The 70,099-nt window shown below is 51.3% G+C and overlaps 3 protein-coding genes across 5 annotated transcripts in view; 1 reads left to right on the forward strand and 2 right to left on the reverse strand.

The window, feature by feature from the left end:
• The first annotated feature begins 1,081 nt into the window (after positions 1-1,081).
• On the forward strand, positions 1,082-40,047 carry ACAN (aggrecan). The gene is given in 21 exon segments (XM_068991220.1): positions 1,082-1,151; positions 3,633-4,016; positions 5,333-5,507; positions 6,806-6,933; positions 7,214-7,507; positions 8,758-9,162; positions 11,403-11,577; positions 12,378-12,505; positions 13,578-13,871; positions 16,557-16,772; positions 19,351-19,599; positions 19,834-22,040; positions 22,092-23,655; positions 24,468-24,551; positions 24,554-24,580; positions 33,324-33,437; positions 36,589-36,747; positions 37,156-37,238; positions 38,326-38,470; positions 39,282-39,464; positions 39,971-40,047. Coding segments are annotated over 21 exon segments (7,161 nt in total).
• A 1,972-nt stretch (positions 40,048-42,019) lies between these two features.
• Positions 42,020-60,369, reverse strand: HAPLN3 (hyaluronan and proteoglycan link protein 3). The gene is made up of 5 exons (XM_068991103.1): positions 60,242-60,369; positions 51,824-52,004; positions 47,866-48,234; positions 44,400-44,702; positions 42,020-43,747 (listed from the first exon to the last, which is right to left on the reverse strand). Exons 2-5 carry the CDS (start codon positions 51,945-51,947, stop codon positions 43,461-43,463), a joined length of 1,083 nt encoding a protein of 360 aa, XP_068847204.1. The 5' UTR covers positions 51,948-52,004; positions 60,242-60,369; the 3' UTR covers positions 42,020-43,460.
• A 3,716-nt stretch (positions 60,370-64,085) lies between these two features.
• MFGE8 (milk fat globule EGF and factor V/VIII domain containing) overlaps positions 64,086-70,099 on the reverse strand; it is a 15,096-nt gene continuing 9,082 nt past the window's right edge. For all 3 annotated transcript variants that reach the window (XM_068991116.1, XM_068991115.1, XM_068991114.1), the window contains 3 exons: positions 66,119-66,303; positions 64,967-65,122; positions 64,086-64,844 (listed from right to left, as the gene is read on the reverse strand). In XM_068991116.1, coding sequence (XP_068847217.1) covers positions 64,707-64,844; positions 64,967-65,122; positions 66,119-66,303 — 479 coding nt within the window. In that variant the 3' untranslated portion in view covers positions 64,086-64,706. The remainder of the gene's footprint in view (positions 64,845-64,966; positions 65,123-66,118; positions 66,304-70,099) is intronic.

Here is a 70,099-nt window from a genome sequence, read left to right on the forward strand (position 1 = left end):
TGAGAGTTGGACTGTGAAGAAGGCTGAGCACCGAAGAATTGATGCTTTTGAAGTGTGGTGTTGGAGAAGACTCTTGAGAGTCCCTTGGACTACAAGGAGGTCCAACCAGTCCATTCTGAAAGAGATCAACCCTGGGATTTCTTTGGAAGGAGTGATGCTAAAGCTGAAACTCCAGTACTTTGGGCACCTCATGCGAAGAGTTGACTCATTGGAAAAGACTCTGATGCTGGGAGGGATTGGGGGCAGGAGGAGAAGGGGACGACAGAGGATGAGATGGCTGGATGGCATCATGGACTCGATGGACATGAGTCTGAGTGAACTCCGGGAGATGGTGATGGACAGGGAGGCCTGGCGTGCTGCGATTCATGGGGTTGCAAAGAGTCAGACACAACTGAGCGACTGAACTGAACTGAACTGAAACATTTGAGCACCTCGTGGACCAGTCAAATTGACACATAAAATCAACCATCACAGGGATCCTTTAGGATGAGACTTTACTGGTTAGAAGATGAGAGGTTCCCTAGAAAAACCAAAAGGAGATTATTTTAATTATAGCCTCACACTGGTAATTAAGGAATCCATGAAGGTTTTGTGAGGACAGAATTCTTGGAGAAGATATCTCTCAGATCACAATGCAGCCTCCTTATAGGTTTTTTTTTTTTTCAATAAAGCCTCTTTATTTTTCTTTGCAGTCACATAGGTGAGATAAACAGTAGATCAGCTGAGGATATTTTATAATATTTAATGTGTGTGTGTATACACTAAGTCGCTCATTCATGTCCAACTCTTTATAGCCTTTTAGATAAATATCTGTTGTTTCATTTAATCACAAAAGCTATACATGCTTATCATAGACACTTCATAAAACATGAAAAAAATCCAAAGTGCAAAATAAAATTATCCATAAAGCCATTGTTCGAGTATAATTATTATCACTTTTTTTAAATTAGCCTTCTCTTGATGTGATTTCAGATCCATGGATGAGGAGTTTATCACACTTGTCATGTGACACGTGACCCTCAACCTCACCGTATCTGAACCTCTGAATAACATCTCTGTTCCCCTCTCTTCCAGGTGAACTATGACCACTTTACTCTTGGTGTTTGTGACTCTGAGGGTCATCACAGCAGCCATCTCAGTAGAAGTTTCAGGTGAGGACATCCCCACGCATGTCTCATTTACCCAGCAGGCACTGAGGACTGGACTCGGGGGTCGGAGTTGACCAAGCCTGGCACTGATAGTGCTTGATCTGGGCCATCACTTTAGAGTCCCCCCCTCTCTGACTCTCCTACAGCCCCAACATTCTCTAAAAATGAGGAATTGTAGGGCCAGCGATATGTGTCCACCCTGCTCTATTCTCCCTCTGGGTACCCAGGATGCCCAGAATTCCCTGTCCAGCTGGACCCAAATCATCCCCAGGGCAGCATGGTTTGCTCCTCTGGGTCCACCCTTCCATGAAAAGACCACCCACCACCGCCAGTCTGAGCCACCAGAAGGCCAGTGGGAGAGGTGAAGGGGTGACTGTTTGGGTGTGGACACAGCTGGGTTGTGAGAGCCTGGATAAATACAGATCCTTCACAGTGCAGAGCCGTGGAGGGAAGAAAAGGGGTCCTGATTCCCTCTCCTCCAGCGTGGCCACCACATCCCAATGCAAAACTCTGAGGGATCCAAGAATTCTAAATTTGAATCTGGTTTTTCATTTTGAAAGGTATCATTGTCAAATAAGAAGATGGAACATTTTTTAAAAACAAGTTATGGGTCTATTGGCTTGATTTATAGTTTTAAATATTTAGGCATATGATCCATGAGTCTCCACTTGTACTCTTTCCCTGAGACACTTGAATAGCCAGCTGGCTATACCCTGGGGTGATTTGCCCACACAGGCCAACCATTGCATGAGGGTTGGTTGAGAGCTTTAAAAACTGCAGGGCTGGGTGCTGCTGTCACTTCCAGTTGTCCCTGGAGAACCGTGTGTGTGTGATCAGTCAGTGCAGTATTGTCTGATTCTTTGTGACCCCATGGACTGTAGCCCTCCAGGTTCCTCTGTCCATAGGATTCTCTAGGCAAGAATACTGGAGTGGATTGCCACACCTGCCTTCAGAGGATCTTCATGACCCAGGGATTGAACCTGAGTCTCTTATGTCTCCTGCATCGGCAGGTGGGTTCTTTACCACGAGTGCCACCTGGGAAGAACCTGCCCTGGAGAGCTGCCACCACAGAAACCATGCTGTGTTCTGTGCTAGGGCAGAGCCTCAGAGCGATATTTCTGTGAAGGGCCTGCTAGTGATCACCCAGGATATCAAAAGGTTAGGGCTGGACCCCAAACATTCCTGGCTCCCTCTTTCTTGCCTTGCTGTGTATCTGCCACCCACAAATATCTGAAACATTTTTATGGTCAACCTGCAGGCTCTCCTGGAAAAAAAAAGTTCAATAAGTATATGACTGTTCATAAAAGTGCTGTTTTTTCAAAGGCTCTTTCTTTCCAATACCAGAAGATTTTTTACCTCTAACAGAATTTACAAACTCTCTGCATCTTCCCTATCAATACCATCTAGGTTTGTTGTTGGTTTTTTTAATGGAATCTAATCATATCCCAGGAGAAGGCAATGGCACTCCACTCCAGTACTCTTGCCTGGCAAATCCCATGGACAGAGGAGCCTGGTAGGCTGCCGTCCATGGAATCACGAAGAGTTGGACATGACTGAGCAACTTCACTTTCACATTTCACTTTCATGCATTGGAGAAGGAAATGGCAACCCACTCCAGATCCCAACCTCACCCCAGGCTGACTCTTTGCAGACTTAAACGTCTGATCTTCTCTGATGCCTCTCCAACTAGGCCCCTGATCCCCCAACAACAGAAGAGAATGACTAGTCCTTCTGCAAGGTCAGGATGGAGCCCAAAGCAGACCTCCTTAAGTGTTTGATATTTTTATATCTTAGCTTTACAAGTTGTATAAATTTTTTCTTCCCCATAGTAATTTTTTCTTGATGTTGTTCAGTCACTAAGTCATGTCTGACTCTTTGCTACTCCATGGACTGCAGCATGCCAGGCTTCTCTGTTCTTCACTATCTCCCGGAGTTTGCTCAGACTCATGTCCATTGAGTTGGTGATGCCATCCAACCATCTCAACCTCTGTTATCCCCTTCTCCTCCTGCCTTCAGTCTTTCCCAGCATCAGGGTCTTTTCCAGTGAGTCAGCTCTTCACATCAGGTGGCCAAAGTATTGGAGCTTCTCCCCCAAAGTAACTTACCAATTTTTGAGTCAAGCTGTCACTCCAGAAAGACGGTTTCTGCTTATCCCATGGCTTGTCACTCCAGAAAGATGGGTTCTGTTTATCCCATGGCATGGCATCACCTAGGGTACCCCAGTTTGAGAAACAAAGAGGTACACCTCTGAGTTTCCCAATGGCCCCCTCTGCAATCCTTTCTGGCTCCATAGTTCCCATCTTGAGACACAGAGACCAGGGGGTCTTGAGAAAGCTGTTCTGGAAAGGGAATTCCATATGACACAGGAGCCTTCCCCAGCACCAGCATAGACATTGTCATTTCCAGAAGGACTGACAGAGAGGCTGGGTGGTCCTCTCTGGGCACTAATGGGTCTGTCTCCCACCCCCATGTCTCCCTGCACAGAACCTGACAACTCGCTGAGTGTCAGCATCCCTGAACCGTCCCCGCTGCGGGTCCTCCTGGGGAGCTCCCTCACCATCCCCTGCTACTTCATCGACCCCATGCACCCCGTGACCACCGCCCCCTCCACCGCCCCCCTCGCCCCGAGAATCAAGTGGAGCCGCATATCCAAGGAGAAGGAGGTGGTGCTGCTGGTGGCCACGGAAGGGCGGGTGCGGGTCAACAGCGCCTACCAAGACAAGGTCACGCTGCCCAACTACCCCGCCATCCCCAGCGACGCCACCCTGGAAATCCAGAACCTGCGCTCCAATGACTCCGGGATCTATCGCTGTGAGGTGATGCACGGCATCGAGGACAGCCAGGCCACCCTGGAGGTCGTGGTGAAAGGTGAGAGCCTGCCCGGGGGGACCCTGCTTCACCTACAGAAAGAACCAGAATGGCATCCTCACTGGTGGGCACCCAGGCAGGCTGGCTTGCAAACCCCGGCTCCTCCTCCTGCCAGTTCGCACCTCGGTTGAGTTACTTAATTTCAGTTGCTTCCTCTGTAACGTGAAGCTAGTAATATCACTCTCGCTGGACTTTGAGTGAATTAAACACTCTGTGGCCACAGTCACGTGTAATGAATGACAATCTGTGCTTCCCAACAATCCTGTGATTCGATTGCTTTGTGACCATCCCCATTTTACAGACAAGCAAACTGAGGTTAAGTGACTTGCTTGAAGTTTCCCAGGAAGGGAGCCAGAGCATCTCCTGACTCTCCACCCACATGTCTTTTCCTTCCTCCACCTCCAGTTCCAGAAGCCAAAGAGGGATGAGGACTTTCTGGTCCCCTACCCTCGATGGACTAAGGAATATGGCTGTGTTCTTCGTAGGCTTCAGGACTTCAGTCAGCACCAAGTTTTTCCTGTTGGGTTGTTGTTGTTCATTTGCTCAGTTCTGTCCAGCTCTTCCCAACCCCATGGACTGCATCATGCCGGGCTTCCTTGTCCTTCACTATTTCCTGGAGTTTGCTCAAACTCATGTCCATTGAGTTGATGATGCCATCCAGCCATCTAATCCTCTGTTTCACCCTTCTCCTCCTGTCTTCAGTCTTTCCCAGCATCATTGTCTTTTCCAATGAGTTGACTTTTCACATCAGGTGGCCAGAGTATTGGAGCTTCAGCTCCAGCATCAGTCACTCCAATGAATATTCAGGGTTGATTTCCTTTAGGATTGTCTGGTTTAATCTCCTTTCTGTCCAAGGGATTCTCAAGAGTCTTCTCCAGCACCACAATTCAAAAGCATCAATTCTTTGGTGCTCAGCACTCTCTGAAAGGCAGTCTGCTCCTACCTGTGCCTTAAACAAGACTCTCACTGGGATGGCCCTAGGCTGAGGGGGCATCTTTCTGCAAAGCAAATATGGGGTCCTGGAATGACATGAACAATTATGAGGAAAGCAGATTTTGATCCAAGTCAAATAACCTGATTATCAGAATTATCACAGGTTTCCAAAAAGATGCCTTGTAAGGTAATGAGCTCCCTGTTAATAGAAATGTTTTAGCAAAGGCAGAAGGACCCCACACAGATATGGAGCTGGGATCCACCCATCAGCGGGAGGCCCAGCCCAGATGTCTCTATGCCCCCTTGGCTCTCCCTGATTCTATGAAGGCCTGGATGAGGGGAGGCTGTGCTGACCTGCCATCTCGCTCTCCTGTGTCTTGCAGGCATCGTGTTCCATTACAGAGCCATCTCCACGCGCTACACCCTGGACTTTGACAGGGCACAGCGGGCCTGCCTGCAGAACAGCGCCATCATCGCCACCCCCGAGCAGCTGCAGGCCGCCTATGAGGACGGCTTCCACCAGTGCGACGCCGGCTGGCTGGCCGATCAGACTGTGAGGTGAGCCCCGGGGCCACCATCGGAGCGGAGTGGGAGATGGACTGGAACACTGACCCGCACTGAGCTGGTGCCAGCCTGACACCAAGGCCAACCTGGGCTGGGGCTAGACAGGTGCCCTGGCCAGTCTGAGGTCAGGTCCCAAATCCTTGGTCCTCTGTCCTGTGGTGGATGAGTGATCACTAGCAGCATAGCTCTACATGAGCATTTTCTCCATGCAAATTATACATCATTATTCTTCCTACTCATTTTTCCCTTTACATCTTTTTAAAATTTTGGTGTTTATGTATTTCTGTGACCCACTTTCTATTCTGTTTTTAATAGAGCAAGACACATGTAAATTAAGCTTTTTGGCTCATTTCCCCTGAGCACAGCTGCTAAGGGGTGGGTTCCCCGGCAAGACAGACAGAGCCTTAGCTTCAAGGGAGGGCAATCATGTAAGCAAGCCTGTAAAAGCAAGATGAGGCAATTCATTTGAGGTGGATCAAAGCTCCAAATGCAAAAGCCAGAACCACAAAGCCACAAGAAGAAAACAAAAGGAAATAACTCTGTAATCTTGGGATAGGCAAAAGATCTCAGGATAAAAAAAGCCATTAACCATTAAAAAAGGCAAAGTGATTCAACAGCCTAGCATAGTGCAAAAGACCACACCTCAGATAAAAGAGGTACTTATATACTTCAAACCCTAGTTTTGATGCTTAGAGGCTGTGTGACCTTGAACAAGTTGCTTAACATCTCTGGGCCCCACTTTCTTATAGTTTAGAGAGGTTATAGCACCTTCCTTCTTAGGTTGATGTGAGACTCCAATGATACAGAGCAGGGTTCAGCAAACTATAGCTCATGGGTCAAGTCCAACCCACTCCTTGATTCTGTAAACAAAGTTTTATCGGAACACAGCCATGCTTGTTATTTTGTCTGTGGTTGCTTCGTTTGCACTAGGATGGCAAGGTTGAGTGGCTGGTCACATGGAGACCCTCTGGCCTGCAAGACCTGAAATATTTACTATCCATCCTTTTACAGAAAAGGTTTGCAAGCCCCTGATAGAACGTTTGGTACCAATAAATATTTAGTAAAAGGCGCCGCTTTCTGTCACCAATAGTTATGAAAACATTCATCTCAATAAAGCTGGGAAAAAACTGTAGAAAACAAGTAGCCCAGAGATCTCAGCAGATCCCAGCAGATCCCGACAAACACATCAGTAAGTCACTGCTTCCTCCCACAAGGGAGGAAGGTACAAGGGCACAGGTCGCCGGCCCCCTCCGTCCCCCGAGTGTCACATCCCTGCTTTGGGTTCCCGGCAGGTACCCCATCCACACGCCGAGGGAAGGTTGCTATGGAGACAAGGACGAGTTTCCGGGCGTGAGAACCTACGGCATCCGGGACACCAACGAAACCTATGACGTGTACTGCTTCGCGGAGGAGATGGAAGGTGAGGCCGCCCCGCCCTCCCATGAGCCCCAGCCCAGCCCCTTCTTCCTGCGGACTCTCAGGGTCACGCGGGCCTCCTCCTGGGCAGGGTGATAATCCAGGATACCATACCCTACCTCGACGTCCCTCCCAACCCCCCATCCTACCCCTGAAATACAGATACGTGGGACCAGGGCTTTCCCCAGTTAAAGACCAAACTCAGAGGAACCTGGGGATCTCCCTGAGGACTCAGGGCAGACGTAGGAAGAAGCTCCTTACCCTCCTGGCTGTGCCTTTGGCAGGCGAGGTCTTCTATGCAACATCCCCGGAGAAGTTCACCTTCCAGGAGGCAGCCAACGAGTGCCGGCGGCTGGGCGCCAGGCTGGCCACCACGGGCCAACTCTACCTGGCCTGGCAGGGTGGCATGGACATGTGCAGCGCCGGCTGGCTGGCTGACCGCAGCGTGCGATACCCCATCTCCAAGGCCCGACCGAACTGCGGGGGCAACCTCCTGGGAGTGAGGACTGTCTACCTGCATGCCAACCAGACGGGCTACCCTGACCCTTCATCCCGCTATGACGCCATCTGCTACACAGGTGGGTTTGGGCTGGAGGCATTTCAGTGGGGGAGCATGCCACCGAAATGGGGACCCAGAGGATGAAATCTTAGAATGGGGAGTTGGGTTTTACCTCCTTCAAGGGTCCACTGGGTACCTGAACCTCATGTCTTAGCACCCCCTATTCACATGGGTTCCTTGGGAAGCTAGAATCACTGCAGCCTGCAGTGTACCCAGTACTATCTCATCAGCCCAGAACTGGGGAAAAACGTGAGATTCAGAGGCTGTTTTCTCAAGTTTGAATCACGTCTCTGCCACTCACTCCTGGGCAGCTGTGATAAAGTCAGGGCCCTGAGCCTCACTTCCCTTATCTGTCTAATGGGAAGATGTGGGGCCTGACTTGAGACCACGTGCCACAGGAGGGCGCTGTGATCTGCCCTTTTTAAAATTTTAAATATATTTATTTCTTACTTGAAGGATAATTGCTCTACAGAATTGAGTTGCTTTCTGTCAAACAGTCAGCCATACGTATACATATGTCCCCTCCCTCTTGAGCCTTCCTCTCCGCAGTTACCCTTTTTAATTGAATTCACTTCAAAATGAGGGCCATAGTGTTACTTAAGAGTGGGAAAAAGTTTTTGACAAGGGCTTTATTGTGAACATTTAGACTAAAACTTTTAAAAATGTTTTTATCCTGTATTTTACACTGTCTAGGGTTATTTGTGCAAACATAATTAGAATTACCCCCAAAAGCTTCTCTTCACTTTTCAATATTCCCACCACCCTGTTTGCAGTTGTAGCATCCTCATGAATGCTCTCTTTATTCATTACTAAGTGGCTCATTTGTTCATGACTGAGGCAGGCAGTTCTCTCATGGCACTTTCATCAATTTCATGAGCTCCTGCATCTTTGGGAAGATTTTTTCATTTCTCTTTCTAATTGATTTACATTTTCCCATTGGCTAGTTTTAACATCAGAGGTTCAGCAGGTGCTCACAAGATAGGTAAGGAAGCAACTGGCTGGCAAGGGATGTTGGAACAAGATGGGTTTAATAAGCAATGAGCTGATTGGTCAGGGTCTTGTGCTATGGTGACTGCATATTCTTGCAATCTAGGGCACCCCTATAATAAATACTCAAGACATTGAGGTCTCCAACAATGGCCCTGGCCAGGTGCCTGGCACACAGTAGGTGCTTTCTTTTCTTAGCAGAGAAGGGGAGCATCTGATATTCATCTCCATCAAGCCAGCCCCAGGCCAAGCACTAATGCCTGTCTCTGCCCCCTGCCCCAGGTGAAGACTTTGTGGACATCCCAGAAAACTTTTTCGGGGTAGGCGGCGAGGAGGATATCACCATCCAGACGGTGACCTGGCCTGATGTGGAGCTGCCCCTGCCCCGAAATATCACCGAGGGTGAAGCCCGAGGCAACGTGATCCTCACGGCAAAGCCCGACTTTGAAGTCTCCCCAACCGCCCCAGAACCTGAGGAGCCTTTCACGTTTACCCCCGAAGTAAGGGCCACTGCATTCCCCGCAGTGGAGAACAGGACTGGAGAGGCCACCTGGCCCTGGACCTTTCCCAGAGAGTCCACGCCCGGCGTGGGAGCCCCCACGGCCTTCACCAGTGAGGACCTCGTCGTGCAGGTGACCTTAGCCCCAGGTGCAACCGAGGTCCCTGGGCAGCCACGACTGCCAGGGGGTAAGTGTCTGCCACTCAAGGGGCTGCATCCAGGGCTGGGGGAAAGGGCTTGGTCTGGGGTCTTCTGTGTGCAGTGCAGGAAGTGCTCACTCAGTCGTGTCCGACTCTGCGACCCCACGGACTGTGCCCTCCAGGCTCCTCTGTCCGTGGAATTCTTCTGGCAAGGATCCTGGATTGTCCTGGGTTGCCATTTCCCTTCTCCGGGGGATCTTCCCAACCCAGGGAATCGAACCTGCTTCTCCGGCGCTGGCAGGCAGATTCTTTACCACTGAAGCCACTTGGGTGGAGGTTCTTCTGTACTTTCAACTTCACCTGGGATGTGAGAGAAGCCTCCCTCCTCTCAGACTCAGCTCTCCTCACTTGTGAAACAAAGAACAAGGGGGATGGTCCAGACCAGTGGTGCTCACACTCTTTTATGTGTGTGTGGCTCTCTGTCACAAAGCATTTCCTTCAAATGAAGTCAGAGGTAAAAACCAGCAAATGTATCCACAGGTAGAGGTGAAGGGCAAAGAGAAACCCGGGGCCCTTCTGTCCACAGGCCCTCCTCGCCCCAACAGACATTTCCGCAGAATAGAGCCGCTGAACTTGGCTGCACTGGGTACCCTCAGGGCTTCTCACAGCACTGGCCTTCCAGAACAGGGGTCTGCAAACTGTGGTCCATGGACCAAACCTAGCCCTAGGCCATATCCAGTTCTTCTGTGGCCCGTGAACTGAGAATTAAGAAGCTTTTTAAGTAGTTGAGGGGGAAAGTCTAAAGAAAATAACATTTTGTGACATATTGTGAAAATTATATAAAATTCAAATTTTAACGTCCACAAATAAAGTTTGACTGGAACAAAGTCACACCGATTCGGTAACATGTTGTCTGTGGCCATTTAGGGCCATTTAGGGCCATTTAGGGCTATCAGGATAGGATCAAGTAGATGTACAAAACCCATTTAGCCCACAAAGTCTGAAATGTGTTCTATCAGGCTTTTTCCAGAAAACGTTTGCCACCTCGGCTCTGGGATGGTGTTGTTTCAGATGCTTAATAAACATCTGGATGGGGACTTCCCTGGCAGTCCAGTGGTTAAGATGGCACACTTCCAGTGCATGAAGCATGGCTTCAGTCCCTGGTCAGGAAACTAAGATCCCACATGCCAGGAGACCAAAAAAATAAATAAATATTTGAATAACTGGGATGTCACATCACGTGGAACTTGGCTGGTTCCAAAACTCAAGTCCATGAATAGGAAAGACATACTGGGGTGACCTCCTTCAAGACCCTTGGTAGTATCTCCACCTGGGGGTGGGGCAGATGGCCACCGCCATCCACCTTCACTCCCATGATGCCACCGAGTGAGATGTCAGCCTGAATCACGCAGATAAATACAGTATGTTGAGAAGGAAGAATTGCTTAGACGTTTGGGGGTAAGGCCAACAATAATGATATCCCAAAGTTGGCTCAGGGCTGAAGAGACACCCTCACTCCCTCCACGTGGCCGCCTCCCATAAAGGTGCCAGTGGATAGGTGAGCATCTAACACAGGACAGGACAAGAACGTGGGGGAGACTCAGATAAGGGATCCATCCGCAACTGGATGTAAACTGGCCAGTCACCCAGGGAAATGTCAAAAACCAATGTGTGTCCAGTTAAATGCAATGGGGGAGGCGGAGTGAGTGGGAGTTCATGGACAGGCTGTGTCCTGTGCTCATCCCCCAACATATGCCCAGTGCACTGGCACAAACTCTTCCAGCTGTTTTCAGGAGGACCACCTACCCCCTGAACCCGGGACTTTGGGCCAAGTGGAAGAAAGGCAGTGGTTTGATAGATTTGTTTGATTTTTTTCTTTGTCCTTCTCTGTATTTTCCGAATGCTCTGCAATGATCACCTATTCTTTTCATACTAAGAGCAAGTGCCTTTGTTTTCAAGAGTCCGGGGGCAAATGAGCAGCCTTGGAGTGAGGAAGCCAGAATGAAGGGTTGGGGACACCCATGGCAGAAGGTTCCTAGAAGGCTTTCTCAGGAAGGTGAATTTCAGGAGCAGTGTGAACAAGCAGAGATTACCAGCTTGACAAGGAATCAGATGGGGAGTAGGAAAGGAAGGAGGGGATGAAAAGAGCTCATTCCTCAAGGAGCCAGGGCTCCTTCCACACCTGCAAAGCCTTAAGAACCAGGTACCACGGATATTGGCATTGTGGCCCTTGGTCCATGCCCTGATCCTGACCTGTCTCACCTTCTCTCCCTCTCCTCCCCACCCAGGAGTCGTGTTCCACTACCGCCCGGGCTCCTCCCGCTACTCACTGACCTTTGAGGAGGCCAAGGAGGCCTGCCTGCGCACTGGGGCCGTCATCGCCTCACCTGAGCAGCTCCAGGCCGCCTATGAAGCAGGCTACGAGCAGTGTGACGCCGGCTGGCTGCAGGACCAGACAGTCAGGTGACAGACGAGCTGGGCTCCCCTGCCAGTCCAAACCCAAACATGTGAGGTCAGGCTTGGGGAGCCTGAGCCTGTGGCACCCACCACCAAGCAGGCACCCATCTCACTGTGTGCTCCGTTAATTAGTGGCTCCTGGCTGACCCCTTAATTTCTCCCCCAGAACCAAAACATATTCCGAGAGGGTGGGAATGGGTTCCAGGAGACATTAACTCCTTGGTCATCTCTCCTCAAAAAACACACTGAGAGCTCCTTGTCAAGCCCCCCAGTCCTCCCCAGCCTGACCCTTCCATGCTGTGGGCTTTCTTCTGAAGCCGGGAATCCCTCGATGGCCCCCAGGCGGCCGCATCCCCAGCTGCACAGGGAACGTGTTGCATGAGAGGTTCCTTCCTGTTTTGTTTTTTTTTTTGGCTGCACTGGGTCCCCACTGCTGCTTGTGGCTTCCTCTAGCTGTGGCGAGTGGGGGCTACTCTCTCGTTAGTGTGTGCAGTCTTCTCGTTGTGGTGGCTTCTCTCATTGCGTAGCATGGGCTTTAGGGTGTGTGGCTTCAGTGGTTGCAGTGCAAGGGCTCAGTAGTTGTGGTACACGGGCTTAGTTGCCCCACAGCGTGTGGGATCTTCCCAGACCACGGACAGAACCCATGTCCCCTGCACTGGCAGGCAGATTCTTAAGCACTGGTGCACCAGGGAAGTCCTCCTTCCTGGTTTGAATCCTTCAGGAGACCTCCCGGCCTCACCCTGGGGCCCCGCATCTCCAGTTTTCCAGAATAAGCTCTCATCTGCCCCTCCCAACCTCCCTTGCAGATACCCCATTGTGAGCCCGCGGACCCCCTGTGTGGGTGACAAGGACAGGAGCCCAGGGGTCCGGACCTACGGCCTGCGGCCATCATCAGAAACCTACGATGTCTACTGCTACGTGGACAGACTCGAGGGTACAGGCCCTGTTCTCACATTCGGGCTGTGGAAGGGTGAGGGGACTGATGCGGAGATGCAGAGGAGGGGGAATCATCATCCACCTAGTCCTGTCTTCACCTGAACAGGCAGCCAGGAAAGGATCCTATTTAAGAAAGAAGGCCTTCCCAGTCCCTCTCTCAGGCCAGGCCCCTTGTCTTCCTCCCAGATGGTTCATGTGGATTCCCCAGCATTGCAGGGAAGCACTGGTTTCTTGAAAAACCAATAAGTTCTATGGATAAATGAATTAATTTACTTATACCAGAAAATGTTATATGCACCTTCTGCCTCATTGAGAATCTCAATGCCCATGAACAAATCAAAGACTATGAGAAGTCCTGCATTAAAAAAAAAAAAAAAACACTTCAACTCTGCTTAACCAAGCATCACCCAAGCTTAATGAAACACAGAACCTTTCTCTGGTCTTATTTCTTATCATTTCAATTAAAATCACCAAATTACTGTCCCACTGAACGCAGTCTTGGAAATGCTGACATTCTGGAGAGATTTCAACACTGCCACTCACTTGTTTGGGGACCTGGGCAAGTTACTTAACCTCTCTAGGCCTCAGTTTCCTCATCTATAAAGTGGAGCTGATTTATGCCTATATCAGAAACTTCACTGAATATTAAATGAGATGTGCGTGAAAAGTGCCTGGTATAAGCAGATGTTCAATACATGTGAACTTCCTCCCCCCAGATCAGAAACAGACTCCAGTGTTGTTCTGGGTGTTGGGACTCCAACCCCTGAGAGTGGCCACAGGCCCCGCTCCCTGAGTTCACAGGATGCAGGTGGGGCCACAGGTCCATAGCATTCAGGGCTCCATGATTAAGTGCTGAGGTTTAAGGGAGCACAGGGTGCCCAGGAGTGCCTCTCTTAGACAGAAGAGGGGGTGCCTACATGTGACTGGAGAATCCAGAGAGAAGGAGGGGAGGTTGTTCACATGGAGAGTGACTAACTCATCTTAGTGCAGCTGCCCTGCCCCTGGGTGAGCAGCGGCTGCTCTGGCCATGGGCACGGAGACTCACATCTGCCACCTGCCTCTGCCCCCAGGGGAGGTGTTCTTTGCCACACGCCTGGAGCAGTTCACCTTCCAGGAAGCCCAGGAGTTCTGTGAATCCCAAAACGCCACGCTGGCCACCACGGGCCAGCTCTACGCTGCCTGGAGCCGCGGTCTGGACAAGTGCTATGCTGGCTGGCTGTCCGACGGCAGCCTCCGCTACCCCATCGTCACCCCAAGGCCCGCCTGTGGTGGGGACAAACCAGGCGTGAGAACCGTCTACCTCTACCCCAACCAGACAGGCCTCCTGGATCCGCTGTCCCGGCACCACGCCTTCTGCTTCCGAGGTTTGTGTCCCCATCTCCCCTCCAGGCCCCCTCTGTCTTGGGGTTGACCCCTCCAGGCTCATCCCTCCTGATCTCTGCCCATCCATCACAGCAAAGAGGAAAAAGTCAATCCCTCTGGACGGGATGACCTTAGGCTTTGACTCTGGGAAGTACATCCTTCTCATGTGCACCCAGAGACACATAAAGAGAAACAAGTAAGACCTTGGGTTCTAAAATCAGGCAGATCTGAATTTTAATTATGACTCTGCTGCTTTGTGGCTGTGTGACCTTGGGTGAGTCACTTAGTCTCTCTGCTTCTCTGCTTTCTCTATAAAATAATGATATAATATTTCCTACCTTGAATTGTTGCTGGAAGGATTAACTGGGATAGTGCATACAGAACACTTAGCATAGTACCTGGGAAATAGCAAATGTTCAATAAATATTAGCTTTGCAAATAAATAACACACATATATGTTGTGTGTATGAGTGTATATAAGTATACATACAGTTTTTATTTGTACAGCCTGGTCAAACTTTCATCTGCTTCTAAATATTTCTGTGGTGAGTTTAATCAAATTATTATTCACTAAGCACCAAAAATTCACATTTCTAACTGACCCATGCTGAGGACTCTATACCATGTTATCAGAGTTCTGAGAGGGATGTCATCAACTCAGTGGGCATGGCCAGGGCATGGCCAAGGACTGGCTAGGCTCTGATTGGATGAGTTCTTACAAGGTCCATGGGTCCAGATACACTGCCCAGAATGTAGATTATAGTACTGGCTTGTTCCATATTTCACATATCATACATCAAAACTCAGTATATTTATAACTTCCTGTGAATATGTAATTATTTCAAAATAAAGTTAATTTTTTAGAAAAATCCCTGAGGGACTTCCTTGGCAGTCCAGTAGATAAGACTTAGCCTTCCAATGCAAGGAGCGTGGGCTCAATCCCTGGTCAGGGAGCTAGGATCCCACATGCCTTGTGGCCAAAAAAACAAAACATAGAACAGAAACAATATTGTAATAAATTCAATAGAGACTTGTTAAATGGTCTAAATCAAAAAAAAGGGGGGGAATCTTTAAAAAAACAAACCTTGAATATCCCAAAGTTTCCAAGACTTTCAGTGCTAAGTCACTTCAGTTGTGTCCATCTCTTTGGGACCCTATGGACCATAGCCCACCAAGATCCTGTCTGTGGGATCCTCCAGGCAAGAATAATGGAGTGGGTTGCCATGCCCTCCTCCAGGGGATCTTCCTGACCCAGGAATCGAACCCATATCTCTTACGTCTCCTGCATTAGCAGACGGGGTTCTTTACCATTAGCCCCACCTGGGAAGCCCCAAGGTCACCTTTTAAAACCTAATTCAAAGAAAGTTCAGTCTCACTCTGTCAGTCAAGAAAGCCAATCCCTTCCCAGAGGATTTGATGAGGCCCTCGCCCCAGCACCCCTCTCCTTGCTCTGGACATCAGAAGCCAAGCCAATTAGCCCCCCAGTAAATTCTCAGCCAAGCATCTCTACCATCCATCCCTGACCCTTTGTAGACTCAGCCTTTTATACATCTGCTGAGAAACCTGGCTTCCTTCCCGATCAAGTGCACAAAACCAGCACAGTTACTCCCAATCAATGAATCCTGCCTTCACCATCCAGTGCTAGGATGGCTCCATGCATGTTAAATAGCACTCTTCTGATTTTGATCCAGACACACTTGGAACATAATTTCTGTCCCCAAGAAAGGCAGCATCATTGCAGTACTTAGGAGCAGAGTCTGACATCAGATCGTGCTGTGTGCTCAGTCACTCAGTCATGTCTGACTCTTTCGCGACCCCATGGACTGTAACCTGTCAAGCTCCTCTGTCTATGGAATTCTGCAGGCAAGATTACTGGAGCAGGTTGCCATTTCCTCCTCCAGGGGATCTTCCTGACCCAGGGATCAAGCCCACATCTCTTGCATCTCCTGCATTCGCAGGTGGATTCTTTACCACTACACCACCTGGGAAGCCCCCAGCACCAGATACTTGGGCCCATGGACTAGATCTGTCACTTAGAAGCCACTGACACTGGAAAAGTCACTTAACCTTAGTTTCCCTGTCTGTAAGTGAGATAATGTATCTCTCTCACATGGCTGTTGTGGGATAAAATGATTTTATCTTATTTTAAAATATTTATTTATTTGGCTGTGCTGGGTCTTAGTTACAGCACGCAGGATCTTTAGTTGTGACAGGAGGGATCTTTAGTTGCTCCACACAAACTCTTAGTTGCCGTGTATGGGATCTGATTGATCTGGTTTCCTGACCTGGAATTGAACCCAGGCTCTTGCATTGGAAGCACTGAGTCTCAGCCACTGGATCACCAGGGAAGTCCCCTAAGATGATTTTATGTATTGATGCATCATGACACCTTTAAACAATGCCTGGCATGTATAATAGATTCTGCAAAAGAGGTGCCCCAGACCACCCTGAAATAAAGTGCTAATGGTGTGTGCATATTGATACAGTTGAAGCAAACAGCTCTTATTGATTAATGACAAACGTCATCTCACTGGACTGGGTCGGGATTGGAAGGCCAAGGACCAGCAAAATTTGTACACAAGCCTGGCCCACCTCATGGTCCCCTGGGTCCCCTGAAGAAGGGTCAGCCTGGGGTGGGTCACTGGTAAGGAGGAGCCCCCAGCCCTCACCACCCATATCCCCTTTAGGTGTTTCAGTGGTGCCCTCTCCAGGAGAAGAGGAGGGTAGCACACCCACAGCGGGCCCTGACGTGGAGGACTGGATCGTGACCGAAGTGGGGCCTGGCGTGGCTGCTGTCCCTGTCGGGGAGGAGACGACTGCAATCCCAGGCTTCACCGTTGAGCCAGAAAACAAGACGGAATGGGAACTTGCCTACACCCCAGCGGGCACCTTCCCACTACCAGGTCTGTCCGGGCTCTCCTGCACTTCCTGCTGCCTCCCTGGGCCAGGGTGTGGCCTGGATGGGGCAGGAGAGGATGTTCTCTCCCTGGGACCTGTGCCCTGACCCCCAGCCCTGATGTTATCTAAGTGTGCTGCCATGGGCAACTTCAGCCACCTCAGCAGGCATCTAGGACCAACTCCTAAGGGAGAAAAAGGGCAGCTTTGTTCATAAAGCACACCTCTTCTCTCTCTCTTTCACTCTCTCTGCACTCAATTATCTTCCAGCTACATGCTGCAAATGCCCAGCACTGAATCAGCTGGAGGACTCTCACCGACTCTGTGCTCCTGCATTCACACCTCTACTCCCTCACCTCTTAAAACTCTTGTGGGAGGAACTCCAACAGAGGGGAGAGGACCTGGGAGGGGGTGGCTGTTGGCAGTCCCACTGTGACCTGTCTTCTCTTGTTTCTCCTTCTGGGTCCTTTTTTTGGGCCAGGTGTCCCTGGTCAGAACTTCCTGAGCAACAGCTGTCATGATTAAATCACATGGGACTTGCTGGGATGAAATCCACAGACTCCAAACCCTATTGGAAAAAGCATTTACTAGGCATCAGGTTTAGGAAATCCTGACTTACAGAAACATTAATAGCACCCACCCCACAACCCCCGCCATTGCAGACCTCAGAGCCTTGGATGTGCTAATATGCTCTGTAAAGCAGAGAGGGCAGTGTATTCAATGGGTCCCAAATGAATGTGACCACAGGGTCTTTTTTTTTTTTTTTTCATGGGACATTTTTAACATGGCCCACTTTGGGTAAGGCTGATTTATGGTGATGCACAGTAGTCTGTGTGTACCTGCCAGAGTCAGTGTGCCCAGGGTCACATGCATTTGAAGACAGGAATATATCAAAACTTCCCACTAATTCATCCGGTCACTCAGTCAGTGCACAGTTCCCAAGCAATCTGGCCACACCAAGTGCTCCTCTGGGTGCTGGAAATGCAAACCCAGAAGGTAAAGTTGCATCAGTGGAGTAAGTAGAATTTTCACTCAGAGACCTCACCCAGTATTCACACCTGCTCCAGGCCCTTTCCTCACCCTTCACCAGGACAGGAAGAACTGAGTCCTCTTGGGCATGAGTGTATGGCTTGGCACAGGACTCGGGCAGCCAGTAACAGAAGTTATTCATGGGAGGGGACTCCAGTGGCCCCACAGAAATATTTCCCAATATTTCGTCAGTTCCCTACCACCTCACTGATTTGAGCCATATGGGGAACCATCTCTACTGCTGTTAACTCTGGACCTTTTTTCTTTAAATTGACTTGCTTTTGACAAGAAACCAAAAATGTAATATCTGTAAGTGGCTATTTTCTGATTTGTGGTGTGTGTATATATTTATGTGTATGAGTATGGGGAAATTCCCCGGTGGCTCAGTGGTAAAGAAACTGCCTGCAATGTGGGAGTCTTGGGTTTGAGTCCTGGGTTGAGAAGATCCCCTGGAGGAGGGCATGGCAACCCACCCCAGTATCCATGCCTGAAGAATCCCATGGATGGGGGAGTCTGGCAGGCTACAGTCTATGGGGTCACAAAGAGTCAGACACAACTGAAGTGAAAGAGCGTGCATGCACGCATGTGTATGTGTGTTTAAATGCATAGATAAATATCCACCTAAAATCCTCTTGTATGCATGCCACCACAGTTCCTGAGCTCCCCACCCTTATCCAGGATTCTCCTTTAAGTGAGAGTAGGCTGTGAGCCTGACCACTGGGACCCAGCACCCTCTGTGCTCAGGTTCTCTGCCTGGGAAATTAGCCCAAAAATACATGCAAGGTACAATCCCAGCTAGTTATTTTTCAATGCCAAAGGAAACAGGACAGAAAGGAAATAATGTAACCATAATTACTTAGAGTTATGGGGTTTCTGCCTTTTCTCTCTCTCTCTTGTCCAAATCCTCTCTATTAGCCCTATTAGGGGTCTCAGAATGGAAAAAGTTGATGTATTTTTGCAAACATCCCTCTTGTCCTCAGAAGGATGAGTTCTGGTGCACAATTCTCACTTACAAAGATTATCAGTGTGGTCAGAATATTAAAATCATTATGCCATGTCCTGCCCCAAACATGGGGGTATAAATGTTAAAACACATTGTGCCATGTCCTTCCCCAGAATTCCTAATTCAGTGGAGCTGGAGAGGGACCTGAGAATCTGCTTTTCTGTCCATCTCCGAGCTGATGCAGTGCTGATGGTCCAAAGACCACACTTTAAAAATCATAGTTCTAGATAAATGAGGTGATAATGTAGAAACACTTGAAAGAACGTGACCTTGATTGCCTTCAGCGGCAGCCAGGCTCTCACATACTGTGACTTGTATGGGTGGTGGCCCCTAGAGTCTCACAAAGCAGAGCCTGAGGGTGGTAGAGAGTTTCCTGGTCCCCATTCTCCCAAGTGTTTGTGCGAGGGTCCATTACAAAATGTCTAGACAGATCTCTGAGCTCTTGATGAAAAAGTTCTACTGTGGAAGAGATGGAGTTCAGCTTCTCTGCATGAGCTTAAAATGGGGCAGAGTTACTAAATTCATACCTCATCTTTCTTCTTCCTTTCCTCCAGGGATCCCTCCTACATGGCCTCCCACTGGAGAAGCAACAGAGGAGCACACAGAAGGCCCTTCTGCAACGGAAGTGCCCTCAGCCTCAGAGAAGCCGTTCCCCTCAGAGGAACCATTCCTCCCAGAGGAACCATTCCCCTCAGAGAAACCATTCCCCCCAGAGGAACTGTTCCCCTCAGAGAAGCCGTTCCCCTCAGAAAAGCCATTCCCCTCAGAAAAGCCATTCCCCTCAGAGGAACCGTTCCCCTCAGAAAAACCATTTCCCCCAGAGGAACTGTTCCCCTCAGAGAAGCCAATCCCCTCAGAGGAGCCATTCCCCTCAGAGAAGCCATTCCCCCCAGAGGAACCATTCCCCTCAGAGAAACCAATCCCCTCAGAGGAGCCTTTCCCCTCAGAGAAGCCATTCCGCCCAGAGGAACCATTCCCCTCAGAGAAACCAATCCCCTCAGAGGAGCCTTTCCCCTCAGAGAAGCCATTCGCCCCACAGGAACCATTCCCCTCAGAGAAACCAATCCCCTCAGAGGAGCCTTTCCCCTCAGAGGAGCCATCCACACTTTCAGCCCCAGTGCCCAGCAGGACTGAGCTACCAACCTCTGGGGAGGCATCTGGGGTGCCCGAAGTCAGTGGTGACTTCACAGGCAGTGGAGAAATTTCAGGACACCTAGACTTCAGTGGGCAGCCCTCAGGGGAAAGTGCAAGTGGACTGCCCTCTGAAGACCTTGACTCCAGTGGGCTCACCCCTACAGTGGGCTCAGGCCTGCCTGTGGAAAGTGGACTGCCTTCAGGGGAAGAAGAGAGAATTACATGGACCAGTGCTCCCAAAGTTGACAGGTTGCCCTCTGGGAGTGAGGGTCCAGAAGTTTCTGCTTCTGGAGTAGAGGACATCAGTGGACTTCCTTCTGGAGGTGAGGTTCATCTAGAGATCTCTGCCTCTGGAGTAGAGGACATCAGTGGACTTCCTTCTGGAGGAGAGGTTCATTTAGAGATCTCTGCCTCTGGAGTAGAGGACCTAAGTAGACTTCCTTCTGGAGAAGGTCCAGAAGTCTCTGCCTCTGGAGTAGAGGACCTCAGTGGACTTCCTTCTGGAGAAGAAGGTCATCTAGAGATCTCTGCCTCTGGAGTAGAAGACCTGAGTGGAATTCCTTCTGGAGAAGGTCCAGAAGTCTCTGCCTCTGGAGTACAGGATCTCAGCAGACTTCCTTCTGGAGAGGGTCCAGAAGTCTCTGCCTCTGGAGTAGAGGACCTCAGCAGACTTCCTTCTGGAGAAGGTCCAGAAGTCTCTGCCTCTGGAGTAGAGGACCTCGGTGTTCTTCCTTCTGGAGAAGGTCATCTAGAGATCTCTGCCTCTGGAGTAGAGGACCTCAGTAGACTTCCTTCTGGAGAAGGTCCAGAAGTCTCTGCCTCCGGAGTAGAGGACCTCAGTGTTCTTCCTTCTGGAGAAGGTCATCTAGAGATCTCTGCCTCTGGAGTAGAGGACCTCAGTAGACTTCCTTCTGGAGAAGGTCCAGAAGTCTCTGCCTCTGGAGTAGAGGACCTCAGTGTTCTTCCTTCTGGAGAAGGTCATCTAGAGATCTCCGCCTCTGGAGTAGAGGACCTCAGTAGACTTCCTTCTGGAGAAGGTCCAGAAGTCTCTGCCTCTGGAGTAGAGGACCTCAGTGTTCTTCCTTCTGGAGAAGGTCATCTAGAGATCTCCGTCTCTGGAGTAGAGGACCTCAGTAGACTTCCTTCTGGAGAAGGTCCAGAAGTCTCTGCCTCTGGAGTAGAGGACCTCAGTGTTCTTCCTTCTGGAGAAGGTCATCTAGAGATCTCCGCCTCTGGAGTAGAGGACCTCAGTAGACTTCCTTCTGGAGAAGGTCCAGAAGTCTCTGCCTCTGGAGTAGAGGACCTCAGTGTTCTTCCTTCTGGAGAAGGTCATCTAGAGATCTCCGCCTCTGGAGTAGAGGACCTCAGTAGACTTCCTTCTGGAGAAGGTCCAGAAGTCTCTGCCTCTAGAGTAGAGGACCTCAGTGTTCTTCCTTCTGGAGAAGGTCATCTAGAGATCTCCGCCTCTGGAGTAGAGGACCTCAGTAGACTTCCTTCTGGAGGAGAGGATCATCTAGAGACTTCTGCTTCTGGAGTAGGGGACCTTAGTGGACTTCCTTCTGGAAGGGAAGGTCTGGAGATCTCTGCTTCTGGAGCTGGGGATCTTAGTGGGTTGACTTCTGGAAAAGAAGACTTGACTGGGTCAGCTTCTGGAGCCTTGGACCTTGGCAGAATACCTTCTGTAACTTTAGGAAGTGGGCAAGCTCCAGAAGCAAGTGGTCTTCCTTCTGGATTTAGTGGTGAGTATTCTGGGGTGGACCTTGGAAGTGGCCCATCCTCTGGCCTTCCTGATTTCAGTGGACTTCCATCTGGGTTCCCAACTGTCTCTCTGGTGGATACCACGTTGGTGGAAGTCGTCACAGCCACCACAGCAGGTGAACTAGAAGGAAGGGGAACCATTGACATCAGCGGTGCTGGAGAAACATCTGGGCTGCCCTTCAGTGAGTTGGACATTAGTGGAGGAGCAAGCGGACTCTCTTCAGGAGCTGAACTCAGTGGCCAAGCATCTGGGTCTCCTGAGATCAGTGGGGAAACCTCTGGACTCTTTGGTGTCAGTGGACAGCCCTCAGGGTTTCCTGACATTAGTGGGGAAACTTCTGGGCTTTTTGAGGTCAGTGGGCAGCCATCAGGGTTTTCTGGAGAAATATCTGGCGTGACTGAGCTTAGCGGACTGCCCTCTGGACAACCAGAAATCAGTGGAGAAGCTTCTGGAATTCTTTCTGGCCTTGGTCCACCATTCGGCATAACCGACCTGAGTGGAGAAGCACCCGGGATCCCTGATCTCAGTGGGCAACCATCGGGTTTGCCAGAGTTCAGTGGAACAACATCCGGGATCCCTGACCTGGTTTCCAGTGCTGTGAGTGGCAGTGGTGAATCTTCTGGCATTATGTTCGTGGACACCAGTTTGGTTGAAGTGACCCCAATGACATTTAAAGAAGAAGAAGGCTTAGGATCTGTGGAACTCAGTGGCCTCCCTTCAGGAGAGGCGGGTCTCTCAGGCACATCTGGGCTAGTGGATGTCAGTGGACTGTCTTCTGGAGCAATTGACTCCAGTGGGTTTACGCCCCAACCTCCAGAATTCAGTGGCCTGCCAAGCGGAGTAGCTGAGGTCAGTGGAGAAGCCTCCGGAGCTGCGAGTGGAAGCAGCCTGCCCTCCGGAGCATATGACAGCAGTGGACTTCCGTCTGGTTTCCCCACTGTCTCTTTTGTAGACAGGACTTTGGTGGAATCTGTAACCCAGGCTCCAACTGCCCAAGAAGCAGGAGAAGGGCCTTCAGGCATTCTGGAACTTAGCGGTACCCCTTCTGGAGCACCAGACATGTCTGGAGACCATTTGGGATCTTTGGACCAAAGTGGGCTTCAGTCTGGACTAGTGGAGCCCCGTGGGGAGCCCACAAGTACTCCATATTTTAGTGGGGACTTTTCTGGCGCCACTGATGTAAGTGGGGAATCCTCTGCAGCAACGAGCACCAGTGGGGAGGCCTCCGGACTTCCAGAAGTTACGTTAATCACGTCTGAGTTGGTGGAGGGTGTTACTGAACCAACCGTTTCCCAGGAACTGGGCCAGAGACCCCCTGTAACATACACCCCCCAACTTTTTGAATCCAGTGGTGAAGCCTCTGTGTCTGGGGATGTGCCAAGGTTCCCTGGATCTGGGGTAGAAGCGTCACCAGTCCCAGAATCCAGCGTTGAGACATCAGCCTATCCCGAGGCTGAGGTGGGAGCGTCTGCTGCCCCCGAGGCAAGTGGAGGATCTTCCGGGTCCCCTAACCTGAGTGAAACCACCTCCACCTTCCATGAAGCTGATCTGGAGGGAACCTCAGGCCTGGGAGCAAGTGGCAGCCCCTCAGCCTTTCCAGAAGGCCCCACAGAGGGCTTGGCCACCCCAGAAGTGAGTGGAGAGTCAACCACCGCCTTTGACGTGAGTGTAGAGGCATCAGGCTCACCTTCCGCCACTCCCCTGGCTTCTGGAGACAGGACTGACACCAGCGGAGACCTGTCCGGCCACACCTCAGGGCTGGATATTGTCATCAGCACCACCATCCCAGAATCCGAGTGGACTCAGCAGACCCAGCGCCCTGCAGAGGCGCATCTAGAAATCGAATCCTCAAGCCCTGTGCACTCAGGAGAAGAGAGTCAAACAGCCGACACAGCCACCTCCCCAACTGATGCTTCTATCCCAACCTCCACAGGAGGGACAGATGATTCAGAGGCAACCACAACAGGTACAGGTGGAATTATTTTCCCCTAAGTGGGTCGGAGTGATTCAGACTGTAGCATGGTAGGAAGCAGTGTAGACTCAAGGTTCTGAGCTGTGCAGGCTTAGGCGAGTTTCTTAACCTCTCTGAGCCTTATCTGTAAAACAGCAATAGTACCAGGGGAGAGTAAATGAGATATAAATATGTCGAGAACAAGGCTATATCTTTTGCACACAGTACACACTTGTAGGTTCACAATTGTTACGGTCACAGTAGAGTTACATCACACAAACATTTATATATGAACTCAACTATCTGGACTCGGCACGAGAAGTACTGTTTAGATAGTGCTGGAAATTATTCTCCTGCCGCTGGCCCATGGAGTGAGTGTGAGAAGAGAGAATTAATCTGCTGATGACATTTATGTGCCAATATTTGCTTTGTGCAGGGTTAAAACCTGCACAGTTCAAGTTAATATGATGCATCAGTTCAGCTGTGTCCTGCCTTTGGACCCTGGGTCCTCGCCCCGACCGTGTGCAAGTAAACCCTCCTCTGTACTGTGGTGATGGTCTCGCCTTGACACAAACCCGGCGGCTGCTGGTTTTCCTTTATTTTCTGGGACCCCTTGCATCCCTCTGTGTACTGAGAGTCCAGTCAGAGAATTCAGCCCTGCCAGAAGCAGGGGCTCAGGAGGGAGAGAGTCCCCAGAAATCATGTTGATCCAAAACCAGCCTTGTGGGTTTCTGTGGCCTGGGGCCCCACCCTGGAGGTCTTGGAGGCTGCACTGTACCCCCAGGCAGCTACATTCTTGATGCCCAGCCTCTCCCTGGGGGTTGCAGCCTCTACCAGTTGCTGTGCTGAGAAGCCCTGTAGCGCTGGGACCTGCCAGGAGACGGAGGGACAAGTCATATGCTTGTGCCCCCCAGCCACACTGGCAAGCACTGCAACGTAGGTAAGACCCTCGGCGGCCATGGGGGTGCAGACAGAAGGGTCGGGAGGAGGTGTCCGAGGTCACCTGAGGTGCAGGCTTCTTGTCACACTGGCATAGGAGAGTACATAGTGATATGTTGGGGTAGCAGCCACAGGATAAACATGGCATGTCTTTCTAGAGGGTCTGTTCTGCATGATAGTTTAGGAGAAAAAAGTCATTAAATTGAGAAGTAGTTCTTTTTTTTTTTTTGTCAAGCCAGTGATTGTTTCATGAGCAAAATCCAAAAGGTGCTTGAATTTTGAAGATAAAGCTGGAGACTTAAAAAAAATGTTGAGCTAGGCAGTGTATTGAAGAGAGCCAGTCATGCCCTGAAGTCCCTGGGAGGGAAAGTCTGAGGGTAGGCTGTCTTGCATCATGCAGAGTGGACCCCTCTGGGAAAGCCCCTCTATGCTTAGGCCTGGGTGGGGTTTGAGTACCTTTCTTGCCTTAAATGAAATGACACAGATAGAACTCATCACTCCCAGCTCCAGGATTCATGGCTGCAGGTCAGCTATGACCCAGCAGAGCTCCACCCTTGAGCACTCACCATGCTGGGGCCTCTGTTTGTCCAAGCAGCTTGTGAGATAAGTGAGGAGCCTGGGGGATCCTCTGACTGGAGGTGGCTCCCAAAATGAGATGATAGAATCTATGTGTCGCTCCCTGAGCACCTAGAGGCCTGTGGCCGTGAGGACATTTCAGCTCACCAACATCACCACCCTTGAGGGAAGAAATACCCAGTTCCCTCCAAGCTCAGATTCTTGGATTAGCTCTCTGCACTGCCTCCACATCCTTACCCCTACTTGTGTCTGGAGTCAGAAATCCGAGACCCAAGGCCTTCCATTAAAGGGCTTCATTCCTAAGACACATGCAAAATGCCTTTATATCCTACACAGAGGTACATTAATATAGACACCAATATATATGCACAATAATACAGCAAGTCCCCTCCAGGTAAATGAGTTCTGTACAAAGACCACATTCATAAGTCCAGTTTGTTCTAAGTCCAAGAAAATTAGCCTAGGTACCCAACTAATACAGTTGGCTATAGAGTACTGTACTATAATAGGTTTAGAGTACTTTTCACACAAATAATACATACAAAACAAACACAAAAACAAAGAAAACATTTTTAATCATACAGGACAGTACCTTGAGAAGTATAACACTGGCATACAGGCGCTGGCATTGAGTGAACAGGCAGGAAGAGTTACTGACGAGGAGGGAGAGGAGGTGGGAGATGGTAGAGCTGAAGGGTCGTCAGCAACAGGAGATGGAGGGCAAGCTGCCATGTCACTCATGCCTGATGCTGATGGCACGGGTTCCATTTCCTTGCTGGAACCACATGCACGTTCGCATCTTTGAAAGTTTGCAACTTGAAGGCTCACATGTAGGGAAATTACTGTGAATGAGTTATATACTCGTAATATATATACACTCTTAATAGAAACCTGCTATATACTTGGCACTTACACAGGAAATGTAGATAGATAGATAGATAGATAGATAGATATAGATATATACAAACAGGCTCTAGGGTATATACTGTTCACTGTCTTCCCCTTTGGGATCAGCCTCTGCCCACATGTGGGGGCCGTGACTGAGAACACTCTAGGCCTCTGTGGCCAGAGAAGGTTGGTTCTCCTAGGAAGGTCCTGGCCTTTCTACCAAGGGGACAGTGCTTCCACTGAGCCATAGTGACCCCAGGGCTGTAGACACACCCCTCTGTCTCCCACCCCCACGGGGAAGGCAGAGCACTACCTCTGTCCTGGGAGAGACCACCGCTGCTGAAAACTTGGAAAGACCTGGTGTGCTTTGCAGCACACAGAGTCCTCAGTCGGCAGTAGAAGTGACTGGTAGACGTCTTGCCAGGTGTGCAGACACGTCCCCACTCCCAGGTCTGGGTGTGCAGGTGGAGAGCAGCAGGGTGCCCGTCTTGGGTGAAGTGCTATGGAGCTCAGCTCTGTCAGCCAGCCCAGCCTGGGTCAGTGAGGAGCAGACTCAGGGCCCAGCAGGGCTTCTGGGATGGGGGCAGCCACCAGGATCAGAGCCCCCTTGCCCTCTTTTAGTATCTTCTGACACCTCTCTCCATTCTTAGCAACTCCTTCTCCAACCTGATACTTGAAACAAAAATGGAACACTGGTATCAGAAGTCACGCAGCAAGGCTTACATCCTGGCACCTCTGAAATTAGAAGTAGGTGACAATGGGCCTTAGCTAATCTGCTCTAAAGACACCTTTTCTTTAATCATGTATATTTCCAATGGGCGTTCCTTCCTACAGTTTCTTCCCAGGCAGCTCTGAGAGCCTGGTAATCATGTCCATTTGAAAGTGCAGCCCCTAGAGGTTAAGCAGTTTGCCTAACTCCACTGAGTGAGTCCAGTCAAGAACTGAGGTCTTCAAAACTATTCTGTTATGTGCATGTGGTGAGGGTGGCAGATAAAAGTGCGAAACACTCTGTAATTAACGCATATCCCAACCAATTGGCTCAGACGGTAAAGAATCTGCCTGCAGTACGGGAGACCTGGATTCGATCCCTGGGTCAGGAGATCCCCTGGAGAAGGAAATGGCAACCCACTCCAGTATCCTTGCCTGGAAATTTCCATGGACTGAGAAGCCTGGCAGGCTACATATGGGATTGCAAAGAGTCAGACACACTGAGCGACTTAACTAACCAACTGGGTTAAAAGATGATTACAGTGACCAGTTGAGGAAACACTTATTATTTCAATTAACGATTAAATTAGATCTATTCAGTAATTACCTAATCAATTGGCCATTTAGTTTGAGTTATATTGATAGGCATTATTTTAATAGCATATTACTAGTTCTTTTTCTGGGATATAATTTCCTGGTGGCAAAGAAGGTACAGAATATGCCTGCAATGTAGGAGACCCAGGTTCATCCCTGAGTCAAGAAAATCCCCTAGAGAAGAAAATTACTACCTACTCCAGTATTCTTGCTTGGAGAATTTTTTGGACAGAGGAGCCTGGTGAGCTAGAGTCCATAGGGTCACAAAGAGTTGGACACGACTGAGCGACTAACAATTTCTAACACTTTTTGTATCGAAAACATTTGTGTGCTAATATCCAAGAAATGAATTTGTGATTAAAAAAAAAAAATTGAAGTCTTCACTGCTTAACACATCCGGCTGAATAAGAAACCTTCTCTTGAACGTAACAACCAGTTGTTAGTCTTAAAAAGCTAGAAGCTAGATTTCAGGGGAACCAGAATGAAGAGTGGCTGTAGTATTGCATTGGTTCAACTAGACACAGACGAGCCCTCGCTACCTCAGTTGTAAACAGGGTCAAAGATGGTGGTTCTCTGCTTTAAGACCTGGTGCCTCGGTCCCACTCCTACAGACTCTGATTAGAATAGTCCTGTGGCCTTGGCACTGGGGTTTTTTAAACTCCCAGGTGACTCCAGTGGAGGCAGAGCGGAGAAACACTGCTGTGAGGATTAAGATCATCCATGTACATCTCACAGGTTCCCTTTTCTGTCTCTCATGCCACTGATTACGAAAAGCTTTGTCATCTCTAAAGAGCAAGTAGTAAGAATCATCCACATGCAAAATCTGGCATCTCAATGCCCACCACAATACCCCTGGGGTCCCAAGTCACTCCTGTTCAATTTAACTCAAGACTTGGTGCTTCCAAAAGGACTGCAGATGGTGTCCAGCATCCATCTGTCATGTGGCTCTAGAACCAGGAACTACAGGTTGTTAGAAGGCCTTATAGATCTGTGTCATCTTGTTTAGTCAGCGTTCTGTAAACAAGTTCTTGATAAATTATTAATCTGTACTCTTTACAGCAAAATAAATGCTTAATGAATACTCAGATTCTTTAGTAAGGCTTCCCAGGTGGCACAATGATCAAAAAAATCTGCCTGCTAACACAGGAGATGAAGGTTCAGTCCTTGGGTTGGGAAGATCCCCTGGAGTAGGAGCTGGCAACCGGTATTGCCATACTGGAGATGGCACCCGCTCCAGTATTCTTATCTGGTAAATCCCATGGACAGTGGAGCCGGGAGGGCTACAGTCCATGAGATCGCAGTCAGACACGACTAGCGGCTGAGCACTACTACTACTACAGATTATTTGGCAGTAAGCACTGAACTGGAGAGTTCCCTGGCAGTCCAGTGGATAAGACTCTTCACTTCCATGGCAGGAGGTGCAGGTTTGATACTTGGTGGGGAAACTAAGGTCCCACAGGCCACAAGATGTGGCAAAAAATAAACCCAAGACTATCCTATTCCTATCAACTTAAAAAGCAGAAGCACTCTCCTCACTTCCATTGTTAACACAGTATTTCCTGTAGGAATTAGATTTCTGATCCTGAGGTTTCAATCCTCGCAGCTCCTTAGAATCACCTGGGATACTTTATTATTTTTATTTATTTATTTATTTTTGGTTACCCTGAGTCTTTTGTTGCTGTACATGGACTTTCTCAAGTTGTGGCAAGTGGGGGCTACTCTCGAGTGCTTGGGCTTCTCATTGCAGTGGCTTCTCTTGTAGAGGATGGGCTTTAGGCACACAGGCCTCAGTAGTCATGGGTTTAGTAACTGTGGCACACCAGCTTAGTTGCCCTGTGGCAAGTGGCATCTTCCCAGACCAGGGATCAAACCCACATCCCCTGTGCTGGCAGCTGGATTCTTATCTACTGTACCACCAGGGAAATGCTGGAATGCTTTTTAAAAGTGCCATACCTGGGCCTCACCATGAGCAATTCTGATTCACTTAGTCTGGAGAGGGACTCTGATGGTGTTGGTAATTTTTTTTTAATCTAAAAATTAACTATCACAATGATTCTAATGGGCAGCTAAGTTTAAGAAATCAGATCTCACATTCAATTTCCTAGCAATCACTGGCATTGCCTGGATTTCTCTAAACTCCATGGTTAGAAGGGCATGAACTTAAATTTTAATCAGACTCTTTTCTGTTTTATTGACATTTTTCACTTTGTGGATTTGAAATTCTGATCTATAATCTGACACTGTCTCTTCCCCCAGTGGGGTGATGTTTGAATTCCAGTGAAACCTTATCCCTGGGGATTGGGGGAAATGCTTTCAAAGCAAGTAAAAATACAGGGTTACAAGTGAAGATACAAATTACATCTTGACTTGACATAACCAAGAAGTCCACAGGCAGATTTTAACAGGCAACTAATTGAATTTAAGAAGTAGGATATTAAAGTTGCATCCAAGATCAACCTTTAAAATATAAAAGACTTGGCCGTATAAATAACTATACTTTAATCATGTTTATTTTTAAAGCTAATTGGAACTGATAAATATGCTGTTATAGTCCTTCTCCTGGAGTAGGAAATGGCAACCTGCTCCAGTATTCTTTCCTAGAGCATTCCCTGGACAGAGGAGCCTAGCAGACTACAATCCATGGGATGGCAAAGAGTCAGACACAACTGAGCACACACACATAGTCCTACTATCAATTGTGATATACCAGAAAGCAAGTATATATGTTCAGTTCTGTTCATCCTGATAGATCCTAGGTCTTTGCAGGGTGTGGAGCATCTGTCGAGCTAAGAAATTGCCTCTATGCTTCTTGAGGGGATTTCTCCCCCCACATCCTTGTTCAGTAAAGTCATGTCCAGGGTCATCATATAGAGCCACACAGGTTGTGCACTGAACAACTTGAAGGGTAGCACTTATACCATGGTATTTATGAGTGGCAGCCCCTTTGGTTGGATATCACTTGAGTAAAAGCACCTGTCACAACTTTTTCTGTAAACAAAAGAAACTCTAAGTTGGATGTCTTGAGTTCTGACCCAGGCAACAGCTGGACAAGATATATTCAGGGTAGAGGCCTGAGTTCTCCAATTCAGAGGCCAGGGTGATTATTTGCAAGTATCTTTATTCCCATCACCTTTACCAGGGGTTCTTAGCTAGCGACATCACTAGAAAGCCTTGTTCAGGAACAAAAAATCCCTTTTGGTTAGAATAGTGAAAAGCCGACCCAGAGTCCCTACTCAGTGATGACCTATGAGCCCTTGGCTGGGGAGGTACAAATGGTAATGAGATGGTGAGATCCAGGACTCCAGTGTCTCTCTCTCCACATATAACAGAGGCCTGGCTTTCATCCTCATGGTCTAATTCTCTCCTCCATCTCCTCCAGTCTGTCTCCCCTTCTTACCAGCATGGGCAGGTCACTTCATTTGTTTTCTTATCTATAATATGACACAATGATATCCATGCTATAGGGACACTTGGAGGATAAGTGGTTATGAGATATGGTGTCTGGCTCAGAGAAGATTCTTGGAAGATAATGGCTCACTCTCTTTCCTCTCTTCCTTCAAATAGTCTGCCCAAAGCCCTTCCCATTCTCCATTTGCTGTCACCTTGTCTGGGGTCCCCAAAGTACAGCAGGGCCCAGCCCAACTGTTCTCATGGTTTCAGAAGATAAGCAATGTTCTAACTGCCTTCACCGAAAGAGGTGGGGCGAATTAGGGCCAGAATGGCTCTTCTAGTCAGAGGAAGAGAAGAGGCACCACAGGCTTGAGTGACTAAAGAGAAGGCCCCACTCAGGCTGTCCCGCCCTCTCCATACTGCCGACGGCCTAAGTTGCCCCAGTGCTGCTCACAAGCTCTCAGGTCTTCAGGATTATGGCCCTTCCTTTCCTCCTCATCTGTGAATCTTGGGCACTGTATGAAACAGCTTCTGAGCCCAGGAAACTAGTTCCTTGAGTTTCAGTCCCTGCAGCCTTCTCAGATTCTGCACCTTGGCCAAACACAACAAAAGAAAATGCACTGTCCCAGGGCGCAGGCCACCTGGGGAGGGCACGTGATGTAAAATAAGCCTCTGGGACCACTGGAGGCCACTGGGCCTGACCTCCCCTGGGCCTCTGCCCTCCCACCCTCTCCCCCATGGTTGGCCAGAGGCCCCAGGGTTGATGTCTAGCTCTTCTTCCCAAGGGCCATTCCCATCCCTGCTCTGTACAACTGCTTTAGCGCCTACATTTGCTTAATACCCCCTTGCCCAGTGCTTCCCGTCTCCCATAATGACGCTAATGGACCAAAAGACAACAGTAGAAGCAAAAGAGCCTCCCCCAGCTTCTGCCCAGCCCACCGGCCTGACCTATTGCTGCTACTGCTGCTGCTGAGAATCCTGGTGCATGCTGGGAATCCAAGTGCATGCTGGGATTTCAGCCCATTCCTCCATGCATTTTGGTTTTGCTTGGAACAGTTTCAAACTTGGAACTGTTGGTTTCTAGCCCATGGTGTACAACTCCCTGAAATGAAGTCAAGAACTCTGTGGGAAGAGAGACCTCCCTGAGGACTTGAGATTCTCAGGGCCTCTCATGGCACAAACCCAGCTCAGGTCTAGATGACATCAGTGACGCACTAGTGAAAAGGATCCAGAAGAAAGTGCTTTTATCTTCTTCTCAGAGGATTGACTTTAACGGTTTAGTCTGTTCTTTAGAAGTAAGAACTAAGTCCTGGAACATATTTAGGAAGGTGCCTACGTGGAGACGGCCCATCAACACATCAGGTCCTGAAGTTTGTATGAACATAGCTTTACACATCATGCTGACTTATAAGACAGTGGAATCTATTAATTCCAGAATTGTATGAATCCCCTGGGAAGAGGAGCTTCCAATACCTTTTGTCATGTTCTCAGAGGAAGGAACCCAGCAGGTGCCTTTGAAGAACGAATACAAAAAGAGTAGAAGGCTCTTCTAGGTCTCTGGCTTCTCTGAAAGATACAGAAAGACGAGATAAGGAGTTCCAGTTCTCATCTTGGCTAATGGATGAAAACTTGAGGCAAAGGCCAATGACTTACCAGTATAAGTCCCACAAAGATGGATCACAAAGAACATCTTGGACCAGAAGAACAGAAGGAGAGAAGAGTCTTCTGGGGAACGAGGCTGATGGAGACCTGCCAGTATCCCAGGCTGGTGCTGGTGGCCGGCCACTTACTAAGTGCCTCGCCAGCTTCCAACACTGGTCTCCCACTGGCCAGGATGCAACCCTTCTAGAAATCATGATTCACTGGAGATGTCCCTGTTTTGAGGCCTTTGGCTGGAAGAGAAGATTACATGGGGAGATATTAGACTGGGTTTCTGTTCCATCCCCCCAAGATAACAAAGTTGGCTTCATCTTTATAAGATACTCTAGACTTTTATTTACTGAAGACAAAGAAGGTTCGGCAACCAAAAAAGAAATCTCGTGAATATTCCACGCTGCCATTTTCTCCTGAACTTGCACTCTGCAAACCACTTCTAGCTTGTTTGTTCTAGTACTGCATGGCCTTGTCCTCTTTTCTTGGTTCAAAATGACAGAAGAAGTTAGGAAAAGAAAGAGCTCTAAGTTTCCAGTATTTGAATTCCAGCATCCTTGCTCACTGCCATGTTGAGAGCCAATTCAGACCCCAAGGCCGCTTGAAATATTCACAAGAGAAGACACCTGGAGGAACTCCAAGCTCACTCTCACAATAGGCCTTTGCCTTCAGAAGCCCCAGATCTCTTCACCTGCTGGGAAACCTGGCTCCAATGCCCCAAGCTTGCCAGTCAAGAATCACACACATGCGAGAAAACCCTTGTTGGATCTTTGGGTCAGTGCTCCAAGATGGCGGCAGCAGCAGCAGCAGCAACAGTTCTTAGGAAATCCAGGGCTGTGGAGAACCGCAGGGCTGGCCACCCATAAAGAAGCTGCAATGCAATTGAGAAGCTGGAGTTGCGGGCAGGAGACCTAATGGTGGCCCTTGGTTTCTTGCAGACATTGACGAGTGCCTCTCAAGCCCTTGTCTGAATGGAGCCACCTGCGTGGACGCCATCGACTCTTTCACATGCTTATGCCTTCCCAGCTACCAAGGGGACATGTGTGAGATTGGTACGGCCGTCTCGGCTTCAGCTAATGTTACTAACTGCTGCACCCACTCTTCCTCCCTCACCCTTCCCTGCTAACCACAGGTTCTAGGCCCTGGCTGGACTCCCCCCCCACCCAAGATCCATCTGGGCAGCCACTTCCGGGGCCACAACTGAGAAGTCAGCCTCCCTCACTCTCACTCCTTCTCTCGCTGTTCCCCACAGAAACCCTCCTCTGGTGCACTGGCTGACCTGACCGCAGAAGAGCCAGGCAGCCCAGGCCAGTCTGTGTTTTGGAAGGTGGGGCTCTAGAGGAAACTTTCAAACACTAACCTCCTCCAGGTCTGCCAGATGCCACCAGCAAAGTTGGTGCCTGCATCAGACTAAGAAGACAGAGCTGATGCCATGCATTTGTCTTGAAGGAAGCTGTGGGTGGGAGTCATTGGTCCTTGCTCTGGATGATGGCCATGGATCCTCCCAGCATGCCCATGGGCTTGTGTCTGCCTGCCGTATTGCCCATGGGACCTGAGTGGCCCCTCCATGGCCCGGGGAGCCACCACACCACACTGGCCAGGCTGACTTCTTCTCTGGAGAGAGCTGTGGTCAATCTGTCTGAGAGCTCCCACGTCACCAGCCTGCTCAGGTCACACATGTACAGGGACTGCTCCGTGTCGCCTTGTCATCATTGCCACCATGACAGCTGCCATGTCAACACCACTCCGGTCTGCGCTTCCTTTCTCACTTCCTTGTGCAAGGCAAAAGGCTGGTCAGAGAGAACAGAACCTCGTTGCATGGGACAGGAGCTGAGCTTCCTATTCCTTCTTAAACAATTTTTTTTTTGGGGGGGGGGACATACCACACAGCATGTGGAATCTTAGTTCCTGACCAGGGATCAAACCCATGCCCCCTACACTGGATGAGCTTCCTCTTGCCAACCGCTCTGCTTCTGCATCTAGGCCAGGACCTGCCAAGGGGAGCTGTGGGCCAGGAGCTTCCTGAGGCCAGACTGTGCCTGAAGCCCTCTCACCTTTGGTGTTTCCTAGTCTCCCCATCCTCCTGGGTCTCAGGGCCACCCCAACTCAGAAAGGCTTGCTGTTGCTAGTAGCAATGATCCATGCAGAGCTGGTAGTGTTTAGGGGCTCAAAGCCATTTACAGTGAGACCTCAAGTTGGACATCCCAGAAGCTTCCAGACAGCAGCTGAAACTCCTAATCAGCCTGGGAAGATAGTTTTGGAAGGTTTCAGGCTGGTGGAGGAAATTCTGAATGAAAAGGCTTGGCCTGGACCCTCCTTCTCTGCAGGTTCCCATCCTCCACCTTCACCCCAAGGCTCCAAGAAATTGGTGCAACGGGTCTTTTCTGGGGTGTGAGTGGAGAGTTATAAGGATTTTCTCCCCGGGGTGCCAGAATATTTGCCACTGGGAGAAGAATCTGGAATGTCCATGCAGACCACAGCTCCTGGGTGCCAGGCTGGGCGAGGAGGTGCCTGCACAGGGCTCTGCCTTCTGATGCAGCAAAGAGAGGGTGCTGCCGGAGCACCGGAACTGGGCCCTGGGCCTGGACACCCAGCTGAGCAGGGCTGCCTCTCTTCTCCCATCCAGTCCTGAGCACTCACCACCTGCAGCGGGTGCTTCCAACCTTGGCTGTAGCCCTGAGCCTTCTTGTAGCCTTCCTGGAGGTCTGTTGCTTATTTCCCCAGAGCCTCCGTTTTGCAGGACCCTGGCTCCTCCCAGCTCAGCTATTCCCTGCAGCTTTGCCAGCCCAGCTCAGCCCTCAGGCCCCAAGGGGGTCCAAGAATTGACCCCCCAAGTCAGCCCTGGGATGATGTATGTGGTTTCCTTAGGTGCTCAGTTATCTCTGAAGCCTCTCTGCCTTTCTTTCCAAACCCTTTGGAGAAGTTGTTGGCAACAGGGGGACCAGCAACCTCCTCCTAAGCACTTCCTGCTGCTCTGCCTCCTTCTTCAAAGACTGCTGGCCACGAACTCTTCTCTCTGTGTCTGTCTTCCAACCCTGCCAAGCAGTAGTGATCCTTTTCTTCCTAGAACTGCCCGACCAGAAGGCCGCCACACAGCCTGAGGGCTTCAGGGCCCCACACTCAGCTCCAGGGCCCTAGGGACAGTCCTTCACCTGTGAGACACCAGGGGAACAAAGAAGAGAGGATCTTGGAATTCCCTCTGTCCAGGGCTGTGCTGGTAGATGTTTAACAACTGCCTCTCAAAGAGGATGTGGAGCACCTGCCGGTTTCTAAGATTCAACACTCCCACGAGGGCCAGGGAAGCTACCAATGTCATACCACTACAGGCCAAGTTGGGGGGCTTCCATAATGGTCCAGTGGTTAAGAGTCCCTGTTTCTACTGCAGGGGGCATGGGTTCTATCCCTGGTCAGGGAACTAAGAGCCCGCATGCCTCATGGAGCGGCAATAAATAAATAAAAATAAAGGCCAAGTTGGGAAGACACACACCAGCTCTAGCACACCCCTGCCTCTGTCTGTCCCTCTAGACTGTTCCAAGAGCTGCACCTCAGTGCTTTCTCCTGAACTCAGAACCCATTATCAATATAGATTTAGGGGTAGAGAAGTCCCTCTTCTCATCCGCCACCAAGAAATAACACAAAAAACCAGGGTCCCTGGGTCATGGACCCCAAGCCAGTATTGCGTGCTCTCCTAGAGCCAACTCTGATCAAAAGACTTAGAGGTCTATGTCTTCTTTGGACCAAAGCGGACTTGGTTCTCCTCCTCTGTCCCCACCCAAGCTTCCATTCCATGCCCCCAGCACTTCCTGCTCCTGCCACCTGCACACACTCCCCTGCCACCCCCTCTCTCCCTGAAGCCCCTCAGAATCTCCTTAAGTTGTCCTTAACCCTCAACACCTCCTACCTTCCCACCTCTTTTTACCTGGCCTGCTGAGCTCTGCCAGTCCTGCCGAGCAGGCATCAACAGGAGAAAAGATTCAGGGGAGGGAGGCTATATCAGAAAAAGAGAGGGTCCCTGGCATTTCCCAGAGGCCTCTGGGGAATGAGGGGTGGGACCAGGCCTCCTGGCTTCCCACTTGAGCCTCCATCCAATGGGGCCTCTCACTGCTTTTCGGGGTGTGACGCAGAAGGCAGGATAAACACAGGAATCCACCACCCCTAGTCGGCCCCCTGGCCCTCTCCTCAAGCCCCTACCCTGTATTGCAGACCAGAAGCTGTGCGAGGAGGGCTGGACCAAGTTCCAGGGCCACTGTTACCGCCACTTCCCCGACCGGGCAACCTGGGTGGACGCCGAGAGCCAGTGCCGGAAGCAGCAGTCACACCTGAGCAGCATCGTCACCCCCGAGGAGCAGGAGTTTGTCAACAGTGAGTTCAGTGGAGTCTTACGGGCCCGAGAGGGTAATGGCCACGTAAGCCAAGGGCCTCCCTGGCCAGCAGTCAGTGGACTTGGGCCCAGTAGGGGCAGGGAGGGAGGGAAAGGGGGCATTTCCCCAGGCTGAGGGGCCAGTGGTTCTGACTGTACCCAGGACAGCCCACAGTCTGTCAGAGCCAGCCTCAGACTAACCCTGTCGTCAGTCGACGTTAGCTCAGGGAGGTGGGCCCAAGTGCACTGCAAACATGCATGTATCATGACCCTTGTCAGGACCCCGGAGGCAGGTGGCACACTCCTGAGCACCCACCCAGCTCCTGCCACCCCTCCGTCCCCTCTGTCTCAATTAACTCAAGTTTCTCCCAGATACCTTCAGGTGCCCGATATCCATGCCCTTTCTCTAGACAATGCCCAGGACTACCAGTGGATCGGCCTGAATGACAAGACCATCGAAGGGGACTTCCGCTGGTCAGATGGACACTCCTTGGTGAGTTCTGCTGGGGGCACCCAGGATAGTTGGTGGCCCAGAGAGGATGAAGGAAGACCCCCCCAGAGACAGACATGTTCAAATCACATGCAAACGTTCACTGAGCAGGTGCTAGACCAGGAGCCCTGAGGTTGGGATTGTGTCTTGTTTGTCTCACCTTTAGAGACTAGCCCAAGACTGGACACCTGAATAATAACATGAAGGGAAGGGTGGGGATGAAGCAGGCAATGAATGAATGAGGGCAAATCACCAAGAGGGTATGTATGCATGCATGCATGCTCAGTCGCCTCAATCGTCTCTGACTCCCTGTGGCCCTATGGACTGTAGCCTGCCAGACTCCCCTGTCCATGGGATTCTCTAGGCAAGAATGCTGGAATGGATTGCCATGCCCTCCTCCAGAAGGTCTTCCCAACCCAGGAATCGAACCCATGTCTCCTGCATTGACAGGCAGATTCTTCACCCACTGAGCCACCTGAGAAGCCCCCAAGAGGAAGATTTAGAGAGGTTCCTTGCCCACAGAGCACTAGAGTCCACACAAGGAGGTAGACAGAAAGCAACATAGATGCCAGTTGAACAGCATACGTAGTAAATAATGAAGATCAGTAAAGGACCTCAGGGAAGACTTGCTAGAAGAGGCAGATGTCAACCGCGTCATGGCTCTGTTATGGTCATGGGGACGAGGAGCAGCTACATCAGAGGAAAGGGGCCTCGTTTGTCTGCAGTCAGGCTAGAGGGAGAAACCTGGAAAGGCAGAGTCTGGACATGGGAACAGTAGCTCTACCACCCGGTCCTGCCCAAGCCTGGCAGCTTGGTGACCAGCCCCGCTGGCCCATATGGAAGAGGAGATTGGCATCAGCTCATTAACAGGGACTGTGAACCCGGGGTCTTCTGAGTTCCTGACAATGACCCAGCCCGGTGGTGTGATCAACGCCCTCCTTGGAGGGCCCGTGAGTCCCACGGCACCACCAGACTCCCCGCAGTCTTTGTGCCATGGCCAGGAAGGGGCTGGACAGGGAGTGAAAGCAGGGGTTAGGCAGGCTGTCCCACTTCTGCCCTCTGCTCACCCCTTCCCCAATCCCACCCACAGCAATTTGAGAACTGGCGCCCCAACCAGCCTGACAACTTCTTTGCCACTGGGGAGGACTGCGTGGTGATGATCTGGCATGAGAAGGGCGAGTGGAACGATGTCCCATGCAATTACCAGCTGCCCTTCACCTGTAAAAAGGGCACAGGTAAGTGGCAGCATGGGAGGGGTCCCACAAGGACAGACTCAAGACCCCAGGTTCCTGCTGTGTGACCTGAGCCACGTCACCTGGACTCCTGGCTGCTGGCATCACTCACCTGCCCAAGTAGCAGATTGGAGCTGACCTGGGGGGCAGGGGCCTTGCCCCATGCCAGCATCCCAGAGCCAAGGGAAAGGCTCAGCCCAGTAGGGACAGGGAGAGGGTGCAGGCTAGAGGACAGAGCCCCCTGCAAACACAGTGCCCTGGGTATCAGCACAGAAAGTCACCCACAGTTGCACATGAGTTGGGAGCCTCCCTCTCTAGGATCCCAAGTCCATCAGTCGCACGAGTTGGAGTTGTCAGGCCTTGATCCTTGGCTTTGAGTCTGCAGACTTGGAGGTGTGGCTGGGACACTCGCCAGTGTTCCTGCTTCTGGCCTCGTGCCCCTCTCCCCGCCCCCAGCCTCCTTTGGTTCCTCCTTCCCCTGCACCGCAGTTTTCATAGCCCATTATCATAGCGAAGTCACAGCCAGTCTGCCTGGCCCTCACCCTCTTTCCCAACTCCTCATCCTTTTATTCCCTTCCTGCTGCTCTAAATCATTGAGGAGCCCAGATGTCAGAACCAGTGGCTTCCAGATTCTCAGTGCAGAGTGAAAGTGCCCCTCCCCCGCAGGCAGGGCTCATGGCCGGGTGTCCAGGCTCCCCACCCCTTCCTTGGACTCTGAGCTGGCTCCTCAAAGCCAGGGCGACCACACCGGCTCATCACAGGGCATCAGGGGAGACCCTCCAAGAGCCCTTTCTGAAGGATGTTTGCCCCTCAGTGGCCTGTGGAGAGCCCCCTGTGGTGGAGCACGCCAGAATCTTCGGACAGAAGAAGGACCGATACGAGATCAACGCCCTGGTGCGGTACCAGTGCACCGAGGGCTTCATCCAGCGACACGTGCCCACCATCCGGTGCCAGCCCAGCGGGCACTGGGAGGAGCCTCGGATCACCTGCACGGACCGTGAGCATCACCCCACACAGCGTTAGATCCGGCCAACACATCCTCCTCCCTATCCCCCACTGCCAACACCATCGAGGGCTCTGTCACAGATGTCCCCTGCCCCTGGGGAGGTTCACTTTCACTGAGAGGGGGAAGGTGAAGGCGACTGCCCTACTGTCCTTTTCAACATCCGCCCGAAGCCCCCTGTTATCAGTCGCTCAGTCATGTCCGATTCTTTGCGACCCCAGGGACTGTAGCCCGCCAGGCTCCTCTGTCCATAGGATTTTCCAGGCAAGAATACTGGAGTGGGTTGCCATTTCCTACTCCAGTATTCTAGCCTGAAGCCCCTTAGCCCAAGGTGGTTCCAAGAAAAATCAAAACCAAGAAGCAGGTAAAACCTCAGGCTGCCTTCATGAGCCCATGGTTTCTACAGGGAGGAGATCGGCAGAGAAGGACTGGGGGAGGCTGGGCTGGCCTGCTTTCTTCCCAGAGTTCACCCAGATTTTTCCATTTCCCTTGCACCCCAGCCGCCACCTACAAGCGCAGACTACAGAAGCGGAGCTCACGGCCCCTGAGGAGGAGCCGCCCCAGCACGGCCCACTGAGAGGAGCTTTCGGACGTGCCCAGGACGCTGAGCCCAGAAGCCTGGCCAGGCTGACACCCCATCCAGATGGTGTCCTCTCCTTGTCGCTTTCTGTCATATAAGGAATTCCATTAAAGAAGAAAAAAAATAAACCCCACATTGTGTATGCACCCGCCCACCCCCCAAATCGCCAAATCTGCATCTAATGTTCCCCTCAAACGCCAAAGCAAAGCAAACATATGGTAACCCGTGGACTGAAGTTTAGAGACGTTCCTTCAGTCTCCCACCGTGCATTTCCAGGGACCAGCACAGGGACAGGGGGAGAAGGGAAGGGGTTAAGTTAAATAAAGAAGATTATTTTTTGTTTCCTGACTTTATCCAAGAGCAGTGCAATCGTTGGTTCTTTCACCTCCAGGGAGAGCTAGGGAGGAGGGAGGAGGGGCAGAGAGACCCGAGGGCTGAAGAACTCTGGAACCGCAGCTGAATGTATTGGATAAGATGGAGTTCATCTGTGTCGGGGAGAAGCCCAGGGGAGAGGGGGCACCTTCCAGCCCACTGAGAGCGAGCCATCAAGGGATCTTCGAAGCATGGGGGTCGGATTCCCTCCAAGGGTCCCTCCTCGAGTCCTCTCACCTGGGTCTGCCACCCGAGCAGGTGTCCATCTCAGCAGGGCTGGGTCGGGGGGCACTTCCTTCCCTATGGGAGTGTCACCCACCCCTCCCCTCACCTTTCCCCACCCTCCGGGACCGTGCAGGCACCAGGGTTCCGTGCACCTATTTATATTTTTGAAAAGTAAAGATTATGATAATTATAATAATAAAGACATTGGAAGAGATCTATTTCTTTTCTTTTCCCTTCTTTTTCTTAAAGAGAAGGCAACCATGGTCCAGGATCTACTGAGAAGTTTCTTAGGAATGGGGGCTGTAGGGACACACTTTGATCAAATGACTCTAAATTTGTGCGAGTCCTGTTTGATCAGAAGGCCTGGGACAGTCACACCTCTGGTGCTCTGTTCTTACATGAGTTCCTCGGTGTGTGTGTGTGTGTGTGTGTGTGTGTGTGTGTGCATGTGTGGGTGTGTGTGTAACAGCCAAGAGGTGTTGTGTATGGATCTTTGAGTTGGCACGCTGTCAGAGAGTAACTCAAGTCAGACTTCTGGCCACTTTCCATAGTTTGGTCCTTTGATTTACACTGTTTGCTCACACAAGAAGAGTCGATTTATAGAGTGAGTCCAAGAACAGAGGCAAAATCAGGATTTATAAGAGGAAAGAAAAAGAACTGCAGACAGTCTGGGAATAGTGAATCTTGTTTATACATTTTTGGGGTCAAATGGGTTAGCTAGCCACTAGCACAAAGGTCTGGGCATCCTGCCTGTAAGTAGGCTATAGGTTATCAATGAAAATGCTTTCAATTGTTTATGTATTTCCCCCAACAGACCTTGAGTGGAGCTGGGCTGTGTGTGCCAGACAGTTACCATCCACCAGCCTCCTCCCTGGAAGGTCAGGTTAGTGCCACTCCCTCATCACCCTTGCTCAATGGGCGCTGATTGTGTGTGGAAGTGTCTGATGTTGGTTGTAGACGGTAGAGTCCCCCTGCAATGCAGGAGACCGGGGTTCGATGCCTGGGTTGGGAAGATCTCCTTGAGAAGGGAATGGCAGCCCACTCCAGTATTCTTGCCTGGAGAATTCCATGGAGAGAGGAGCCTGGCGGCCTACGGTCCATAGGGTCACAAAGAGTCGGACACAACTGAGGGACTAACACTGGTGCTGGTTAGCATGTGTCAGTGTGAGTCTGCTGATGTCTCTTTGGGTGTGTACTTGTGTGGTTGAGTGTTTGCTGGTGAGTATTTTTATGTGCCCAGGTTACCTACAGCTCTGGAAAGGATCCGTGGACAAAAGTAGAAGATGCAGCGATGGTCACAGAGTAGGAACTCAAAAATTGTGCCTTTTTATTAAGCAACTGATTCATTGGGAACACAGCTATGTCATTGGTTTTCAACCTTGAGTCTGCATTAGAAGGGCTTGTGAGAGATCCCACTCCAGGGTTTTCGACTCAGCGGGTCTGAGGTCAGGTGCAGAAAGTTGCATCTCAAACACATTCCCAGGTGAAGCTGGTGGCGCCAGCCACACTTGGGAGAAGCGCCTGGCTAAGTAAAGGACCGACTGTGGGTGGCAGTGGTGTGCCTGTGCAGAAGGAGGAGACCGGGTTTCTTGAGGCTGACATGGGGGTGGGGACCAGGGTGAGGAATAGCCTCCTCTGGCCTCCCACTCTTATGCTGGGTCCATGCAGACACACAGCCTGGAGTGGGATGGTGGGAGAACACGCCAGGAGGGCCTCCAGCCGCTAGGTCAGTCCCTGAGGCAGGATACACACAGGCAGGCCAGGCCAGACCAAGGCAGCCTGAAGGTGCAGCCCATGGCGTTCCCTGCCCACCCCAGTGGACAGACCCAGGCGACCTCTTCAGTCTAGGACAGAACCATCCCCCATGCAGGGAGCTGGACCTGCAGGGAGCTGGACCCTAAGACTGAATGAGATAAAGACTGAGACACAGGGACTTCTCTGGTGGTTAAGTGGCTAAGACTCCATACTCCCATCGCAGGGAGCCTGGGTTCGATCCCTGGTCAGGGAACTAGATTCCACAAGCCACAACTAAAGATTTGCCTGTCACAATGCAGATTGAAAATCCCGCATGTCACAACTAAGACCTGGTGCAGCCAAATAAGAAGCAAATTAAAAAAAAAAAAAAAAAAAGCGCAACACGGAGGAGGGCTCAAGATGGAAGGAGGGGTCACAGCACCATTTATTGTCTAAAATAGTACCTAGACCTGAGGGCCACTTGCCAAACAGGGAAAAATGAGAACAAAACACGGACTCTTTGGAGCCAAGAGAGAAGGAAAACATGGGGCGGGATCTCTCTCCCTTCCCTGGGATGTCACGTGGAAGCCCAGGGACCCACCTCCTGCCCAGGCTCCTCCACCGTGCTGACACGGGCCAGCTGCTCCCCAAAGAAGTACGAGGGTCAGAAGACCACCAGGCCTGAACCCAGCTCGAGCCACCTGGCTGCCCTCTTGTCCCCAGGCGGAGGCGGAGGACGAGTCGCAGCCCTGGCTCCCCCTGCCACTGCTGGCTCTGGAAACAGCCTCCCCGGGGCTGGGAAACGGGATGGATTCAGTGATGGCAGAGAGCGCTCATGAACCCAAGGACCTCAAACGTCCCAGAGGAGAGAGACAGGAGGATTCGAGGAGGGTGAGAGCCTTGGTAAAGGGACCCGAGTAAAGGGACGATTTGGGATCTGTGGGATTTACCCAAAAAATAATATTTAAAAATAATTTTAAGTTGGAAAGTATAAAAACAAGATGAAAATTGCCCCAACCTGCAAAGGAAAATGAACTACTCAATAAATACAGCCCATGAGGGGAGGGGGCGACCTGGCGCTAGCGTGGCCGGTAGCAGTAGACGCCGTACTTGCGGCTGTGTGGGTCTGGGAAGCCAAAGCTTCGGACCCCAGGCTCCAGGGCCCCACAGTTGGAACGTGGGTGAGCCACAGGGTAGCGGGCACTGCCGTCTGCCAGCCAGCCAGCATCGCAGCGGTCCAAGCCACTGAACTTCCAGGCGGCAAACAGCTGGCCCACCTTCGCGATCTGGGCTCCGTCTTCCCAGCAGGCCTCCCTTGCCTCTGCCAGCGTCAGCTTCTCAGGGTGCTCCAGGTAGTACACCTGCCCTGTGGGATGCGGGGCGTGAGGACGGAGAAGCAGAGGGGCCAGCCAGAGAGGGCCTGGGGCAAGGCCAGCCCATACAGACCCCACCACCCAGCCCCCAAAAGACCTGTTAACTCTCTATGCTTAGGGAGCTGCCACGTTATGGAGCATCTGCAGTGGAGACTGTCAGGGGCACGTTCCCAAATCTCAGCCCCTCTCCAAAAGCATCATCCCCCCTGCCATGGTGCTGGGTTCCCCACAGTCAGATCTGTACTCTGCCCAGCCTTTCCTAATTTTACTCTAGGTGGGCGCCCCACCGCTGCTAGACCAATCAAGAGTCTCTCATCTGCTCAGCCATTTACTGAGCACCTACTAAGTGCCAAGCTGGGATATGGCACTGAACCGATCTGTTTTTATCCATGTATCTTCCCATGAAATGAGCTCCTTTGTGAGGGCAGACTGTGTTTTATCTGTCTATGATGACCCAGCACCTAGTAGGCCCTCAGGGAATGTGGGATGATTGACTAGACCGATGATCGGTGTGAAGCGGCAGCATCGAGGCACTCAGTTGGACAGGGCTTCAGCTGGAAGTGCCAGCAGGGTGGGCAGAGAGGACTGAAGGCCCCGAGAGGCTGCCCTCCCACCCGCGGGCCCGTGCTTGGCCAGTCCACTCACCCCTGAGGGCAACTGCGAAGCAGAACACGTCATAGCGGTGCAGGCGGCGGTGGCGCGGGCCGTAGCTGCGCACGCCGGGCGCCAGGCCCTGGCCTCCGCAGGGGCGCCGGGCCTGCATGACGGGGTACTGCACCGAGGCGTCCTGCAGCCAGCCCGCGTTGCACCAGTCCAGGCCCTCCTCCCAGGCCCGGAACAGCTGCTCGAAGGAGGCCACCACCGCGTCCTGCTCCTCGCATGCCTGCTGGGCTTCGTGGAAGTTGAACTTGTAGCGCCCTTGGGGGTGCTGGTAAGGAAAGACCACACCTGGGGAAGGCAGGAAAGGGGGCTTGATTGGGTGGGCAGGGCCCGGTGATGGGAGACCCACTTCCACTGAGAAAGAGGCTTCCCTCAACACACACACACACACACACACAGTCCCTCAGAAAAGGTCTACAAACCTGTCACCTCCTGTCCACTGTCAAAGTCCAATGCAGAACTAGTATCTGCTTTATATCTCCCTCCCAGAGCTAGAGAGGCACACAGCAGCACTCAGAAAACTACTACTTTGTTAACGGAATGAATGAGTCAGTCAAATAATATCCCCAATTACAGAACAGGGTTAATACCTAACCCACAGGGTTGTTCCAAGAACCCCAGTGCTATGGGCTCAGTATGCCTGCTGAGTCACTCAGTTGACTCTTTGTGACCCCATGGGCTGGAGCCCACCAGGCTCCTTTCTATTTTTCCAGGCAAGAATCCTGGAGTGAGCTGCCATTTCCATCTCCAGGGGATCTTCTCGACCCAGGGATTGAACCTTCGTCCTCTACGTCTCCAACATTGCAGGAGGATTCTTTACCACTGAGCCACGGAGGAAACCCACGGTCTCAATTCAGATGTTTAAATCCTAATGCCCAGGAATTCCCCCTGGCAGTCCAGTGGTCAGGAAATGGTGCTCTCACTGGCACGGCCCAGGACTGATCCCTGATCAGGGGACTAAGATCCTGAAAGTCGCACAGCACAGCTAAATAAGTAAATCCTAATGGCCAATATGATGGTATTAGGAGATGGTGCCTTTGGGACGTAATTAGGTCATGAGGGTGGAGTCCTCATGAATGGGGTTAGTACCCTTAAAAAAAGACACCCCAGAAAGCTCCCCCCAAGCCCCTTCCACCGTTGTGAGGACACAGAAGTCTGCGACCTGGCACCCTGGTCTGGGACTTCCAGTCTCTAGAACTGTGTGAAATGAATCTCTGTTGTTCAGAGGTCACCGAGGCTGTTTTGTTACTGCAACCTGATCTAAGACACCAGTGAGGAGGTGCTGCCACCTACAGGAGACAGGCGTTGCCGGGCTCTGACTCAGTAGCTGAGACCTCATCATCTATGTTAACATTAATATGGAAGCTTCAGAGGAGGATGCAAGAAATTTCCCACATGTGACAGACGACTTTCAGGGGAAGAGGAAAGAAGACAGTGAAAGTGTCAGTGGCTCAGTCATGTCTGACTGTGACCTATGTATGCAGCCCGCCAGGCTGCTCTGTCCATGGGATTCTCTAGGCAAGAATACTGGAGTGGGTTGCTATTTCCTTCTCCAGGGGATCTTCCCCACCCAGGAATCGAACCTGGGTCTCCCACATTGAGGGCAAATTCTTTACTGTCTGAGCCACCAGGGAGGCCCCAGGGGAAGAAGAGGGATGGGAAAAGGTCTTACTAAAGGAGGCTCGAGGTCAGGGAGGTCCCAGGCAGGGGGCTTCCCTTTCTGGTACCACGGTCTGGGAGGTGCCACAGGCTCCCTCAAAATTCCATGTTTGAAATTTTACTGTAATAAAAAATGTTAAACCCCCTGGGCTCATTCTCTATCAAGTCAGATGAAACCTTAAGGAGAAGGGGTGTCCCTAGGGCCTGGGACTGGCGCTATTCAAAGGCAGGGTCTGGAGTGAGAGCTCCCTGGATTGGGACTGACATATACACACTGTATGATATATACACTACTATGTATTAAACAGAAAACTAATGAGACCCTGCTGTACAGCATGGGGAACTCTACTCAGTGCTATGTGGTGACCTGAAAGGAAAGGAAATCTAAAACAGAGGGGATACATGAATACGTATGGCTGATTCCCTCTTGGGCAGCAGAAAGCAGCACGACATTGTAAAGACACTATACTCCAATTAAAATTAATAAAAAATAAATAAAAAGTGTACCCCAAAAAAAGTGAGGATTCCCTGCTTCTCTAGGCTGCCCCTGTGGTTCCCAGACAACTGGCTCTGACCAGCTCACACACATCCCACACCATCCCCAACATCAGGGACAAGGAACATGGCCCCTCTGGGTCACCATCTAAGCCCCGTGGACTGGGCAGGTGGCTGCTGGTGGCAAGGTCCGCCTCTGATTGACAAGCTCTTGAGCCACATTCTATCCTCCTCTCCTCGAAGAAGGTAAAGGAGGAAGTACCCTTATTCTTCATTTTACCTGTGACAGGACTGCAGCTCTGGGGGGAAGGCACCGATCTGGGGTGCCACAGCTGGGACGGGGTGGACATGGAGTCAGATCAGCCTTCCCTCTATACCCTCCCAGTGACCTCCCTACCAGGTAGGAGAGGTCTAAGGACACACAGCCCCGGCCCAGGGTCAGAGAAGGCAGAAGTCGTGTAGAGATCACAGCTGGCAGCTTTGGACAGCACTAGTTGTTTTTGCTTTTGTTTTTAATTAGGCAATTTCTACATTAAAATCCAGAGGTTTCATATACGAATATAAGCTTCTCAAGTCAAATCAGAAAATCTGGCTGCAGGGACTTCCCTGCTGGTCCAAGGGATAAAGAATCCGCCTTCCAATGCAGGAGACACAGGTTCAATCCCTGGTTGGGGAACTAAGATCCCACATGCCTTGGTGCAACTAAGCCCAATTGCTCTAGAGCCCACGCACCATGACAAAGACCCCTTGCTTTGCAACTAAGACCCAACGCAGCCAAATAAGTAAACATTTGAAAGAAAGAAAGAAAACCGGGCTGCAAAGGGCTTGCTTCTGATGTAGCATCATCAGCTGGGCCTGAGTAGGAGGGCTCAGGAGTGGCCCCCGTCCCCACCACTCCGGATCACCCACCCCGGGCTGCCTCATTTGTTTGTGTCACCTGCCAACCCTGTGCAAATCTCAACTCTGACTCAATGAGCTGTGTCATCACCTCCTGTCTCCCTCTCTCTGAGCAGGACGTGAGCAAGAGGGAGTAGAGAGCAGTGGATTCTGGAGTCTGACTGCCTGTGGTCAAACCCCTACTCAGCCATGTATGAGCTGTGTGATCCTAGGTAAGTGACTTGACTTCTCTGTGCCTCGGTTCTCTCATCCACACATTGAGGGTGAGAATAACAGGAGCTTCGTCGTGGGGTTGCTCTGAGGATTGGATGTTTTATCTGCCAGAAGCACAGAGGTCTAGATGCTTTCTCAGGGCCTTCTCCCTGCAGCCCCCAGGACCAAGCCACCGTCAGGGTCTCACCCCGAAGCTCCAACTCCACGAGACCACTCTCATCCTCCAGCCCATCAATGACCTCGCAGCGGTAGCGCCCGTAGTCCTCCAGCCTCAGGTCCCAGATCTCCAGCGACACTTCCCGTGCTCTGTCCTGCCGCAGGCGCACCCGACCTCGGTAATCCCCAAAGGTGCGCTGCCTCAGCCCAATGGCCACCAGCACGTCCTGCTCCGGGACCCCGTTCTCCGACAGCTTCCACCATTTGATGCGCACGGGCCGCGGAGAGGCCAGGGCCGGCTCGTAGTGGTAGCGGCAGGGCAGGGTCACGTTGGCCCCTCGGTGGGAGAACAGGGTCTCCTCGGGCGTCTCTACCACCAGCTTCACTCCATTGAAGATGCCTGAGGGGAGAGGTGGGTGCAGATGGGGACCTCTGGCGACACATCGGTAGTCCTGCAGGGGCCACCCCTTCCCTCACCCTCACCCCCAGCTCCTGCCAGGCTCAGGAGTCCTAGATTGCACCGCCCCTGTACCCACATACTCTGTAATGTGACTTCACAACTCCTTCCTTCAGGAGGTGACTCTGTGAACCACCCCCAGTCCCTGAAATCCTCGCTGGCCCTGCCACTTGCTTTGACCAAATGAACGCGAGGGAAGTGAGTGTCCTGAGGTGTTTGTTTGGAGTCGAGGCTCCAGGGGCCCTGCTGAGGCCTCTCTCTCTCGGAACCTTGCCAACCACCATCAGAACAAGGCCTGGGCTCCACTGCAGGGTGAGAACATGCAGAGAGCAGAGACAAGCCCTCCCAGCTGAGGCCATCCTAGACCCACCAGCCCCCAGCTGACCTGCCCGCCTAACGCAGGCACAATCAATTAAGTGAGCACAGCCAAGACAGAAGGGACAGAGCCCAGCCCAAAACGCCGGCCCATGAAACCATGAGCAAAGCACATGGCTGTTGTCTTAAACCACTAGGCTTGTTAGGCAGCAGATGCAAACTGGTGGACTTCTCTGATGGTCCATGGATGGCAGATGAGAAGTTGCTGTGTAGCACAGGGAGGTTATCTCTGGTGCTCTGTGAGAACCTGCAGGGATGGGATGCGGAGAGGGGAGGGAGGCTAGAGACAGAGGGGGTGTGTGTATAATTATGGCTGATTTGTGTTGTATAGCAGAAACCATGGAGAAGGCAATGGCACCCCACTCCAGCACTCTTGCCTGGAAAATCCCATGGACAGAGGAGCCTGGTGGGCTGCAGTCCATGGGGTCGCTAAGAGTCGGCACGACTGAGTGACTTCACTTTCACTTTTTACTTTCATGCATTGGAGAAGGAAATGGCAACCCACTCCAGTGTTCTTGCCTGGAGAATCTCAGGGACAGGGGAGCCTGGTGGGCTGCTGTCTCTGGGGTTGCATAGAGTCGGACACGATTGAAGCAACTTAGCAGCAGCAGCAGCAGCAGCAATACAACACTGTAAAAATGTTTTGTTGTTATTGAGTCACTCAGTCATGTCCAACTCTTCATGACCCCATGAAAGCAGCACACCAGACTTCCCTGTCCTGTTCACTTTTAAAATATATTTAAATTTTTTTAATGGGGGGAAAAAAGAATCCACCCTTTCACTGCGGTGGCAGTTGGGGGAGGCGGGTTTGATCCCTGGTCAGGGAACTAAGATGCCACGTGGTTCAGCTAAAAAAAAAAGAAAAGCAAAAGGCAAATTGGTGCAGCTGGCAGTAAGAGCGCCTCAGATAGGAGTGTGTGGGGACTCAGGCTCATCTGAGTCTCCTCTAACACACTGGTCACAAGAGGGCACAGCCTGCCCTTCACTCGGTCCAGCTGTCCACCACGACTCTTCCCAAACACCTAGAGACACAGGTGAGATGAGGCCAGGACTTATAGAGGAGACTGCAGTCAGGTTCAGGAGGACAAATAAACTCCGAGCCTAACATGCGCCACAAGAACCAGATTTATGGGCTAAGGCTGGCCCATCTCTCACTTGAGTCTTCCTATTGGGGCCTCATGGTCTCATGGCCTTAGGTCTGGACTTGAGACCTTAGAGGTACACAGGGAAGTGGGGGGTAACCCTAGGAGTAAGCAAGGGATAGACAGGGAGGCTCCTTGCAGAGAATCTCATGCTGAAAAACAGCCATACCTAACGACTCCTTGCCTGTGTCCGAGTTTCTATGAGGCTCATATGACCTAGCAAATGCATAGGAGGTGCATAAAGCTGCTGATAAAAAGTCACCTGGCTTTTCCAGTAACTGCCCTGAAGTCACTTCTAAAAATGGTTTGCTATTCACTTGACCCAGAAAATTGCACAAAATCAAGAGGTTCAAATTTTCATGTTCACTTTAAGAACACTGCTTCCCTGGTGGTTCAGCTGGTAAAGAATCTGCCTGCAGTACAGGAGACCCCGGTTCGATTCCTGGGTCAGGAAGATCCCCTGGAGAAGGGATAGGCTACCCACTCCAGTATTCTTGGGCTTCCCTTATAGCTCAGATGGTAAAGAATCCGCCCGCAATGCGGGAGACCTGGGTTCGATCCCTGAGTTGGGAAGATCCCCTGGAGAAGGGAAAGGCTACCCACTGCAGTATTCTGGCCCGGATAATTCCATGGACTGTACAGTCCATGGGGTCACAAAAGTTGGTCGACACGACTAAGCAACTTTCACTTGAAGAACACTCATGAAACCACCCAGGCCATGAAGGGTATGCATATCCGGAAAGCCACCAAGTATCTGAAAAATGTCACTTTAAACATATTCTGTGCCATTCCATCATTACAATGGTGATAGGTGTTCCCAGGCCAAACAGTGCGGCTGGGTGCAGGGTTGGTGGCCCAAGAAGAGTGCTAAATTTTTATTGCACATGCTCAGAAATGCAGAGAGTGATTCCAGACTTCAAAGCTTAGATGTAGACTCTCTGGTCATCAAGCATGTCCTGGTGAACAAAGCCTCTAAAGATGTGGGACAGGACTTAGCGAGCTCAGGGTTGGATCAACCGATACCTAAGCTCCCCTGTCACATGTAGATGATCCTTACCGAAAAAGGTCAGATTATTCCTAAACCAGAAGAGAAGCCTGCACAGAAGAAAAAGATATCCCCAAAGAAACCAGAAAAACAATACTTTATGGCCCTGGGACTTCCCTGGTGGTCCGTGGCTAAGACTTCACACTCCCAATGCAGGGGGCCTGGCTTCGATCCCTGGTCAGGGAACTAGATCCCCACATGCCTTAACTAAAGATCCCAAAGTGTCACAACTAAGACCCAGCACAGCCAAATAAATAAATAAATATTTAAAAAGAAACGTGCGGCCTGGGGAAGAAATGCCACAAAAAAATAAACGCAAATAAAAGTTTAAAAAAAGGTCACCTGCCCAAAGCCACATAGCTAGTAAGTGGCAAAATGGAGAGTCAAACACATCTCCCTAACTCCAAACCCCTTTTCCACTGGGAAAACCTGGGAAAGTCACGTTTAAGTGGAATTTTGAAAAACTGGCAGGACTTTGGGGAAAGTATAAAAAGCAAAATTGACTGTGCTACAGTGCATTCAGCTCCACGCCCATGGGTTGTTGTTGGTTTAGTCGCTCAGTCGTGTCTGACTCTTGCAATCCCATGGGCTGTAGCCTACCAGGCTCCTCTTTCCATGGGATTCTCCAGGCTGGAATGCTGGAGTCGGTTGCCATTTCCTCCTCCAGGGGATCTTCCCAACCCAGGGATCAAACCTGGGTCTCCTGCACTGCAGGCGGATTCTTTACTGACTGAGCCACCGGGGAAGCCCTCCATATCTAAGGGGCCAGTAGACATGGAGTAACAGAACCACCCTTCGGCTCATCTTAGCAACTAAGGCTGGACCACTGCACAGGCCCAGATGGGAGCAGGACTGCTGGCTTCACCCCCTGAGCCCCCACCCAACTCGGACCTTGCAGGGGCCAGGAGACGCCTTCATCACCTAGCCGAACCAAGAGCCGAGCTAACAGCAGAGCCAAGAGGCCACCCACCTTCGCTGTAGCCGTTGTCCAGGTTCCGGCCGTTGGGACGGTTGGAGTAGTAGAAGCCATTGTAGAAAGGCAGGCCGGAGACACAGCACAGCAGGAGCAGCAGGATCAGGAGCCGCAGGCCCATGGCGTCACACACCGGGCAGCGCCAGGGTGTCCAGACAAGGCTGGGGCCTGGGGCAAACTGGGAGGAGAAAAACAAGCCAGTGAGAGAAGTCTGCAGTGGGGCCCAGGGACCAGCTTACTCATTCGTTCAATCAACAGGAATTTAGCAGCTTCCCTTGTGGTTCAGCAGTAAAGAATCTGCCTACCAAGCAGGAGACGAGGGTTCGATCCCTGGGTCAGGAAGATCCCCTGGAGTGTGTGTGTGTGTGTGTGTGTGTGTGTATGTGTGTGTGTGTGTGTGGAGACGAGGGTTCAATCCCTGGGTCAGGAAGATCCCCTGGAGTGTGTGTGTGTGTGTGTGTGTGTGTGTGTGTGTGTGTGTATGTGTGTGTGTGTGTGGAGACGAGGGTTCAATCCCTGGGTCAGGAAGATCCCCTGGAGTGTGTGTGTGTGTGTGTGTGTGTGTGTGTGGAGACGAGGGTTCGATCCCTGGGTCAGGAAGATCCCCTGGAGTGTGTGTGTGTGTGTGTGTGTGTGTGTGTGTGTGTGTGTGTGTGTGTGTGTGTGGAGACGAGGGTTCGATCCCTGGGTCAGGAAGATCCCCTGGAGTGTGTGTGTGTGTGTGTGTGTGTGTGTGTGTGTGTGTGTGTGTGTGGAGACGAGGGTTCGATCCCTGGGTCAGGAAGATCCCCTGGGGTGTGTGTGTGTGTGTGTGTGTGTGGAGACGAGGGTTCGATCCCTGGGTCAGGAAGATCCCCTGGAGAGAGAGAGAGAGAGAGAGAGAGAGAGAGAGAGAGAGAGTGTGTGTGTGTGTGTGTGTGTGTGGCTCAGATGCTAAAGAATCTTCCTGCAATGCAGGAGACTGGAGTTCAGTCCCTGGAGACTGGGGTTCAATCCCTGGGTTAGAAAGATCCCTTGGAGAAGGGAACGGCTACCCACTTCAGTATTCTTGCCTGTAGAATTCCATGGACAGAGAAGCCTGGTAGGCTGCAGTCCATGGGGTCGCAGAGTTGGTCACGACTGAACGACTTTCACTTTCCAACCTTTTTGGCACCAAGGACCTGTTTCAAGGAAGATAATTTTTCCATGGACTGGGGCAGGGTGGGGGTAGGGGTGGTGATGGTTTCAGAATGATTCAAGCACATTACACTTATTGTGCACTTGATTTCTATTAATACTACATCAGCTCCATCTCGGATGACCAGGCATTAGATCCTGGAGGTTGGGGACCCCTGTGATAGAGCAGCTTCGGCATGCAAGGCACGGTTCTCGTGGCCGGGTAACAACGGTGATAAGCAAGATGAGGTCCCTGCTCTCAGAGGACTGCGCTCTGCAGGCAAGATGGGCAACAGGCAAGCCAACAAATCCTAAGCAGGAATTTATTGTCGTTTTTTAGTCCCTAAGTCGTGTCAGACTCTTTTGTGACCCCATGTACTGTAGGCTCCTTTCTCCATGGCATTCTCCAGGCAAGAATACTGGAGTTGATTGCCATGCCCTCCTCCAGGGGATCTTCCTGGATCAGGGATCAAACCCGTGTCTTCTGCATTGGCAGGCAGATTCTTTACCACTGAACCACCACGGAAGCCCAAGCAGGAATTAGGAGGCAGTGAAAAGACTGCAGAAAAAATTAAGCAGGACCATACGACAGTATCACCATTTTTCAAACTGCAAGGTTGAATTGGAAAAGTTGTGAGCAGCATTTTAAAATGACATTGAAGAGACCAGACTAGACTAGAAAATATCAGGTGCATTCATGGTTAGTGAGGATGAGTCCTGCACTGCAAAGCTTTTGTTTCAGTCCAGAAACGCCTGTGGAGGTAGAGGTTAAAAAACATTTTTTTATGCCATGCTAGACTACTTCTGGGGGGTTCTTATAGTTTAAGTGAACACTCAGATAAAACAGGCAGCTGGCCCAAGGGCTATAGATTGTTGATTCAATTTTCTTTGTATTGCATCAAAATATTATGTCTTGATCATTGAGATTTTTGGCACGCACACACCCCTCCCTTAAATTTTCACATGAGGGGACTTCACTGGTGGTCCAGTGGTTAAGACTTTACCTTCCAACGTAGGGGGTGTGGGTTTGATCCCTGGTCAGGAAGCTGGAATCCCACATGTCTGGCAGTCAAGAAAACCAAGACATAAAATAGAAGCAATGTTGTAACAAGTTCAGTAGAGACTTTTAAAATGGTCCACATTGAGAAAAAAAAAAAAAAAATTTGCACACGAGCCTAGTGCCCCACATACCTGCCCCTCATTTCTGCCCTGCTTGTCCGATTACTGAAAGTGCCGTGTGTGTACTCAGTTACTTCAGTTCAGTTCAGTCGCTCAGTCGTGTCCGACTCTTTGCGACCCCATGAATCACAGCACGCCAGGCCTCCCTGTCCATCACCAACTCCCAGACTTCACTCAGACTCACGTCCATCGAGTCAGTGATGCCATCCAGCCATCTCATCCTCTGTCATCCCCTTCTCCTCCTGCCCCCAATCCCTCCCAGCATCAGAGTCTTTTCCAATGAGTCAACTCTTCGCATGAGGTGGCCAAAGTACTAGAGTTTCAGCTTTAGCATCATTCCCTCCAAAGAAATCCCAGGGCTGATCTCCTTCAGAATGGACTGGTTGGATCTCCTTGCAGTCCAAGGGACTCTAAAGAGTCTTCTCCAACACCACACTTCAAAAGCATCAATTCTTTGGCGCTCAGCCTTCTTCACAGTCCAACTATCACATCCATACATGACCACTGGAAAAACCATAGCCTTGACTAGACGGACCTTAGTCGGCAAAGTAATGTCTCTGCTTTTGAATATGTTGTCTAGGTTGGTCATAACTTTTCTTCCAAGGAGTAACCGTCTTTCAATTTCATGGCTGCAATCACCATCTGCAGTGATTTTGGAGCCCAAAAAATTAAAGTCTGACACTGTTTCCACTGTTTCCCCATCTATTTCCCATGAAGTGATGGGACCAGATGCCATGATCTTCATTTTCTGAATGTTGAGCTTTAAGTCAACTTTCTCACTCTCCACTTTCACTTTCATCAAGAGGCTTTTTAGTTCCACTTCACTTTCTGCCATAAGAGTGGCATCTTCTGCATATATGAGGTTATTGATATTTCTCCCAGCAATCTTGATTCCAGCTTGTGTTTATTCCAGTCCAGCATTTCTCATGATGTACTCTGCATAGAAGTTAAATAAGCAGGGTGACAATATACAGCCTTGATGTACTCCTTTTCCTATTTGGAACCAATTTGTTGTTCCATGTCCAGTTCTAACTGTTGCTTCCTGACCTACATACAGATTTCTCAAGAGGCAGGTCAGGTGGTCTGGTATTCCCATCTCTTTCAGAATTTTCCACAGTTTATTGTGATCCACACAGTCAAAGGCTTTGGCATAGTCAATAAAGCAGAAACAGATGTTTTTCTGGAACTCTCTTGCTTTTTCCATGATCCAGCGGATGTTGGCAATTTGATCTCTGGATCCTCTGCCTTTTCTAAATGCAGCTTGAACATCGCTGAAGCCTGGCTTGGAGAATTTTGAGCATTACTTTACTAGCATGTGAGATGAATGCAATTGTGCAGTAGTTTGAGCATTCTTTGGCATTGCCTTTCTTTGGGATTGGAATGCAAACTGACTTTTTCCAGTCCTGTGGCCACTGCTGAGTTTTCCAAATTTGCTGGCATATTAAGTGCAGCACTTTCACAGCATCATCTTTCAGGATTTGAAATAGCTCCACTGGAATTCCATCACCTCCACTACCTTTGTTTGTAGTGATGCTTCCTAAGGCCCACTTGACTTCACATTCCAGGATATCTGGCTCTAGATGAGTGATCACACCATTGTGATTATCTGGGTCATGAAGATCTTTTTTGTATAGTTCTTCTGTGTATTCTTGCCACCTCTTCTTAATATCTTCTGCTTCTGTTAGATCCATACCATTTCTGTCCTTTATCGAGCCCATCTTTGCATGAAATGTTCCCTTGGTATCTCTAATTTTCTTGCAGAGATCTCTGGTCTTTCCCATTCTGTTCTTTTCTTCTATTTCTTTGCATTGATCACTGAAGAAGGCTTTCTTATCTCTCCTTGCTATTCTTTGGAACTCTGCATTCAGATGCTTATATCTTTCCTTTTCTCCTTTGTTTTTCGCCTCTCTTCTTTTCACAGCTATTTGTAAGGCCTCCCCAGACAGCCATTTCGCTTTTTTGCATTTCTTTTCCATGGGGATGGTCTTGATCCCTGTCTCCTGTACAATGTCACAAACCTCATTCCATAGTTCATCAGGCACTCTATCAGATCTAGTCCCTTGAACCTATTTCTCACTTCTACTGTATAATCATAAGGGATTTGATTTAGGTCATACCTGAATGGTCTAGCGGTTTTCCCTACTTTCTTCAAATTAAGTCTGAATATGGCAATAAGGAGTTATGATCTGAGCCACAGTCAGCTCCTGGTCTTGTTTTTGTTGACTGTATAGAGCTTCTCCATCTTTGGCTGCAAAGTATATAATCAATCTGATTTCGATGTTGACCATCTGGTGATGTCCATGTGTAGAGTCTTCTCTTGTGTTGTTGGAAGAGGGTGTTTGCTATGGCCAGTGCATTTTCTTGGCAAAACTCTATTACTTCAATTGGGTAATTGAAGTACTCAGTTACTTCAATTGGGTCCAAATCTTTGCATCCCCATGGACTGTAGTCTGTCAGGTTCCTCTATCCACGGGATTCTCCAGACGAGAATATTGGAGTGGGGTGCCATTTCCTTCTCCAAGGGATCTTCCCAGCCCAGGGGTCGAGCCCACCATCTCCTGTGGCTCCTGCATTGGCAGGTAGTTTCCTTACCCCTGAGCCATCATTAGAGAGTCTTTATTGGAAACATCCAGGGTGAATTCTGCTTCCTGCCAAAGCTCTGGCTGAAACTTGGGAGAGGAGGACAGAAGGACCAGTGTCTAGATGCTCCTGGGTGTCAGATTCAGCAGCCTGTCCTTTGTCCCCAAGGCCCTGGGGTGCTAGTAGCGGCTTTAGGCAGAGGAGCCACAAAGGCTTTAGGCTTTAGGATCAGACCTACATGTTAAAAAAAAATCCCTCCAGCGGCTGAGTGGAAAGCGGACTCTGGGGCTGCGAGACCAGAGTTGACAGCAGGCATTTGGAAGTCTGAGTATGGTCATCAAGCAGCAACGTGGAAAGTGCACAGGGTATGATTTGGGGTAGACAAAGCAGAACACAGCCTTGCCACTCTGCTATGATTGTAAGTGTGTGACCCTAAGAATGCCTGTGTACAGGAACTAGAAGGGAGGGATACAGCAAAACCAGAGAAAGGAGGAGGAAGGGAGGGGAAAGAAGAAAAGCATGGGCCTGTAAGAGTGGTGGAATGTAGAGGAAACATTCTTGTTTTCAGAACAGTTAGGAGCTCTTACTGGAGACGAAGCAATGATGTGAAGGAAGTTGAGGGGTAGAATCCACTGTGCTCTTAGACCTCTTTGCAGGGAGCCCAAAGCCCAGACTTGCCCTGTGTACTGTGCATGACAGGACACTGTGAGCCTCGCTCCTTGTCCAAGAGGAATCCCCAGGTGACATCCACAAAGCCTCTTGATGACTCGGATCTAAGCAGCCTACGCACAAAGAGGAGCTTAGCAGGTAGCTCAGTGATTAAAGAACTCACCTGCCAATGCATGAGATGCCAGAGACACAGGTGCGATCCCTGGGTTTAGAGGGTCTAGATCTCCTGGAGGAGGGCATGGCAACCCACTCCAATATTCTTGCCTGGGAAATCCCGTGGACAGAGGAGCCTGGTGGGCTACAGTCCATTGGGTCGCAAAAGAGTCAGAATGAACAACTCAACAGCTCAAAACACATGCAACTTTGTAATCAGGGCACTAACAGAAACAAGAGCAATCCTGAAAAAATAAAAAACCAGCAGGTCAATCCGCGCTTTGCAGCTTTCACCCACCACTGGGGCAAACACTTCTTCCTTCAGGATGTGGGTTCTTAGGGGCACTGGATTCCAAAAGATACTGGGTTTACCAAAATTAAAAGTCTGACTCAGGGTAAAGTCATCTTCTTAAATGTTTTGTTTTGTTTTTTAACACAGAGGAAATATCTTTGCAACTTCTTCAGCTGTTTCCCACTGTTTTTAGGCTACGCTGGGTCTCTTTCCATTGGGCAGGCTTTTCTCTGCTTGTGGTGCCCAGGAGCTTTTCTTGTTGCAGCAGGTGGGCTCACTAGCTGTGATGTACAGGCTTCTCTAGCTGTGGGCTTCTCTAGTGGCTGCTTGCAGGCTTAGTTGCCCTGGGGTAGTGCTAGTCACTCAGTCATTTCCAACTCTTTGTGACCCCATGGACTGCAGCCCACCAGGCTCCTCTGTCCAGGGGATTCCCCGGGCAAGAATACTGAAGTGGGTTGACATTTCCTTCTCCAGGGGATCTTCCAGACCTAAGGGTCAACCCAGGTCAGCTGCATTGCAGGCAGATTCAATACCATCTGAGCAGTATTCCGGCCAGAAGAATTCCATAGCCCTGAGGTATGTGGGATGTAATTCCCCCACCAGGGATCGAACCTGCGTCCTCTGCATTGGAAGGTGGATTCTTAACCACTGGATCACCAGGGAAGTCCCTGGTTTCTACTTTTATCAGAAAACTTTATGTTAAGTTCTGTTCAGCAGCTAAACCAGCAGTCCAGTGCTCCTCCTTCATCAAATCTCTCACATCCTTCAGATGGGATGGCAAGAGTTTGGATACTGAGAGTTTGAGAAATCTGGACAGGGAAGGATGCTGTGTTATTCAAATCTATTTGGTTCTTGAGTGCTGGACAGTGAATAGCAAGCATTCGAATAGTGAGGGACATCAGTAAGAAAGGCACTTTCTGCAGGACTGACAGCATTTATCTTAAGGAATTCACGCATTGCTGAGGTTTGCTCTTTAATGGTGAAGAACTCTTGTTTTGGTCACTTTAATATATTAGTGAGCTGGGGGGAAAAAAAATCACCACCAGACCATGTTATACGGAGGTTGCTCCCCCAGAATTCTTACCAGTCATGCATAAGGTAATTCACGGTTCAGAAACTAAGCTCTGAGCCAAAACAGCTTAGTTTCTGGTCTGGGAGTGATTTTTTTTCCCCCTAGCTCACTAATGTATTAGAGTGACCAAAACAAGATGTGTGGATTCCCTGATTCCTGACGACCCATCCTTTGCTTTTCCCAGCCACCACTTGCCTTAGGACCCCTCTGCACATCAGAAGAAGCTGAACCCAGACTTGTTAGGAAGATGAGCTACAGCCGAGTACCCCGACTGCACCAACGGACACCACACGTCTCCCTGACACCAGCAGAGGGCAGCCTTGCCCTCCAGGTCTCCATCAGCCCGCGCCCGGAGAGGAATTTGACTTCGGTGCCCCAAGCCCTTTGAAACCTGCGGTTCCCGGAAAGTACAAGTCCGGAGGTGTTTCCTACCGGCATTCCCAGCCCGCTGGCTCATGCAGGGCTGTGGGAGAGGGGCCAGGCCGCCTCTCCGTCACCTCCTCCTGCGGCAGAGGGCAAAAGGCCCTCCGGAGGTCAGCGCTGGGAGGCAAGGTCCAGATCGGGTCACAGGCTGCTGAAGGCCACCCAGCGAGTTGGTGACAGAGCTGGGTCCAAGTGTCCGGCGCTGTTTTTTGTTTTGTTTTTGTTTTTGTTTTTCCTGGCTGCTCAGGAGCCCTAAATTCCTCCCTAAAGGATACCATCTCCCACCCAGGACTTCACTCTCCGCGCGCTCCGACTGTTCCCTAAATTAGAAACCCCACTGAACCCAGGCCTGAAACCCACGAGCATCCATTGCGCTTGCCCTGAGGGCCAGAGCAGGCAGGCAGAAGACCACCCGCCCGCTGCCTCAGGAGGTGTCCCCAGCCCCTCGCAGTGTTCCCGACGCCCGTCCCCGCTGCCGTCCCCAACAGATGAGCATCCAACAGATGCCCCGGGGCAGAGCCCGGTGCCTGGGGCGCTGTGCTGGAGGCTGCGGGATGAGTTGCGAAGAGACCCGGTGGGAGAGAGGAGACCCGGGAAGTGGTCTCGGAGGCCACTGGTTTCCCTCTGAATTGGCCTCCTCACCGACCAGGGTCCAGGCACAAGGGTCCCACGCAAGCCAGCCCACGCCGCGCGCTGCTCTGAACCCGCGGGCGCCCGGGGCGCCCCCAACCGGCGGCGGCGATCACAACTCGGCCCCGGCCCCACGGGGCCCGGCTCACTCCCCCTGCCGGCTTCCCCAACCCTGCCCGGGAAGCGTGGGGCTGAGAAAGCAAGAAGAGAGGAATTGGTCCACAGGGCGCCCCAGGAGCCCGGCCACCCCTGAGCTACGTACCGTCCCCAGGCGGCTCCTCGACGGCTCGAACGCTCCGGGGTGCGGGGCTGATCCGGTCGGAGGAAGCAGACGGACTCAGGGATCTTGAATGGCCAGAAGGGAAGCGGCTGCGGACGAACCCCCGCGCTCCCGCCGGGCCAGCCCCTTAAAGGAACACACGCCCCTTTCCCTCCCTTGGGCTGGGCCCAAACGGAGGAGGTGCGACAGATTTGGGCGGCCTCCAGACTTGCCTGGAGACCACCCCAAACCGGCTGGAGACCACCCCAACCTGCGGGGCATCTGGCAGGCCGCGCGGTGAAGGGAGTGCCCAGGAGTTGAGGCTGTCATATTCAGGGGCGTGGAAAAGGAGCGTTCGCAGAGAGAGGGTCTCATTAGAACGTGCCGGTTTACCAAAAGCAACGGGACTAAGCAGGGGGTAGCCTCCCCCCACCCCACCTCCACACTGCGATTGGGCTATGGCCGACTCCCACCTTCAGGTGGGGGAGGGGTGACCGCTCTCACTTGCTTTTCGCCCAGAGAAGGCAAAGGGGCGCTTACATCCCTCCTGCCCTAGTTTGACTGTCAGGAAATCTGCCTTTCGGCTAACTCAGCATCAGGCACGGGGAGGCTGCCCCTAGTAGGTGGGGCTTGAGTGACTGACTAGTCCTGGGAGCGGGAAGGGGGAACACAGGATGGGCAGATGGTGCTCCCAGCAGCCTGCAGGGGCGATCAGGCTTCTGCCTGGTCCTCTAACAGGGGTGACTCGGCTTTAGAATCCTGACCTGTCAGGACAGCTATCAGGCAGCCAGCTCCCGGGATGCCTGTTTGGGCTGGGTGTTTAATTTTCCCTCCATGCCAACAGGAGGCTGGCCTGGAAGCCCCAGTGGTTCCTCAGCAGCCAAGCCTAAGGAGATCTTTCCGCCTTGACCAAGCGGTCACTGAACCCGGAACCTCTTCCTAAATGCACCTTGACAGTATGTGTGTGTGTGATTTGCCAGGAGCATCTCAGAGCACAAAGAGCTGCTGTAGTAGAGTGTGTGTGCTCAGTCGTGTGCTCCTGTGACCCCATGGACTGTAGCCCGCCAGGCTCCTCTGTCCATGGGATTCTCCAGGCAAGAATACTGCAGTGGGTAGCCATTCCCTTCTCCATGGTGGACTAAATTGCACCCAAAGTGAATGCCAGCCTGATGGGCAAAAGGGCCCAAGGGAGAGCTGTCAGAAGCCTGGGTGCAGAACGGAGGGGACTGGGGAATGAGTAGGATGTAAGTTACAAGCAGGAAACCCTTGCAAGCTCTGGTGACAATGACCCAGGTTTCCGAGGCCCCTGATGAGCCCGGCTTTGCATCAGTGCTTCTGTACATTCTCTCCATCCAGCCCAAGGCCAGGGAGTTGGTCCTCTTATGTCCGCTTTACAGGTGGGAAATGAGGCGCAGAGGGATTTAAGTAAACTGCCCAAGATCACTCAGAGCCAGGATTTGAACCCAGAGTCTCCAACTTGGAGGCTTCCCTGGTAGTTTAGATGGTAAAGAATCTGCCTGCAATGCAGGTGACCCAAGTTCGAGCCCCACGTCCAGAAGATCCCCTGGAGAAGGAAATGGCAACCCACTCCAGTATTCTTGCCTGGGAAATCCCGTGGACAGAGGAGCCTGGTGGGCTGCAGTCCATGGGGTCACAAAGAATCAGACATGACTGAGCGACTAACGTTTTCACTTTTCTCCAACTTGAGGCCTTGTGCTCCTAATCACTCCACTATATTTAAACCAGGAATGAAAAGGTGTCTAGACTCCTTGGAGAGGCAAGTCAACAGGTCCCAGTGCTGACAGCCACACATGTAGGGAGAGGATGGACAGCAGGGAAGATCACTTTTGTTACAGCAAAGCAAGTTTAACATCCTGGCCAGTGGCAGGGATGGCCAGCAGGTAAAATCTCAGAGGTGGCTCTCAGGACTGTGGTCAGGAATAAAAAACATAATTAGTAGAGGTGATGGTGAAGGCTCTGGAAGTGGAGGGGGCTGGCTGCCCAGGAAGAGAAGTCAAGGACAGAAGGGGTCAGGAGGGAAGGAACCCTCATCTAGGGTCCCAGGAGGGGGACTTTCAGAAGGCTATGGGCCAACACATCCAAAGCTGCAAAGATGAGCGAAAGAAGGGACTGAGAGGTGGCTTAGGCAATTCCAGAGTCACCTTGGGTCTCCTGGACCAGGTGGAGGTTCGTGACTACTGCCCACCAGTCCACCTGCCACCTGGCCAGCCATCCAGTGAAACTGGCCAGCAGGAAATATCCAGTGCCACAGAGGGACAAGTTGACAGACTGGAGTCAAGCTCTGTTTTCCCTTCTGCAAGTGGGACTCCTGGGACTTACTGCAGATGGGACTTACTGGGGGAACGGAACCATCCCAGAGCAGAGATGCAGGGTAGAAAAGATGCTCAGTCCCCAGGAGAGGCCTGAACAAGTTTGGTGGTAGGATATGCTCCTAGGAGGGAGTCCTAAAGTCAGTAACCACCCAGAGAGACTCCAGACCCAGACAATGCAGCTCCACAGAGGAGAGCTTTGAAATGGGAAGGAACCCCAGCCCCCAGGGATGGGGAACCCCACCCTCCCAGTTCATTCAGAGACCACAGTCTGCGCCTTTTATTCTGTCCCTGCCCAGCCAAGAAGCCCAGCCAAGAAGTTCCAGGGGAGGAGCCACTTCCAGACTAATTTCCCTGATGATTTTCCAACAAAACCACACCCTCCCTTTGGCAGCCACATGGCCAGATCTGCAGCCCAGACACTGCCTAAATGTGTCAAGGCACACTCCCAAAGTCTGTTCAGGAAAACCCATCTTGGGTCCCAAGACTAAGGGGTGGTCGCATATGCCCCTCTCCCAGGTAGTCAGTCCCTCCTTTATCTGCAGCCCCCCTTGCAGATCACTGGCTTGCAGTGTGCCCCCCTACACAGGAGCCACTTCCAGATGGCTCCTCGCTAAGGGTGGGGAGTGGGAAGAGGGGTACCCCCGGAGTTTCCTCCCAGCCCTGGAGTAAAACTGTCAGTGGCTTCCCAGGACCCAGTGTGCTTGGCCAGCAGCACCTCGCCCCTTTGGCAGAGCCCTGCCACCGCCCCCATCCCACACTGCACCCCACGCTGGGGCCTCCCGCGGCTCTGGAAGCAGCCTAGGTTCAGTTTCTAACAGCTCCTCCAGCCCACCGTTCCAGTGGCAAAGAAAATGGAAACTGCCGAAGAGGAAAACCAGCTGCCTCCGTCTGTTTTCCTGGAGCCAGAAAGGAGCAAAGAAAGGCAGGCCTGAAGGAAGCCACTGCGCAGGCTCCCAGGGGCCCCTCACCTGGCAGCAACTAAGGCCCTGGGCTGCATGGCTTTGAAACAGGAGAACTATGGGGAAGAGTCCTGACCCCTCCAGTGGGACTCCAGCCCCTGCCCCCCAGCAGCCTCCTCCCTCTCTGCAGCCAGGTCAGGTGTCACAGAATGCTGGGGCTCAGCGAGGGCTGAGGGTGGGGGGTAGCAACCAGTCCAAGTCTAAGCCCATTGAGTGAGTGAAAGTCGCTCAGTGGTGTCCAACTCTTTGCGACCTCATGGACTATACAGTCCATGGAATTCTCCAGGCCAGAATACTGCAGTGGGTAGCCTTTCCCTTCTCCAGGGGATCTTCCCAACCCAGGGATCAAACCCAGCTCTCCCGCATTGCAGGCAGATTCTTTACTCGCTGAGCCACAAGGGAAGCCCAAGAATACTGGAGTGGGTAGCCTATCTCTTCTCCAGAGGATCTTCCCAACCCAGAAATCGAACCGGGGTCTCCTGCATTGTAGGCGGAAGCCCATTTCGACGGAGCAATGACGAACCACAGCGAGCGTTCAGGGGGTGATATAAATATATTTTGGAAGCTGCCTGTGTACTCTGGGGTAAAGAACCAGCACAGAGGGGCTCCCCGCCTTCTCCATGCTCATCCGCCTCCTCCACCGTCACTCCACAGACCCACCCCACCCCACCTTCTACCTCTTTCTAGGCTTCAGGATGACAGTGAGTCAAGAGGCGTCTGTGGGGGGGTGGGAGGGGATGAAGGGGACGTCTCGGGGGCCAGGAGTGCAGCGTCATGCCTCGGGCTGTTCTCTCCAGCCTGGGGCCTCAGGGCCTGTTTATTCCTCCAGGGCCCTGGGGGTGTGGGGTGTGGGAGCGGTGCAGGGAGGACACGGGGGCTGGACGTGGGGACCTTGAGAGGCACAGGTCACCCACGCTCTGTACTTTGCCCTTCCCTGTCCATCCCAGACCTACTCAGCTCCCACCGTGCCTAAGCAAATGGGATGGCTTGAGGACTGGGTGCCAGAGACCCCTGGGAGGGGGCAAGGGAAGAGGAGGGAGGGAGAGGTGACTGGGAGGGAGACACTGCCTGCCCCAGGTCAGCTACAATCAGGAGGGCAAGGCGGAGGAGGCAGCAGGTCCACAGAAAGGAGCATCTGCCCCAGGGCCCTTCCGGTCACTGCAGCCAGGCCTACCACTAACAGCCCAGCAGCTCCACGCGCAGGGTGATACGGTTGTGCCAGGCCACGGGCTGGATGCGCACGAAGCGAGCCTGGAACGGCATCTCAAATATGTTCTTCTTGTGGGAATTATTGTCCATGTTACCAGGGAAAATCTGGAGGAAGAGGAGGTGTCAGGATGCCCTCAGAGCCAGTCCTCCTCCCCCTCAGACCCCCAGATCTGACTCGCAGGGCACCCCTGGAGTGGGGAAGGCAGGACAGCTGGACACACACTCACCTTGCTTTCCGAGGTCCCCGGATCCTTGTACTCAGTCCAGGTCACACCATCATCACTGTAGGCCACCCTGTAGGCAGCCACATATTGAATGTGGCCAAAGTCTCGGGCACCCTGGGTGATGATGCCGGTCACTTGCTTCTGGGAGCCCAGGTCAATCTACAAGGGGGAAAAAAAAAAATCAAAAAGGCACACATACATGCTGAGGCATACATTTTATTTTTGGGAAAATTACTTCATTTGGCAGAGCCTCAGTTTCCCCATCAATCAAATGGGCATAAATAATCCCACCAACTTTGTCAAGCACTTCACTGCAACAAAGGTCAGATTTCAGAGCCTGGCCCCAGGCAACCCTTGTACAATGGCAACAGGGGCAGAGAGGCCACAGTCTATAGGGACATAAACTGCTCATGAGGCCCCTGCAGGCTGTCCAGGACCTGACAATGGTCCTGGGGGATTCCAAAGGCAGGCAGCTTCTCATGGAACCCAGTTCCCCAGGCTAATGTGCTCCTTGGGGCCTAGAGACATCACCACCCTCCTGCCCCCTAGTCCAACCTGGGGAGCCTGCCAGCTAACCAGGAGAAGACGGTACTCAGTAAGATCCAGGCTACAAAACCATCTCACTGCCAACCAGAAGGGGAGCCCCAGGCAAGTCCTCGCCCTACCAGGACCGGCTTCCTCAGAGATAAGAGAGGATGCTCTGGTTTTCCATGACTCTCCTGAGCTTCCCAATTGCAGTGAAATCCAAGGGCTGTCGCACAGTGTGCTCTCAGCGAGTTAGAGAGCATCCTCTGAGAGCAGGCACAGAAACCCCGACACAAACCTCCTCCATCCTGCCCTGCTGTCCCTGGACTCAGCCTTACCCTGTGGCAGCCAATGGAGGTGGCCCCACCTCCACACAAACACACACACTCAGCACCTGGGGCTGAGAACCTTGACAGGAGCAGCTCTGAGCTCCTCCACCACCCCCCGACCCTTGAGTGACAGAATCAGCAGAAAGGTGGCAACACAAGAGGAAGAAAAGAGCAAAGTCGAACACAAACAAGGCTCAAAGAAACTCCTTCTTGGCAAGCAGAAGCCAGGGTTGGTCCAGGGTCATAGATCCCACAGCCCCACCCAACCCCAACCCTGCATCCCCGGAGGAGCCTGACTCACCTGCAGCCACTCAGAGGCACTGTTGGTCTGGGCGGTCCAGGCGTTGAACTTGCCCCAATTATCCAGTCGTGCGTAGTAGGGAAACCAGCTAAAGGCACTCAGGCCCCAGGTTTTGTAGTAGCTGGAGGCTGTGATCTGCTTGTTGGGGATGGTATTATCCTTCAGGCCTAGGGGTTCAGTGCATCCTGCCAACAAGGAGGTGGGGGTGGGGGGCTGTCGCCCAGATCTGGGATCCACAGCCTCCCCTGGTGGGTGTGAGAGCAAGGCAGTGAAGGGAAAAGAACCCTGGCTTCTGACAAGCCTCTGGCATCCTCTTGAACACACAGAAGCTCCTTCAGGCTTCCCTGGTGGCTCAGTGGTAAAGAATCTGCCTGGCAATGCAGGAGACAAAGGTTCAGTCCCTGGTCCAGGAAGATTCCACATGCCATGGAGCAACTAAGCCCAAGCACCAAGACTACTGAGCCCTGGAGCCTGCAGGCCACAAGAGAAGCCACTGCAGCGAGAAGCCCGCGCGCCACAACTAGAGAGCAGCCCTCGGCTGCAGCAGCCAGAGAAAAGTCCACGCGGCAGTGAAGACTCAGAACAGCCGAAGAATATAGTTACACTTAAAAACCATGAAAAACAAAAGGACACTCTCCTTCCACCTTTTAGAGTCAGCTAACTGGTCTAAATATTTTTTTGCTGACAGCCCTACCCACACCTCAGCTCAGCACAGATCACCCACCACGCTTCTCCCTCCACACCAGGGCAGGGCCCTGATCCACCACTTCTCACCCTCCTTCAAAGCCTGACTCTTAGACCCCTCCTCCAAGAAGCCTGCCCTGACCACCTCACTGAGGTGGGACTCCTCTGGATTCACAGCACTTCCTGTCGTTCCTACAGTACAGCTGCAATTCATACTGCCAAGTCCTGGAGTACCTGATAGTAACCATCTCACTGACTCAGTGCTGACTTCAGTCATTTAATCCACCACACAAAAACCGGAATCAACAGGATATTAGCAACCCCATTCCACAGATGAGAAAACTGAGGCTAAGAGCCATTAAGCACTGTCCCCAAGTCTCTCTGACACACACACACACACACACACAGAGCTAATCACCATGCCACACTGCGACACTGTCTCCACCACTCCTGCACCCACTCAGAGCTGGGAAGGCCTGCCTGGTGATGACCCAGTGATGAATAAATAGAACTGCATTCCTGCTCTCCAGCAGGTGGAAGCTGAGAAGTCAGAACTCCTGAGGCTCGGGAACGACCATGGCTCCCTGCCCCACAGCACCCCCCAAAGGGTTTACACATTCACTACTCTGCTGCTGACGTGCCTGGGAAGATTGCCTGAGAAGCTGGCCTTGGGTTCACTCGGGCCTGCTCCAAACATTCAGGAATGTGCTGGGCTGTTCTGTACCCTCATCTGCACCCGCAGGAGGCCAGAACAGCTGGGGATGGGCAGGAGACAAACTCCCACGAGGGGACTTCCCTGGTGGTCCAGCGGCTAAAACTCCACACTCCCAGTGCCAGGAGGCCCAGGTTCGATCCTTGGCCAGGGAACTAGATCCTGTAATGCCAAAACTAAGAGTTCACATGCTGCAACTGAGACCTGGTGTAGCCAAATAAATAAATATCTTAAAAAAAAAAACTCCCAAGAGAATAATGGGTATGTCTCCTACATGTCAGAATCTTCACTGCACAACTGGCTGTCCCTTTGCAGAATCCGGGGTAAGACTTGCAAATCCATGGTGCCGTCTGGGAGCAGACGATAGCACACAGTGCTTTACATCACCGTCTCCCCAGATTCTGGTGACCTTGCCAGTAAAGACATTTGCCTTCAGACAGTGCCGATGCTGATCAATCATACCATCTCTTTGTGATGGTGGTGTGTCAGGTAACCTCCAGCCTCTCCCATAAAGACAGGCTGATGGGCTGGGAGCTGGCTCATCCCAAAGCTCCAGACCTGGAAGGCCACGGGGCTGGCACAAACCTGGAGCACTCTGGAGAGGAGCCAAGGCATCATTTGATCATGGTGCACCCTTCTGCAGCCCATTTGCTTCCAGCGCTACATTTCCCCATCATTATGGGCCCCCTCCCCAGAAGTCAGACAGCCTACCAGATAAAAGAGAACTGGGCAGGGCACCAAGCAGAACTCTCAGCTCCACCATGCCCTGTGTGACCCTGGGGAAGTCTCCTCCCCACTCTGGTCCTCAGACTCCCCACCTAGGTACCAGAGCAGTGTTTCTCGTAGATCAGTGGAAGTGAAATGAAGTGTTAGCCGCTCAGTCGTGTCTGACTTTTTGTGACCCCATGGACTATAGCCCACCAATCTCCTCTGTCCATGGGATTCTCCAGGCAAGAATATTGGAGTGAGCTGCATTCCCTTCTCCAGGGGATCTTCCCAATCCAGGGATCAAACCCAGGTCTCCTGCATTGCAGGCAGATTCTTCACCATCTGAACCAGAATACTGATGGTTTTTAGATCACTGGTTCGTGCGTGAGAGCTAAGTCACTTCAGTCATGTCTGACTCTGTGCGACCCCACGGACTGTAGTCCCTCCAGACTCCTCTGTCCATGGGATTCTCCAGGCAAGAATACTGGGTGGGTTGCCATGTCCTCCTCCAGGAGATCTTCCCAACCCAGGGATCGAACCCTTGTCTCATGTCTCCTGCATTGACAGGTGGGTTCTTTACCACTAGTGCCACCTGGGAAGCCCTTAGATCACTAGGGGACCCTGTTAATATAAGGATTCTGTCTCAGCAGGTCTAGGCTGGGGCTGGAAGTTTACAAGCTTCCAAGTGATGCTCATTCTGCCGGGCCATGGAGCTCACTTGGAGTGGAAGACACTCATCCACCCAATCCACTGGCTCCGCCACCCTGACCCAAGCCACCTTGTCTTCTACACATCTCCCCCTCACTCACAATGCCCCTCTGCCTCCATTCTCCCTACACAGCCTGAGGGATCCCTTCTAGACCCAACTCTAACCACAGCCTATCAGCACCCCCACAACAATGGTTGCCTCTTGTTCTCAGTACAAAGGCCTGAATCCTTAAAATGGTCCACACGGTCCCTGCCTGGTCCATCTCTGCCCATCACCCACCAAGCTATCCTGCATTTTCTAGGCTCCAGCTCCACTGGCCTCCCTTCTACCTTTCAACATGTCCCAAGGGCTTTGCACTCACCAACTCCTCACCTGAGATGCCCTTTCCAAGTTCTTCTCATGGCCTGATCTGCATTATTCAAGCTTCTACTCAAAGGCCATCCCAACAGAGCAGTCCCCATGCCATTCCCTCTCTTCACCCGAAGTCACCAGCGTCACATCTCCTGCTAATTTTTCCTTTATTATTCTTACTGCTATCTGACCCTTCTTTTATATTTGCTTCTTGTCTCACATCAAACTCTCTCATTAGAACCCAACAGCCTTACTCCCTAGAGCCAGACACTCAGAAGGAGCTTAATAAATACCTTAATAAATATCTACTGAGTTAAATAACTAATCAATCCACCAAGGAGACTGTGCCTGCTGGTAAAGAGGGATCTGGTACAGGGCATGCCCAGATCAAGTCCCACGCACGTGCACACATGTATACACACACACACACACACACACACACACACACCAATACTCTCACCAATACCCAAATGCCTACAAGGGAAAGGAGACTGGTCCAATCCTTAAGGAAAACAAACAAGTCAGCTTACCTCCTCCCCTTGCCAAACACACCCTCCCTCTCTTGGCCTTAGAAGGAGCCAGTTGTGACATGAGAGGCTCAGGTCAACAACTTTAAACAGGCAAGGGCTTCGGACTATGACAGCAAGTAGTGAGGGATGCCAGGGAGAGGAGCCCAGGATGTGGGTTCCCAGACCTGTTTCTGTCCTTTATCAATTGTTTAAATTTTCTTTCAGCAAAAGGGATAGTCTTTAACTCCCCAAAACAATTAGATTCAAAAGGCAGTGACTCTGGGAGCAAAAATAAACTGACTTTACTT

Source organism: Capricornis sumatraensis, chromosome 19 (genome assembly GCF_032405125.1).
Source record: "Capricornis sumatraensis isolate serow.1 chromosome 19, serow.2, whole genome shotgun sequence".
Lineage (NCBI taxonomy): Eukaryota > Metazoa > Chordata > Mammalia > Artiodactyla > Bovidae > Capricornis > Capricornis sumatraensis.

What these genes read in the sequence shown, in the direction of transcription:
- HAPLN3 (XM_068991103.1), bottom strand. Translation starts at nt 51,947, where the DNA reads ATGGGCCTGCGGCTCCTGATCCTGCTGCTCCTGCTGTGCTGTGTCTCC. An exon ending in GGACAACGGCTACAGCGAAG is followed by an intron (nt 48,235 to 51,823) that starts GTGGGTGGCCTC and finishes CTCTCCCCTCAG; the next exon opens with GCATCTTCAATGGAGTGAAG. An exon ending in CGTGGAGTTGGAGCTTCGGG is followed by an intron (nt 44,703 to 47,865) that starts GTGAGACCCTGA and finishes TGCCTTCCCCAG; the next exon opens with GTGTGGTCTTTCCTTACCAG.